Source organism: Sipha flava, unplaced genomic scaffold (genome assembly GCF_003268045.1).
Source record: "Sipha flava isolate LNK unplaced genomic scaffold, YSA_version1 249_pilon_pilon, whole genome shotgun sequence".
Classification (NCBI taxonomy): domain Eukaryota; kingdom Metazoa; phylum Arthropoda; class Insecta; order Hemiptera; family Aphididae; genus Sipha; species Sipha flava.
Genome location: NW_020272898.1, coordinates 876,963 through 949,051, shown reverse-complemented (window position 1 = coordinate 949,051; position 72,089 = coordinate 876,963). Strand labels below are relative to the sequence as shown.

At 28.3% G+C, this 72,089-nt stretch overlaps 2 protein-coding genes and 1 long non-coding RNA gene across 5 annotated transcripts; 1 reads left to right on the top strand and 2 right to left on the bottom strand.

Annotated features, from left to right (window-relative positions):
• Window positions 1-24,647: 24,647 nt before the first annotated feature.
• On the bottom strand, window positions 24,648-30,368 carry LOC112684385 (protein phosphatase 1 regulatory subunit 37). 2 transcript variants are annotated; one of them, XM_025555893.1, is made up of 10 exons: window positions 30,287-30,368; window positions 29,219-29,826; window positions 28,861-29,105; window positions 27,935-28,054; window positions 27,720-27,870; window positions 27,410-27,539; window positions 27,206-27,341; window positions 26,938-27,126; window positions 26,022-26,147; window positions 24,648-25,918 (listed from the first exon to the last, which is right to left on the bottom strand). In XM_025555893.1, the coding sequence occupies exons 2-10, from the start codon at window positions 29,406-29,408 to the stop codon at window positions 25,019-25,021; spliced, it is 2,187 nt and encodes a 728-aa protein (XP_025411678.1). In that variant the 5' UTR covers window positions 29,409-29,826; window positions 30,287-30,368; the 3' UTR covers window positions 24,648-25,018. The 2 variants fall into 2 exon arrangements, with proteins under 2 accessions (XP_025411678.1, XP_025411677.1); XM_025555892.1 differs by lacking the exon at window positions 30,287-30,368 and adding an exon at window positions 30,078-30,179.
• Window positions 30,369-30,497: 129 nt separating this feature from the next.
• Window positions 30,498-62,825, top strand: LOC112684384 (5'-AMP-activated protein kinase subunit gamma). Of its 2 annotated transcripts, none has more exons than XM_025555890.1 (15): window positions 30,498-30,590; window positions 30,854-31,016; window positions 34,543-34,907; window positions 36,271-36,349; window positions 37,009-37,358; window positions 38,517-38,765; window positions 50,786-50,822; window positions 60,841-60,977; window positions 61,052-61,100; window positions 61,204-61,494; window positions 61,560-61,741; window positions 61,823-62,026; window positions 62,098-62,244; window positions 62,306-62,399; window positions 62,466-62,825. In XM_025555890.1, the coding sequence occupies exons 2-15, from the start codon at window positions 30,860-30,862 to the stop codon at window positions 62,564-62,566; spliced, it is 2,442 nt and encodes an 813-aa protein (XP_025411675.1). In that variant the 5' UTR covers window positions 30,498-30,590; window positions 30,854-30,859; the 3' UTR covers window positions 62,567-62,825. The 2 variants fall into 2 exon arrangements, with proteins under 2 accessions (XP_025411675.1, XP_025411674.1); XM_025555889.1 differs by having other exon boundaries at window positions 61,560-61,747.
• Window positions 56,854-59,253, bottom strand: LOC112684386. The gene is made up of 2 exons (XR_003148695.1): window positions 57,879-59,253; window positions 56,854-57,794 (listed from the first exon to the last, which is right to left on the bottom strand). It is a non-coding gene; the product is annotated as an uncharacterized LOC112684386 (long non-coding RNA).
• Window positions 62,826-72,089: the final 9,264 nt, after the last annotated feature.

The window sequence follows — 72,089 nt, the reverse complement described above, 5'->3', positions numbered from 1 at the left end:
TAATATGATTGATAATAGACTATTTTTTAATTATGTATACACAATAATAGTAGAAAATCCGTTGATCAGGTTAGGTGTTTTCACATTTATTTCAATAGTGTAAGAATGCATTTGTAAAAAATATGTATTTAGTATCAAATGTAGTTTTGATTGCAGAAGTTTTTTTACATAAATTAATAAATCAATTTGTATTTTAAATGTCATTTTGAATTTTATATATATATATATATATATATTTTCAGAAAAATTGAATTATGCGATGACTTCAAAAATTTAAATACGTTATATTATAAAGTTGAACGAATGCGATAAGTCATATATTTTATAACAATGAGGTTTTACATTTTCACGCACGCATCAATCTACAAAACAATCATTTTTAAGGACATTATTCAAATAATTAATCTTTTTTTATTTACATAATTTGATTTGTTGTAGTTAACATTGTACTATAACGTCAATCAATGTAATATTAATTACGAGCAGTATATCTTAAGCCATCGATTGAATCATATATTTTAATTTTATTTTTAACGGTTCACACAATAATCACGGAAACGGTCACAACCTAAATCAATCAAATAAATTAAGTATACGCAATTACATACGCAAAAATCTATTTTTAGTACATTGAATTATAAAATGTAAGTATACCGTTCAATATACATTTTCTTGTACCAGACGAATCACTTTATTCCATCAAATATGCTAATCTGCTACTAAACCGACCATAAAATATCCAACTGTCAAATGTAGGTAATTTTTTTTTTCATGTCTGTTTCGACTGCGAATTACCTGGAATCATTTCCCTTGCATGCATATTTATCGATGCACTATCGAATACACTGTTACGACCTGATGGACACACCCACATGGTTCGATTTATTAACAAAATGCAGGTGCGTGCGATGATAATACAATATTATGTAGCTATGGAGGATAATAATCGCAAAACCCTCTGGCACGTATTGTCTAATGTATTATTTAACGAACCGCCTTGAGTCTTTGTATCGTCATAGGCCTGTTTATAACTGTAACGACTAAAAAAAAAAACAAAAATCTCATACAACCTTTTAAGCATACGAAATATTTTAATAACACGGCCAAGTATTTCGTCGATGGTTGTACATAATATGTATAATTTTAGTCGAATTTAAATATGAAACGACCGTCCGCAGAACGAATGGCGCGGGACGTGTGTGTCGTAAACTTCCTGAAAATACGAATAACACATTTTATAAACCTGAGGCACACACGCGCGTACCCATCTGTCGAGTGTCTACACAAGGTAGATTTACAACTGATCAGATGATGCATAGAATTTAGTACAAAATATGTACATACTGACGATTTCCGAAAGTTTTTAAAAGTTTTTCTCCATATAAAATCTCTTTTTATACACATCATCGCGGAGAATATAATCTAAGAAGTATGTTTACAAACATAAACACTAATGAATATCATGATAAGAATGAATAACTTCTCGAACCAAAGAACCTTCTACGGTGTACGATATTGTTTATTGGTTTTTTCCGGTATGAGTACATACAGTATACAATTATGGGGCTTCGAAAAACAATTTAATATACAAAATATTAAAGTTTGCCAAAGAAAATACTTCAATTAATAAACAATGCCCCTCCGTACGTCTCAAATCATAGTTTACATACTAAAAATAACAATAATGGCTAAAAGACATTATGCCAAATTTAAAAACCTGCTTTAAAGCTATAGCAACTCCATGTTCAAATATTTTAACTAATTATATCTCCGAAAATCTTCTTGGAAGACTGAAGCGACAATGGCTCCAGGATCTTAATCTGATATAAAATATTCAACCCCAAAAAAAAAAAACCTTAGCATACGCCGAAGTGCCACCACTGGATGATTTCTTTTTCAAAACATCATGTCGACTAAGAAATAATTAAAAATAAAAAAATATCACTTAGATATATTTATTGCAACATATATTATGTACAAATTGTAAAATACTCGAAATAAAAATAAAAAAATACATGTATATTTATATATTATTCGTTAACCACCGCTGAAATGTTAGCATGAAACGAGCGCTTGCGGAACGAATAAGTTGCGTAAAATACGAAATACTATAAATCCACGTGACCAAAAACATGGGTTTCTACTGTGTCGTGTGTTCCCTCATGACTTTTGAGACGACAAATTACTTCGATAAGACATAACTTCTACACGATCACAATCTATTCGTCACGACGAATTGACGACATTTAACGGGCGTTTAGATCGATGTCAACCCGCGATGACGACGGACTAATTGTACTCAATTGTAATTTATTGTACTTTTACTGCCATTGACGTAATGGCGATGCACCGTATATTGTATTACGCATATTATTATTATCTTCTATTTGACGGCAAATATGGACGCAAGAGGTATATACAGTATTCGCATTCAAATGTCATGTGCAGTTACCTAATCGAAACTGATTATAAACAATGTAAATCGGTTTTGATTGACTATTTTTGCCCCGTCGCTATGCATTATGGAATAGAAAAAGTATGAAACAAAAAATCGCTTTCATACGAATGGTACCTGTATATTAAATAGATACTCTCGATTTAAATAAAAAAATAAATGATCAACTGAAAAATAACTTGGTTGAACAATTCATTTATATTTTCAATTAATATACACGAATTTATTTATTTTGTAATTTATTTTTTTATTCTACTTTTATTTGTTTAATTACATTATAATCATCTGACGACGGTTAGGTGTGACCTACTCTATCCCACCGTGATGTATCAAATATTTAATACTATATAGTTTACACTAGCATTTCCGGTCCAAATGATTATTCGTTGCGAAGGAAAACTATGTCACGTTCATTTAACAATGAACACAGACAGGTGATCTTTGACGGATAGAATTATGGCACTTACGTATAATACGATATAATCACCGTGGATGGCTCCCATTCTAATGAAAGTATCATAATAGCTTTTCTTCTATCACTATATCCCTAAATAACCTATGGTGATGGACATTGTTTCCTGTGGTAACGATTCAACTCGAGTACTACTTCTGAAGTTCTTCTAGCTCGCCCGAACGAATATCATGGAGACTGGTTCATTTCGCTCTTCGCGAGGAACTGAAATAAAAATGGACAAGTCTACCGGATACATTTCATTTCCTCTATGTTTTGATTACAAACCCTTCAATTTCATTTGATATTAATACAAATTATAGTACCATCGGATAACTCGACATAAGCTAAAATAAAATATTTTACCTGGGTCAGAAGCAATAAAAAAAAAAGTTAAAAATCACATGGTATTGGACTTATCTAAAGTTTGAATTACTAAAACTCCTTAAACTCATTAAATGTCACATAACTTTTAATTAATTATGAAATGTGACCAAAATATTTTTAAGTACAAGAATCATAATAACAAAATGGACGGTGACTGATATTACAAGGGGATTGTTCGTAAATACTTAAAACTAATGTACCATTGGTTGATTAAAAATCGAAGAACGAAGAAGGAAGAATAATAAACCTCTATGTTTAAAGATTGTTTATGTTACTATAAAAACCTTGTAATTTCACAATTAGATCTGTGAAATACACTTTTACAAAAAAAAAAAAAAAAAAAAATGACTTTCCGGTAAACTTCTTTTCGATCGACTAGAAACATAACGTTTGAGTGTAATCAATACTCACGACTAAGTATTAAAGTTTAATGTATTTTCAATAAAAAAAAAAAAATAAAAAAATGCCGCGGGCTTAAAAATGTAAAAAAAAAAAATAAAAATAAAAAACACATCACGATAAGACCAAAACATTGGTCGTTGCACTCAGAATCTAAAAATATTATATCCCTACACAATGCCCGTTGGCGTGTTAGTAACCGAACGCTAAGCCGTATTACACTATCGACATCCTAACGGAACCGAGTCATTTGTCACGTGAAAACGTTTAAAAATAATCCATATTCGAAAAAAAGAAACTAAAACTCGCGTACGAAAGCCCAAAGAACGTATTCCGACCAACACAGCGGAAGGGTCCACCGAAACTTCTGAAAATCCGTCTAGTGCACCCTTTCTCCGGGCGTGACATCGTTACGTATTACCGTAACGCGTCCGAGTCGATTCCAGGTTGCGACGGTAATGCGTACACGATTTGCTGGCGGACGACGACAAGTGCACTCGGGCGAGACGGAAATACACGTGCACGTAAATCTATCGGACCGGTTAACGATCGGAAGACTCGCGCCGCAGGGCTAGAAAAACGCGAGTTGGGTCCCAAATTATTTAAATGCTAATAATGCATATAATAAATGCTAATGTTAGTGCAGCTCACCTCAATATTTTTGTTTTAATAGATATTTTAATTGAAATTCAGAGTGAAATTAAAGTATCACTCCGGAACTTAGCCACTCGGCTAATCAAAAAAACAGCAGAAAAAGAAAATATTTAAGAGAAAAGATGCTTTGTTGAAATAATACAAATATTTACAATAAAAAGAAAAAAACACAATATTTTAAGTTTAAATCAAACTAATTTAATAATAATTTTAATTAATATTTTATTCATTTTTACATCAAACCGTTAACTTAACCTAACCAAAAAACAAAATTTTTGGCAGAAATTCTAGTCAACCTCCACGTGGTTTTTCCTGAGTAACGCTAATAGGTAACTCGTGTAGGTTACATACATTAACCTACTGTATAAAATAAACGGGGACCCAACTGATGTACTCCATAAAATACATCCAGACCCAATTCATGCTTTTTCGAAATCTAGGTCCCAACTCGAGTTTATCCATAGGGCTGAACGCTGAACGCCCTGTGTCCCTCCCGTTCCACACGCGGTTTTATCATTAAGAGTCGTACGCGCATACCTACCGGTAGTAGCGTGACGATGTGGATATTCGAGAAGCGGCTGTCTCTCAGTTTTTTGGTGGTTTCGATTTTATAATAGTACCACTGTTTTGTACTCGTATTTTTCATAAGGCGTTATGTTGATTGACAACGTTATATTGCAAATCAATATTTTGATTACTACTATAATATTATAATATTATTTAACGGGACGATGATATATTAGAGTGTATTCGCTTGATAATAAATAATATTATATTTTATTGATAACCGGAACCAGTAGAATACATGATACCTAATAATAGTAATCGATTAATTTGTTGGAGGTACTGCACTTGTATATGCATAAGTGTTAAAACACTAAAAAAATTGCGCTGTAAAGAAAGATTTAAATAATCGATGGGTAAAGATTTTAGTTAAGTGTGATCTGTAGTCTTGAACAATACATGACAATGAATTTTTTAATTTCCTTAATAACAGACTCGTGACGCTCTCTTTGTTTAATAATTTATTTTTTATTTTTATTTTAATATGCTGTGTATTCTTCGACAATGTTGGTTAAATTCTTCTAATGATGTTTAATCGTGAATGTATAAATTTAAATTTAAATAAGTATAACGTCTCTCCAAAGTTAAATTACATACCATGTTTATACATATATATACATATATATATATTTTAAAAAAGGAATTTAATCTCACTTTATTGTAAGCCTGTAAATGGTTATTTTTAAGAATTCGTATTAGTTATAGACAGATATTCCGTCCGCATGTATTATTTTATTTTTACGTATATCTATAAACATATTATAATGAAAACAAAACACGCGTATCACATGAAAATTATACGTGAAATATAACCGTTGAAAAAAATTACGTCACGATGTAAATACAAAAGATCAGCTTGTAAGCTATAATAAATCAGGGATGATTCTAAGTTTACCAATATTTATTTTGTATAGCGTTAATACGAATTTTTCACCTTACACCGACAGAGAAATTCAAATAATTTTAAAATAAAGTGTTCTACATGACTCCAAATAATAAATTTATATTACTGCATGACAGAAAACGATTTACTGAGTTTATTGCCTTTTATAAGTACAATTTAAGTCGTCTACAATGAAACACAACACAATTTATAATAATGAAAATATTATAAATGAGCCAACTTCAAATTATAAGATCAAAAGGTAAAAAAACTTATTTATATTTTATTACCATAGGTATTATGCAATAATAAGTACCTATGTCTTAAGCAAACAATAAACATTTAAATTTGGCTTAGGATTATAAATTAGAATAATGTATACCAGACAATCTATTTTATATACCTACGTATAAAAATAGTTATACTATACCTGAACGTATACATTTATTTTATTTATTTTTTTCTTATTAATAACTACTGAGAAATATGTACTCGTGTGTTTCGCCATATCATTATAGTACCACGGAGCTCTAGGTGCTGAATATTTTATCCTATAATCATGATTTATGTCACGGGTGGTGTGTAAGCAATTCCAAGGCAGTAACCTTTAAAATCTTTTTTTTTTTTTTTTTATCACTATCGTTTAATTGAATTTTATTTTTCATTTATTTTCGAGTAGTGTATTTCTCATCGGACGTAAAACACAACCTATTGTCAGATTACACGAACAAAATCATATACGAGTCGGAAATGACTCTAACCTATTACAACGGTATTACATAATGAAGATTAATAATTTATTTGAATATCAATAATCATTGTTTTTCTTGGCCGCGCAGGTATACAATTCAGTATAAAATACATTATTTTTCACCACTGCCATCAACAATAATAGCAAATGCAGTAACCTTGTATTATATTCATTTTCACCCCATCAATTGTAATATCAGTTATTATTATTACAATATCGTTGTCACATTTGTTTATATTAAAATTGCACACAGTTTACTAGGTAATAGGTACGTATGTCATTCGATGAACATACTAGAGAAACCACATTGTTTCAAGTATGAGACTAAAAATAATATCGTTAAGTTATCAAATGATTGATGATTAAATATTATACGGTGGCTGCCTGATATACTTAATATATTGTTAAAATGTTTGTGATCCATGTAAATACTTACAGTAAATATCTTTTAGTATAGCCAACTAGTGAAATATATTCATTATGGAACAATTTGTAGATAAAAGTTTATATTACATGACTTATTTTAAAAAGTCGAAGTCAATAACCATGATTACTTCACAATAGTCTCGATGACAATAGTAGTTCACATAATTGTTACTTGTTATCAATTGTAAAACTTATACTTCGGTACACAAATAGTATATAATATAATAAAATATACCTTAAAATATACTTTAAAATTATAACAGTCGTAGACTAGATTAAAAATTATTAATTGTATAAACGCTAAAATATCTGACTGAATGTAGATATAGTTATAACTTAAACATTACGCTGTATTATATTTTATATTCTTCAGTACCTAACCTACCTAGGCCGCCACGAAAAGAAAAAAAAATGCCCAAGTGCTGGTAAAAATTTCCGTCCATCCGCTGTGCATAGGCTTAAGATCGGCACTGATTACATGGCCATCAACAAACGACAATATGTTATAACACGGTGTTTAACACATCTTTGATTTAGATACTTTTATTCTCAACTGGTTGTCCTTTTTCCCGTACATATATCTGTACACGATCCAATACAAAACTTTACATCTTTACGTCTCGTATTCGCATAACACAATCGCACTCGTCTTACTGCAGATCACCACCCGTCTGCCACAGTCTTACTATAAAATTTCATTCATTTCACGTATATCACATACAGAGAGGTTCGTGTACGTTTACCTTCAGCATCGACCGGAATACGACGTGTGCCCCAGGTATTCCGTTCAGGAAACGAGGATCAAAGTAAATGAGCGGCACCTCCTTCGCAAACGTTATCACCGCGTCCGGTAGTCGTTAAAAGGACGACGTTCAGTAGCAAAGATCGTAACGGTTCCATACACAGCTTCAGTTATATATCACTGAGAGCAACACCGACAGTGGTGATCATGTTTTATATTATATTAAACGCACACTCTCTTCTGAACAACATCATGTCCTTTAGTGATGGGTATAAGAAGTGCACGGAATAAGAAAGAAAAAAATAAATAAATACCCGAGTACGTGTGTGCAGACTATACATCCACTACCGCCTCCTCAGAGGCCATGAATAATTAATCACCGGTTGTTTACGATGTCGTGTAAGCAAAATGGAAAAAAAAATACCTTTTTGTACTTATCCGTCTTCGTACAGATATCTATATATAAATAATACTGGTGGCTGCTACTACTGCTGCTACCCAACACTGCCATCGATTCCACGCACGCCTTCTCGTCTCGCAGAATAGATAAAATGACAACGATTGCACATTGTTCTCTCTCTTAAGCTCTCAAATACATACGCATACACTTATACCTCAAAGTACCCTTAGATATATCGATAAACGTGGACGACTCAAGTCAATCATCAGATATTTTGACGCGAACTACGTGATAATTACTATAATTAATCTAATAGTAGATAGATTTTTTTTTTTGCCATCACTTTAGAAAACCACTATTATTGTTATAAAAAATCCGATTATATTTGAGACAAGTTTCAAAAAATTAATTTTCAATTCTTGAGCTATTTTTTGTCTTATGGAAATATTTTTAATTTTCATTGCATTATTATCAACTTTAATAGAATAACAAAAAGGTGATAAAATTGATTCACTTCGTTAAATCCTTCTACGCATAAAACCTTTTATGACTCATATCGTATTACTATTATAGAGCTGCGATTTTTAAAGATTCGTATACGAAACCGATGTGAAAGATAACGCGTAATATTTTCAATTAGTTAACACGATGCAATTTTTACTGCACATAATTTCGATTAAATTTAAAAAAAAAAATGTTCATTAAAAACCGTTTCGTCGTACTACTCCGAAGAGTTATCATACACGGGGTATACAAGATCATTGTCGATGCCGTGCAGTACATTAATGCTAAACCGAGTTCACCGACTTGTATAATATGCGTCCTCGAGTTGATTCGTCGTGTTATTTGTTTTACATAAATATCAGAGTATATATTATTGTGGTGTAGAGAGTTTTATTTTTTTATTCAAGAACGAAATTAAAAATTATGATTTCGATTGGCATACGCAGGCGAACAAAACGGATGGTTAGGATAAATCACACTCGCGTCACGTTAATTCAATATTCATCGAACGTTTTTATTCTTCTAAGTGATATCATTGTTCTGTCGATTCGACCGCAACATGATGTACGTACGAGAGGTACTTGGAAAATATTTGTCGGTTGAAAATTTGCAGTCAATTTATACGGTGCAGAATCGCCAGACAAGCGCGCAACTGTCCTATGAGTCGGTACCACAGCGTAGGTAATTTTTGCTAAAACACGAGAAGCACGTAACCTACGAAATGCGCCTAAACGTTTTTTTTTTTTTTTTGGAGAAAAAACCATCGCGACAAAAACTACGATAATAATGGTTACGGTAACAGCCGGTATAAACCCGTTGTTGCTGGCGCGCGTCGAAACGGGATCGTCGAGGATTTACCCGGGACCGTGGCGTTGTAATCGGGCGCGGGCGTCACGTGCACAAACCGGAGTGCGACAGTGAGGTGGCGAAGGAGCAGGGGAAGGAGAATGAGGATTCCTGCCGGCCGGTCGATCCTCAAGGTCACGCGTCTGCTGGTTAAATGGCGTGCCGTACACACCACAACAACTCGGCAGCGTCGGTCGGCTTCATCCGACGAGGACCGCATAATGATATTATTTATGTTGCAAAGTTCAACGGACACTGCGCACGTCAGCAGGTGATTCATTCTCCCGCCCCGCCGCACATAGCCATCACGTCCGCGTCGTCGGTGCGTTGTGTACAGCACCGGGGTTTGTTGGATCACGTGTATTTTGATTTTTTTTTTCTGTTTCACAACGATTTCAAACGGAAACGCGAACGTGCTTAGACGCTTCGTAAAAATAAAATTTTAAGAAAAAACCGATGAGATAAAAGGAGATGCGTGCACAAAATCGGTTTTGCGCGGCCGTTGTCACGCGACGCTTTACACTTTACACGTTTTCTAACCGTGAAACCGATTTATTTGATTTCTGAAATGAAATCCACCTTTTGTTTTGCGATTTTGACGGTTTTCTCACAAAAAAAAAAAAAACTCATTCGGAGCTTTGATGGATGACCGCCGGTTCTCAAAAAATCTTCACTCCGGGAAATTTCAGTCAACATGCTGCTCCTTCGTATTTATCCCGCTAACATTACCACTTCTCAGTGGTGTACTTCCATCGGCGATTCTACATCATATTGATTGAACTTGGAAAATCGTACGGACTTTTTCGAATATCCTTTCCACTTCGGAGTCGAAAATGCGCATCGTTTGAAGACGTACGATTGAACGAATCGATAACGTGTTACTGCACTGTCGTTCACTACGATTTAACGATCGCGACGTAAAATGTCAACACGTGGAAATCATTCGAAGAATGGCAGTGGTCGCTTACATTCATTGAAAATCAAACGTATCATTAGACCTGTAAAAACAACGACGCGTTTGTATGATATTGAAAATTTAATAATTATTACACGAAATGTAAAAAACTGAAAAACGTTAACAATTTATCAGCCCGTATAAGAAGTTCAAAACAATGCATTAAAAATATGTTACCTCCAAACAATCAACACTGTCCGATTTAATATTTTATTATTTAACCTTAATAATAAATTATATATTGTTTTTAAACTTGTGCTTACAACTTATAACGTAGAAAAAATATTTCCTGGTATCTATAAATAAATATTTTGTAATTAATTAAAAATGCAATTTCCATCCAAATTCCAATCCTAGTAATAAAACAATTTAAATGCTTGTTTCCCGTTACAGTTGAGACTTGTTTTTACCACTTCAAACTATACGTGGCGCAGTATATAAATGATGACACGCAGATGCATATTATATACTCATTGCACTAATATGAAATATTTTGCATTTATTTATTTCATTATTGACGTAATTGTACAACATGGGCACAACTAGAGCCCAAATATTGGGGGAATTACATAGCTCGCATTAACCCGTGGGGGGCTATGTCAACACTCCCCCCCACCAAGTACCTTATCTCAATTTAATCATTAAATGTATAATAAGAACACACATACACTAATATTTTAATTTATAAATATTAACAAGCATAAATTGTACCATACCTATTTATTTAGGTTATACATCACTAAGAAATATACAAATTAAATAAATATTATACAATATACAACACATAATATTCATACTGGTATTATCTTGCGATGACTAGTGGAATATTTTTCAAGTGATTCTGACAATGTAATTAACTAATAGTCATGAACAATTCATTTTTCTGATAAAAGCATCAAATAAAAATAACTATATGAAATAAGAAAAACACTATTTTTTCATACAATTTTTCAATTATTAATTTCTTAACTGGGGGTGCTATAGTACCTCCAATCCCCCCCCCCCCCCTAGTTGCGCCTATGTTGTACCAATATAATAGCAATGAGTGTTTAAACATTTTCTCAAATGTAATATTATTTCTTCATACTACTCTAGTCCTAATATTATACTACAGGAATGGCTTGTAAATTTAATGCTCGATTTTGTTTAAAATATACTGCAGATGGTTCACTTATTATATGAACTATCGATTATAAGTTACAGACATCGACACAGAAAAAAAAACACTTAATATACAAGTACTCAGAAAACACTTAATCATCTCGCTCTGTACACTCATTAGCTCACTATCGTAGCTGTTATAATGATGAACCGTTTTACATTTTATAGCTACATTTTATACGTGAGCATGATCCGTGAAGAAAAGCACCCTTTGTGTTATTCCTGTTTTTTGCAGCGCGCTCCTTTTTGAGCATACTAGGATTCCAGGTGTACTATAAATCAATTGAAATACACTAACCTATAAGTTAAATAAATTGACGTGTGGTAAAAGTTATTTTTTCATGATAGCTGGGTAAAAAGTACGAAATTATTTTAGATACGATTGGAATCGAACCATCTTTGCTAGAATACAATACTATACGACATATTAGATTTTGTTTAACTACTATTTTGTATAAATTAAACGGATTTCGACGTTGGTAAATTAGGAAAATTATTGCAATATTTTGTACGTATATAAGTTATCGGTTTATTCCAAAAAAGGTCCTACTGCTAGTCATCATGATGTATAAACTTTCGATTATTTTACACACACACACATACGCAAACACAAATATTTATATAGTTACCGTATATAACTGCCGGTCTAACAACTATAACGGTTCTAGGACGATGGTAAAAGACGAATATGAAAAAACAAAAGAAAAAACATGTCTAGAAGCTTTGTAATAAATTATTTTTATGTGCGTAAAGTTGGTCCCAAAAATCAAGCTGGCGACTCTAAACCTTCACAGAAACTTTGCAATTAAATTGCTATAATTTGCTATGTAGTTTTTAGAATTCACATACCCGTGGTTTTCCCAAAAAAACATTTTTGACTTGGTATACTTATAGCACACATGTCTAACTTCAACAGATGTTAAAAATTTAAAAAAAGCCTCAGTGGTTTAGTTTAACAAATTTAAAAATATAAAGAAAATGTAATATTTAAATATGAGTATTAATATTTACAAATATATATATATATATATATATATATATCTTAGATTCATAGAATATTTCCCATTGTAAAATGCTGAAAATATTCTGATGTTCAATATATCAATAATTTATTTATTACAATACATTTTATTTTATAATATATCAGAATCAGTGCCGCAATAACCGCGTGTGTTGCGTATATAAAACACACGGCCTCATAGCCCCAGCCTATAATAGGGCCCAATGATAATATTTGAAAAATATGTAGAAAGCAAGAAAATAAAATAATTTTGAAATAATAATTATTCATGGAGTTTGAACAATAATTGTTTTTATTTTGTACACATTATCTAACCGCGGGTATGCAAATTCTGAAAACTACATAGCAAATTATAACAAATTAATTGCAAAATGCCTGTGAAGATTTGGAGTCGCCAGCTTCATTTAGGGAGGCCAACTTCACGCACATATTATTTTTGTTGTATAACATCATGATGCATAGCACAATTTTTATTTTCCAACATTTTTCGCCCCTTTGCGAGTATAAAACACGATTACGGTAATCACTAATCACCTTTGTAACGTTTGTATCCCCATTTAAATCGATTTCATAATGGTGTAGTATCGTTTTAGACGAACTGTAGCTCTACCTTCGCCTGAGGTCATTACGATTAAAGTCCGATGAGTTCAACTTGACAGCGGTGAATGGACAGGCTTAAAAATATGATGAGACGCGGGTCGAACATAATGTAATGGATAAGTAATGTCAAAAGGTAATTTCACGTTCAATGAACACGAAAAGCCTTTTTGTATAAGGTTTTTTTTTTTTTACAAATCAATTTTTCACACCGTTTTCGATTCCTGGGCTAAAAAATACTATTCTAAGAAATGCTAAAACAATGCCTGAATATTATAATACATTTGATAATACGAATAATCGAGCTTGCAAAATAATCTCATGCTTGCAAAATGTTCGGTTTTCTCTTTTTTCAATTCATGTGTAAATAGTCTGAAAAATTGGTCAAGTTTTGTCATTAAAGTGTATTATTTCATATTGTTAATCCACAGAATTTACATAGTACAAAATACTTTCAGTTACTATCCATCATCTATAAATATCAGTATTATGCTCATGATAAACAATAATATGAATTAATCTTGCTTATATACGATGTAAAAACATTGGGCTTTTCTTTTTTTTTTTATCTACTTTGTTGTCTTTTCGTGATTTTTAGTACGTATTATTAATTATTCTAAGATATTAAATTATGTCAATTAATTACATTACAGATTTAGGAACATGGTTGTATGCAATTATTTTTACCAGGATCCATTGTACTAAAATTGGGTATTTTTGTAAACCATTTCAGAAATATAACTCAAAACATACGAAATTGTTAAATAAGCATTAAACTGTTGGGTACATAATGTTTATGTTATATATTTTGGCACACATGTACATGCATTTATTTTATTATTTCTTGCCCACCGAATAAAAAATATAAAAACAATATATTGCTTATTTCTGACAAGGAATAATCAAAAATCCAAATAGTATATCCACTATACTAATTATCATTTAACTATATGTAAGTATTTCGATAAAACATTCAAAATTGAAATATCGATAGAATAGACCGATTGTCGATGTAATTTGCAAGTGTACTATGTTTTCTTTTGTATGTACCTACAACAATGTACTCACGGGTGAAAACAAATGAATTTAAATGAGATGAAGCATCGGATGAATGAACAAATCATTATCATCATAATAACATATTGTTCACATCGTTTCGTGAAATTATCAGTTACAAATCCATTTACACACGTCTAATTAATCTCAATAAACCCGACCGAAAATAAAATACAATTTGATAGAGCAAACAAACGATTCAAACAAAAAAAAATTTTTAAAAAAAAATGTTCACATTTACGTAGCAACTAAAATTAAATTACTTTTTTGCAGTACATTTTAAAATTATAATAAAAAATTAAGTTATAAGAAACAGATTCAAACAAGGATTGGCTTTTTGCTGATAATGTTACCATGTTAATTAAGAGCTAATAATTGTAATTAATGTGTTAAAAATATATATATACTCGTATCATAATTAGTAGGGTATAAAATCGACATTTCCAATTATAAATTATGTACTTAAAGGCCCCCAATATAAATTAGGCCTTGGTGGCTCATATACTCTAAATTTGCTCTGCTTTTATAATTATAATTCAAATGTAACACTTAATATTAAGTAGTTTATGTTAAAATCACCATCAAAGTACAGACACGTAACTTGGTTACTTATTCTTTCAGAAAAATTAGTTAACCACGTCGAAAAGACAATAACAATAAGATAATCTTCGTTAAACTTATAGAGTATACATCAATTATTCTGTAATTCGACCGATCCTTTTGATCAAGGTACGTAACTCATGGATTAGCTTTATTGACATTTATTTTTTAATCAATAAAAGGCATGGATTTACTTGTCTTACGAGATGCATTTAAATGCAAGTTTAACTTTACCACGGTTTTTATTTTATTTTTCAATTTCCCTGGAAAACCTACTGCGAAGAAAAAAAATTATCTATACTCAATTATAATTAAGTGTATGATACGATATAATAATAAGTTGTACTCTAAAATTAAAAAATAAGTAAAAAAACTGTTAGTCGATTTAATTTATATAAAATATATCTGGATTTAAAATATATACATACAGTATATATAAGAAATTCAAAAACCACTTACTCATTCACCGATCGCTACATCTCAAAAATTACAAAACGTATGAATTTAAAATGCAATGTATAGTTTCTCTAATACTTTAAATGTAGAATTACTTGTAACTTATTTGTATACCTATAAAAAATAAAATACAATTTTTAAAAAATCACATTTTTAAAGATTAAAAGAATTTTGAGTTGGTTATGTTTAAATTTTTTCACTTTAAGATTACCTAGTAAATATTTTATTTTGTATAAAATATTGATTTCAATAATTATCGACTGAGGTACAGGTAAAGTAAATTAATAAAGTAAATTATGTATTATAATAAACAATATGGCCCCTATACGAACATGTTCACTGGGACCCATTATCCTTTCAAAAAAATGAACAACAATAACAATATAGAATATAAAATACTAAATAAATATAATTAAAATAATCAACGTGCGTACTCTTTTCTCAAACTAACTTTTTTTTTTTTTAGTAATTTTTCTAATTTAAAACAGTCAAATATCTCCCATGTGAGGTTGGATAATTTAGCTAATACCTATATATACACGATCGTCGGTTTAAACAGGAAATGTCAAACTAGCATTTCTTAACCGAACGACGGTCTCACGCTCTGACTGTATGCAGGTTGACCACAGTTAACTTGGGGACATAAAGCATCATGAACTTCTTGAAATTTTGGTCATCAGATAATATATAAATAAACGGTTTCTTTCCATTAATGAGTTTATCGTTACTGATAATAATTCTAACCCACATTTAACTTGCCCTACCAAACATAACAATCAGTGTTTAGGTCACACAACAAAAGCAAAAATAGAAAAGTTGTAAGATAATGCTATTTTTAATTAATTTCATAATATTACACCGTGTCAACTATTTATGCTCGTACATATTTTATTTATTTAAAAATATGTACCATCATTCAGAAAAGTTCGAAAACCACAGAGTAATGGGCTTATAACCATTGTACAACAAAACCATTTTTTTTTTTCAAAAATTAATTTTTGGTGGGGCGTGATTTTAAATTTTAATACATTTTTTATATTTAAATATTTGGAGACTACTCTTCATATAATCGTATACAAGTGTGTAGGCGTGTGCATGCGTGTATATGTTTTATATATTTAACACTCAAAGGACAACAGAATTCAGAAAACAGCGAGAGTGTGATGACGTGTGACGGAAGCATACGGTGAACTTTTTCAACCATCGAACACCCGTCACATTTTCCTCCTACATGAAAATCACGGTTTCGCGTGATTAGCGCGGTGTATACATAATAACATATATTAAAACTGGATTGTAGTGCGCAAAACGTGTAGAATTTGACGTCCTTTTTAAGCGTATTTTTTTAATGTCGCGGTGGAGATTTTTTCTCTTACTATTAATTTTTAATTTTTTTGTTATTTCGTTGTTGTTTTCTATACACCAACGTACTAAAAACATACAACGAATAGGTAACCGCACGACCGCAGTGCGGAAAGCATCGCTGAACTCTTAATATTTTGTATTTCTATCAGTAAACTTCGACACGACTGTACGCCAGCAAAACGGGCGAATGTAAGTTCCTACACGAGAGTAGCAGGTAAAAAAAATACATACGTTAGTTCTTACACGGTGGAAAAAGGTGTAAATATGTATAAACAAATAAATATATGATGATTATACAATATAATAAAAATTGCATAACTCATTTTCTTTTTTCACGATTGAATATAATATAATATAAAAAGTAAAAAATATAATAAAAATCGCAAAACGCATTTTCACAAATAAATATACAAATATTATAAAATATAAAAAAAATTGCATTACGCATTGTCACAAATAAAATAATTTAAAATACTTAATATAAAAAGCAAAATCAAGTTCTGTATCATTTTTATCGATGGTGAAATGTCGTAAATATGTCGAGTCAGGAATCGGGATACTATTATCAACTTGTAGCTTGTCGTATTTTCCAGTGATTTCGTATACGTTTTGCTTTAAATGATCTATATTTGAATGTATAGTTGTATTAAATAGCTATATCACGCTATACCAGCGTATAAAGTTTCAATAACAAATCTAATTATTATATACTTATTTGTGAAAATGCGTTATGCGATTTTTATTATATTGTATCATTAAATTTATCATATATTTATTTGTATATACATCGTATATACATATTTACACCTTTTTCTGCTGTGTAGGAACTTACATATGTACCTGGATTTACCGTGTAGGAAATTACATAGGTACCTGATTTTTACCGTGTATATATAGGAACTTACATATGTCCGTGTAGGAACTAACATATGTAATTACTTACCTACTTCTCTCGTGTAGGAACTTACTATTCCCCAGCAAAACACCGTACACAACTCGCTACTGTTTTTTTATTTTTTATTTCCGGCGCAGCAATGTCCACGATGCACACTTACGTGCAAACCGCAACCGGTGCTCGTGCGAGATTACACAGGTATATTTTGTTATAGGTCTTTATTTAAGTTTGTTATTAAGACTATTTCGCCAATAGTTGTCATCCACATGATTCCTTCAAGTATGTACTGTGGTAAAAAAGTATATTACATTGAAATACTGTACACCGCGGACGATACCACTAACTGATACAGTTTTAATGGAATGAAAAATGATCGTTGCAAATATTAAACACCTTAAAAATGACTAAAATAAATGTGAGGTAAATGTGGGGTTGCTCCGAATACACATGCATTATTGTGGCTCTATAATGACGTGCATCATTCGATTGTAAAAGACGGCACAAATATTTTATTATGTATACTATTTATATGTACGTGATTTTTAAAACTATTTCAAATAAATAAATAACGGTATCTTCAATACCCGCGTGAACGACACGGATCGAACAATAAATACTATTGAAATCCCTACATTCAAAGGACAGGCCCAAGGTCCATGCCGACGCGTGTCCCTATATAACAGGGACACACACCACCCATCACAGAGCTCTTAATCTTAGGTCGTCAGTGCATGCGCACCGATCAACGACGAGCTTATACATGCGATTTATTTTGACTTATTTAAGTTTAATTTACATAAAAAAAAATATTAAATTATTTTAATCCGTTCGACTTGTGTTCTTCGTACGAGTGTTGAAGAGTATCCGGTTCTAGTGCAATTAAATTCTGCATTTGTCCTTTCTTTTTCAACCTCGCATCGGCATCAGAAGGTCTACGGCAAAATAAGTAAGTGCTGCTTTATTTAGCTTGACAGACTGCATAATTGCGCTGATCGGCTCTCGAACCCTCTCAACCCTGAGAGCCCTCCCTTAAACAAGAAGGAAGGTAACAACCCATTAATACCTCACCGCCATTCACATAACATCCTACTCTTCCCATTCCCAAGTTACTTCTCCTATTTTAATTTATTTTTTGAATTTTTGGGTTATTACAGCTCTTTGAAAAGATAAACAACAGCGAGTTGCGTAAGGGCCCAAAAATTTTCAGTAAGTATTGGCGACTAAGAGTTTTTAGGTAAAACATAATGGGGCTTGTAATTTTTCAATGGACGATTTTTATCATTTATTCGATGATGAATAAGTTGTGGTTCAATTTACTTCTACTCATCTCTTGAAAATGTGAAAACAAATTTCTTTACTGGCCAAACACTTTCATTATCACTAAAATGACTGTAATCTATTAAGCAAAAATACTTCTATTACTAATAAATTTAAAATATTATATATTAATACATTAGCTAGGTATTTAATAATTCACATTACAAACCGGAAAACGCAGATTCTTCATCTTGTAAGCAGTTATAGGCTATCTGATGAGATAGTTGTAGTGATTTGGAAGGTAAACCAAGTTTTTCTTTTACACCATAATCACCCCGATATACAAACAAATAAATAGCATCACTCATCATACGAATGTTTAAATTACAACTTATCTTTTTCCACACATTATTACTAGCTACAACGATTTTTATAATATTATAAGAAAAAATTTAAAAACTATCTTAATTTTATATTGGTCTAAAAAATATTAATATTTTTTCAGACATAAATAAGTCACATTTTAAAATAATATACTGTACAATAAAGTTAAAAAGAAATTATAATCAAGTCAGTTAGGATAAAAAACTTAAATGTAGAAGATAGAAAATATATAAGAAATATGTTTTCATGAATTCTGTAGTATTGCACATAGTGGCGTACACATAATTTTTTTTTTTTTTGGAGGAGGGTCTTCAGAAAAAATCTTAACCTATGGTTCTGAGGTTTATCAAATATTGAAACTTCATTCTTTCATCGGCAAGCAAAATGGTAAGGACACTACTACTCAAAATAAATAAAATTAGAAAGAATTGATTTATAAAATAATAAAATGTACATTATTACATTATTTATTTATTTACATTTTAACATGACATAATATAATAAATTTACTTTTAATTTATTATTAATTCCGAATTGATTAGGTATAAATTAAGTGTTTCTACAAAAATTACTAATTTTTAAATAAATACAATTTAATATATATATGAGGGTAAACTTTAGTTAAAGGTGAAGAATAAAAAGAAAATTATATTTTTAATTTCTCATCCCCAAATTTACTTTGTTCATTATTATAAAAAAGAAATTTAAGATAAATTTGGTCATAATTACTAACCCCTTCACGTGCTGTCAGGGGATTGAAAAATTGCAAAATAGGGTTAGTTTGTCATTTTTTTAATATAATGAATAAACTATTGAACTTATCGTAGAAATGTACATTACTGAAATTATAAATATTTATATTTTTAGTAAAAAACATATGAATAAAAATTTTCAAGCATCTATAATTTTATATGAAAATATTATGTAGTATGGAATACCTATTTCATATATTTTAAAAATATAATTTTTTTATAGTTTTTCAAGTACATCGAAGTACACCGTTTGATGATACGACAAAATATCCCATGTAAGAATGTAATCATAAGAAGTAAAATTTATTAAAAAAAATGATCAGATATAAATTATATGAGATTGATTATATTATTGCAGAATCGGGTAAAAGTAAAAATTTGAGAAAATTAATAATATATGTATATAATCGGACTTGGACATTTCACCACGACCGTTTAGCAACCGGACTATTCGCCGAACCATTTCGCCACGACCGTTTTACCACCGTTCAGTTTCGCATTTTAGGGAGAGGGGGAATAAGATTTTATAAAATTTACCATGGGGCATAGAATGAAAAAGGTTGGGAACCACTGTTGTAAGGGGTTTGTGGGGGGTTTTGCCTTTAGGTGAATAATTTTAGCACTTGCAAGTTTCATACTGAATGTGCGCCTATGCCAATAACCCCTTATTATAATATAATATAATGTATTATTTTATTTACCCTCATAATTAATAAAATAATTTATCTAATTTCATAAAATACTTTTCAACATTTTTTATTGTTGGTTTTCATACTTAGTACTCACCAGTCAGGGTAAAAATAAACATGAAACATTCAAGTCTGATAATAGTTAATATTTTAAATAAAAAAAAAAAAAACGGTAAGATGTTGAATATCATAATATGCCTACGCAAAAGGTGGATTCATATCCGTCAAAAGGAGGGGGGGGGCAAATGGGAAAAGTGCCCTAGGGTGTATAAAGTATTATGAATTTAAGGGGCGTCATAAAAATTAATGAAAATAAGAAAAACTAGGTGTTTTTTTTAGATAGGTAAGCATTCATTTTTCGTTTAAATTAAAATTTCACAGTTGAGCATCTATCAAATAGTACAGTATACATATACAACTAAGTATGAAGTTATGTAAATAATGTGTTACATCCCTAAGTGTTAATATTACCGTAGAATAAAATATTATTGATATACATATTAATAATATAATATATTATACATATTAATATATTTAATATACATTAATAATATTTATCACAAATTATGACATTTATATAAGTAATATGTACCAAGTACCAGTCCAAAAATTTGATTTTATATTATAACGGTTATTATCTGTGAATCATAATTAACAAGGGTACAGATTTCATAATATGGAAAAGAACTGTAATGCGCACTATAATACCTATATTAGATGAAATTATAAGACACTTTGAGTTACCCAATGATTTAAAAGAGAGTTAAGCGCTTGGAAGTTCAATAGACAATTTAATTAAATTAAATTTGAAAAAAACACAGTATCTCTTGATCATTATCAAGTATAAATCACTTTTTATAAATACCTACATGTAAATGAAATATAATAATTATTTAATATTTTTATAATTGAAATTATTTATTTATTTTTTTAGACATTATTTTCTATTGATAAAGAAGCATTAAAATGTGACTGCAGCACACAAATGTACCATACAGTTAGAACCAAATTTTGGTTTAGAAGAATTAAAAAAACAAAAATTCAGAAGTGTATCTTAATATTCATTGTTTACTTAAAGTAGCCATGTTACTATCAATTCTGCATCATGTAAATGATCTTTGTTAACTATGCAAAAACTAGGTTAAAACCTTATTGCACATTGAGATAGATATTGTCAATAATCTCGATCTTGATATTTTACTCGACGAATGCTCTAAGGAAGACTTATTAATATTGGTTTATTTTAATAATTGTATTAAACATTTTTCAATATACTTTATGTAAGTTTAATAATTATTATTTTTACAATATTAAACATTTAAAGTATAAAATTTTAGAAAAATAAAAAAAATATCCATTTCTATATATATATTCCATTTTTTCTTCAAGCCCAAACAGGTATATTGTGTTTATTAAAACTTCATTAGATATAACATTATAAATTGCTACCTTTTGATTTATACTTCAATTATTAGACCATTATTAACATATATATTACGAATACGTTATTTTACAATAACTTGTATTATCTTATTTGAAATTAGTTCATAGAGGTTATACAAAATACTATGTACATTTTACATTTTACTATGTAGGTATATTGGCAAATATTTTTTTTATATTATATAAAAAAATGTAAATACCGAGACGCGTCTATTGGTTTAAAAAATAAACTGAAAAACTCAAATGACATAGATTATGTTCTTCAAATCTTTAAAATGTAATCCAACCAGCAGTAAGGTATTCTTTTAAAGAACTTTTAAAAAATTCAAATTTCAACTAACGTCACTAAGACAATAGCAAAACCAACTACTTTATTTACCCGTATTAACTCCCCTACAGTGTAGTATGAATCCGTAACTTCGAAAACAGTAACTGGCCACACTGAAACCATCTGCCACTATCAATGACAAACAAGACATCGGTACCCGACGGACGTTAGAGATCAAGGTTTATAGATAATAAATAGATAGTAAAACCCGATAGTTGCTCTCGAGACGGCTGTTGTGATAGTGTGCTGCTCAAAGTGATCTCTAACCAAGATAATAATTATCTATAAACCTTGGTTAGAGATCACTTTGAGCAGCACACTATCACAACAGCCGTCTCGAGAGCAACTATCGGGTTTTACTATCGCTGCGTAACCGCAGCTTAACGCGCAACGGTTCTGCGCAAGTGGGCGTGGCAGATGTGCGCATAGCCGATGCGCAAAGGCTCATAATTTCTCCGACCAACAAACTGGATAGACGTCAGTCGTTGTACAAAAGATTACGGTTGGCGGTACAGTTCAAACTCATGGTCTCAAACATAATTATATATTAAATACAATAATACAAATATTAATTATTACCAAAACAACAATCATAAAACACCCATGAGTTTATCATTTTATTGAAACACAATGACAAAAAACTAATGCGCAAAGTAACAATCTACATATTTATTTTCCAATAGTATATATGAGTAGTATACACAAATTTATAATATATATATATTTTCAAACTTGAAACATTTAACTTTGACACACGTGTAAACAATTTAAGTTTTGTGCCATACATAAGTATTCTTCGTACATATATTTATGCATACTTTTCTACATATTGTAAAATATCGAAAAAAAATTAATCTGTTAAAATAATAAAATTAATTGTCCGTAATATTAATTGAAGACAATGTGTAAAAAAATATAAATAACAGAAATTAATATATAGTAATATGTGTATAAGTGTGTATACAATAAACTTTAAGTAAATTAATAATTTTGTAATAGTATATAACTAAAAAGTACATTTTTAGTTATATGTATATATTTTTTTTCTTCAAAATAACACAAGAAAAATATGAAACAACTTTTAACATATCGCAACAAGGGCGTTAGTTTTAAATGCAAAGATCATAAATATATGTATGTAGCAGTTTAAGTTAATCAACAGAGAACACATAATCGTTCAACATTTTAAAAATATAATAAAAAAATCAATTAACCTCTTATTAAGTACGCTAAACCTACATTCATAATAATATATAAGATTTAATAATATATTTTAAGCTAAATATAAATCTAATTTAATACAATATAGACTAACTACTATTTAATAATTATTTGATAGTAAATTTGGTAACAATAATTCCAACTAGTCTGGACTTAAACATTATGATATTAATATAGAAAAAAAATGGCACCTGTAAAGAAATATATGATATTTTAAGAGTAAAGTTTCTTCAAATGAATAAATTGACTTTAAAGTCTTTCCAAATACTGTTTGGAAATTGTCAGTCTTTGGAATATTTTTTGTTTCAATAAAATTTAAGTAACTGAATGAAAATAACAAAAAGAAAAACAAAAAAAAAAGTTAAATAAAAACAAATTTTATAAACATATATTAATATATTATATAGTATTTTTATGATCATTAGAAAAAAAATATCACAAAGAAAAACCCAAGACAAAAATCACAGTCAATAAAAATATATAAGAATTCGGAAAAAGAAGATTATAAATAAGATATTTAACTGAAACAATGCATTCTGTAAATAAACATGAACTCAACATAATTTATATTTTAAGATACTCAACAATGAATGCTTATTATAAACCTCTAAAGTCTGAAACAAAATATGTTTTGCATTTATTTTGCACATACATTCTTCCACATTTTATGATTTTATATCTAAAACAACATCAAGTTGATAACTAACAAAGTTCTTTGATTTAATTTGAATATAAAAGAAAATTGGCAAGTGAAACTTAAGAAATAAGTAGTTGAAAAACTTGTGCTTACAATATTATTATAGGAAAGATAAGAAGCCATATGGTAAATTTAACAATATTAATATGATTATCTCTTTGTTCCTTTTTGTTAAAAACAATGTGTGGTAACTTCCAATATTTTATAAATGTTATACTTCAAACAAATATCTAAAATTAAATTTTAAATTACAAAAAATCCTGTTTATATATTTTAAAAGAGTATGGAGTTTGGTTACTTATTTATTTTTCAATGATTCAAATTAATATTTAAAGGTTAAATGTTTTAAAGTATTACATAACATCTGATAATGTAATCAATAATTGTGTAATCAGTGTGTAGCCTCGATACAGTAGTCCTGTAGAATGGTTAAAAGGAGTGTAAAAACTATATTTATAGTACTAATAACTAAAAACAATTCCATAAATATTTATAAATTGTTCAACAATGATTAAAACAAAATTTGTACTGATGTGCTTGTGAATCACAATGTAGTTTGTAAAAGGTACTACTGTAAACGAGATTTGCGTGTGATAAGAAGACCTTATAGTAAAAATTAACACGAATGTATTTTCTTCTCTTGTAAAAGGGCTATCTATGGTCATCAACTTTTAAGAGTTCAAAAAGTACGCAAATCATTTAAACTACGTCTACCTTTATCAGATAGAGGTCTACAGATTGAAGTGGTTTTCTTTAAGCTACCAAAAACTGGTGGCCATGTTGCTTGATCAAGTGTAACTGGTTTTTTTGATTCAGGATCTTGTTCAAAAACAGAATCATTTGATTCTACAGTATCAATGGATGCTGAAGTCTTGTCTGCACTTGAAAAAGGACTAAATAAACTGAGGAGTTTATCAACTCCTGTTGAGGTGGCTTGATCCAAACTTGAAGTAATGTTTTGCAATGATGTCAACAAGGGACGAGAGCCCATTACCCAAGATACTTTTCTAGTTCGTTGATCTTTTTTCTTAGACTCATTTTTTTGTTTGCATAAATCCAAACTATCCACAGCAAGTTCTAAATTAGTAGGCCCAAATGAATCATCTGATAATGATTCATTACTGGCTGTAGGCGCTTTATCATTTAAATTATTTAATTTGGTCACTTTAAATCGACTTTCTTTTTGTTTTTGTTCAGAGACTTTTGATACATGAAAACGATTACGTGTAGATGTTATTGAAGGACTGCACATTGGACTACTGGCTATTGGACTGTGAATGGGACTTGGAGCAGGACTTCTTAGTCTACCACTACTTCCTCGTAAAATAGGTAAGTAATCATCTGAACCAAGGAAATTGGGATTTTTGTGTGAAGTATACTGCATCATTAATGATTCACATGTTAGAGATATCTTTCTAGAATCAACATTAGGTATTTTGATAGCTTTTGTTACATTAGAATCATCTGTAATATAGTCCAGTAGATTGTCATCAACTTGTTTACTCAAATGTTTACTTTCATTTTCTGTACACATTTGTTTGATCTTTTCAACTAAATTTGTATACTCCCTAGTTGCTTCCTGAAATATCAATTAAAAAAATAAAAAATTATTTAAATTATTCCAGTTTGGTAAAAAGTAAAAATCAAAATATAAAATAGTTATAGAAAAACTAATATCTTACAGTTGAATATTTGTTACGTGGTACAGGATCTAAATCTAGGCGTGTAATTCTACAATTCTTTGAAATGGACTCTTTCAAATTTCTTAGCCCTTCAATGTCAATATTATTATCACGTAAATCTAATCTCTGCAAAAGCAAATATTACAATACTAAAATAATTTTAAAAGACATAAAAATCAAAAAAATGTCAATCAGGATTTAATTATAAAACTGATCCAGTATTACATTAAAAGCTAAATATTTAATTCAAAATTCAATAAATAAAAAATTACAAATATAAATGGTTAATTTAATTCTGTACTCACATGTTATTGTAATTTTACTACATATTTATAACTTTTAAAAAATTGATTAATGAACAAAGCCAAGAGTATATATATTTTAATATTTAGCTAATGTAAAGTGTATAATGTTAAGATAACTTTCATACTTATTATAGGTTTGTCAATTACTGAATAATATTGAAATTGATTTTTCTAAATAATTAAGTAAAATATTTTGAGTAGAATATAAGACTTATATTAGTTTATTTATATATATAAAGTAAATAGATATTATAAATAAAGTAAAATAATAATTATATGAGCAAGAATTAATTCCACAAAAAAATAATTTATAATAAATAATTTTTTCTTTTATATAATACATAATAATAATAATATAATAATATATATTAGCTTCAATTCAACACAAAAAATATTTTTTATGTAAATCAGTGAAATAACTACAATAATACAATTGTAATCTACATAATTAAAAAATACATTAGATTTTTCTGAGAAAAAGTCCTTACTTTACCATTTATTTTAATTAAATAAATATATATAATATTTAATACTACTGTACTTACTTTGAGACTATAATAAAAATAAATAACCTAATAATGAAATATAAACCTAAAAAATTTGATAATTACTTGTAATGAAATGTTGGTTTCAAGTGCTTCTGCTAAGTTCTTAGCTCCTTTACAAGTAATTTGAGTGCTCTGTAATCCTAAGCGTATTAAATTTTTATTATTTTGCATTGGTATTTGGATAGCACTAGCTGTGGTATCAAGTAAACAATTAAAGCCAATATTGAGCATTTCTAATTTTGTTTCCGCTTTCTAAAAAAAAAAAAAAACCAAAAATAATTTAAGAAAATGTAATTTTAAATATAAATCATTAATTTTTGAATATATTTACCATCAAATTTGCCAAACATTCTGAACATTCTTGATCCAAATTATTATTCCATACAATTAAAATAGTCAATGGAGAATTATGATCTACAATACTCTCACATAATAATTTAAAACCTTTATTTTGAATATTATTATTGCTAAAAACAATAAAATAAGTTTAATATAAATTTTTTTAATTTAAAAAATAAGCACAATTATTATTTACCTTAAATCCAACAACTGCAATGTGGTGTTACATTTCAATAAAATTGAAAGTTGTTTTGCATCATTTTCATTTAAATAATTTTCACCCAAATAAAGTTCTTTTAACGAGAAATTAAATTTAATTGAAGAAACTAAAACAGTGTTCATACAATGTGTTAATTAGATTATTAAATTATTTATTTTATATTTTTAATTGAAAAAACTATCAATAGATATATCAAGGTTAATGTTATTACATATGATTGATTAAATAAAACAAATTTTTAACTAATTAAAATACAATAATATGAAATTGGATTAAAATTAATTACCTAAAGATGTTAATGGTCGGTCAGCCAAATTACAATTTTCAAGTTTTAAAACGCATAACTGTGAACCAAATTTTAATGAACGACCTAATGTAGTCATATTTGATTCGCTAAGTATAGTATTTCTTGCTTCTAATTGTTGTAAACATTTTGACTAAAAAATAAAAATAAATGTCCATCAATAATGCATCATTTTATCAATTATAATAACAAATTACCTTTCTTAATGTTCGAGCACAAGCTTGCCATCCCCGAGTGCCAATATCATTATTAGATGATATATTTAAACAAATAGCTGATTCATAAAAATCTAACATATCAAACAATGCAATTGCTGTCTGAATAGAAAAAAAATTATATATACATATATATTAGTGAATATTTTTTCATAAATCATATTATACTTTTATTCGTAAGATACAAGCAAAAATAAACAGGTTTACACTAAAAGCATGCTCAATAAATATAAAATATTTGTCATTAGTTATAAATAAATAGACTCCAAATGGCAATTAATTTATATATTAGTCATACAAAATAATAATAAGACTTTGAGAAATCAAAATAAAATTAAGATTTGAAGACATCACTATAGTTGCAATTATATTTAAATATAAAAATGTATAGAATTTTAAGATTATTTTTAGAAATATATTTATTTATAGTTTAATGTGACACTTTATAAGCTACAACCAATCAAAATCAAATTAAATATTTTTTTATCAATATTAATTTAATACAAAAATATTGAATATTTATACATGGCATATTTCAATTTCTATAAATCTATATATTTATAATGATATAATACAGCCTTAGAATTATTTATTTTTAAGCAAAAAATGTTAATTAAAACTTTTAAAATAGAGATCTGAAATGAATTATGGTAAATTAAAATCACATAAAACTCTAATTGTTGAAAAATCAATGTAATTATTTTCACTATAAATTGATTGTAACCAAATTTAATATCATTTATAGGCTTTAAATTTAAATAAATTTAGTACATTGATATGAAAATACAAAAAAAAAAGTTTATTTTAAATCTATTATTTTATTTAATATACACAAGTACAAATTTCTAAACATTGCATCACTTTTTTTAAAAATGTTAAAGTAGGAAAGATAATCATTCAGATCTTACATCATCATTTAATCCTGTTGCTTCGACATTAATAGTTTTAAACTGAACTCTTTTAAAAATTTCTTCCAAGCTTTCCCAATCAACATTGTTTAAATAAACACCTTTTAGTTCAAGACATTCATTCCTTTCAAGATTAGGAACAATAGATTTTATTTGATTAAGAACAGTGTAAAGTGGATTAGTGTTGTGTCGTTCACACGATTCTTTATATTTCGTAGTAAGTAATTCAACAGTTACGTTTTCCACTGAGGACAACAAAAAAAGTTAAATTACACAATGCATTATTAATTCAGTTTCACTATTAAATATGTATCAATATCTATATATCTATATATATAATATAAATTAGTTTATTTACTGGATTCCCAAGGATGCAAGGTTTCAAGTACGCCAGTAACGATCTGACTTTCGTCGTCCGGAAAGGATACATTACGACTGATATATGTCTTCTTAGAATTTGAACGCAAACAAGACGGACCAACTGGTACGTTTGACAGAGAAAGTATTTCAAAATTGCTAGGTAACGATCTAGATTTCCATTCAGTCATCACTATTGTCGGATTAACTACAGTCTTGTGCAGAAATAGTAGTAATAATAACAGTGGAAATAGTGGTTCATACTTTCAACAAGCACCCCAACAGCATTGGCGGCGACCGTCGTTTGACCGCGGCGTCTCGCAAGGGTTAAAAAGTAAAATGTTTCTCGGTGATCGTTACTGTTGTTGTCAACTAGCTTCATTTACAGTGCATTGCCACTGATCAGCAGCAGCAGTAGCACTTCACTCGATGACGGTCCGAAAATGGAGTAAATAAACCGCAATGCAAACACGCACCGCGTACATTTATAATACTATACATGTATAAGAACAAACGAAAAGGAGGAAACGAGAATGGCCGACCTGACGATGGGTAAGCTTAGCACGGCGAAATTCGTGATTACGAGAGACGGTGTTGTTTTTTAAATTGCTGAAAAATAATAACACGAAAATAATGTTAGACGATCATTGGAGAAAAAAAAAATCTGTAATCGATGGTCAGTGGTTGGTAAAATCGACCCGAAACGGATAAGCTCAACAACCGCGGTAAGTGTCGTAATCACTGATACGGTCGTGTTTTTACATGCATGCGAGCGTGGATGTGTGTGTGTGTGTGTGTATGTGTATGTGTAGCTGCTGCCGCTAAGATGTGTCGTTGAAGTTCAAAAACTCGAAACTCACTTAATATACATTTCGAATGTAGCAGACGGCTTACTAAATATAGAGTACCAGTAATATTGAAACAAATATAGAGTATGTATGGACATGTATAAAAATGGAACATGGGTTTATCTTAATTCGTTTTTTTAAGGTTGTTGACGACCGGGTATTTTCAAAACTAAGCATTTTTTTTAACAAGTGTCGCCGCTAGACGACAGCGTACTACCTACCGAGGAGAACAATAACAATCCCGCCGGTGGCGCTATCTTTTCGGCCGGGTCAGCAGCGGCTTCCTACCACCCCCATCACGCACACACATCGTCGATATGGCGAAACAAAAACACTCGGGGCAAAAGATTATAAATATATAATTCGGCTTTTGTGAAACGACGAACTGTCGTTGTGAACTATTTGGCAATCCGTTCGCGGTTCGGCCGACGACGCCTAGGCGCCTAGCATCAGTCGATCCGTGTTCGTCACTTCGTTGCAGGGCCTCGGATCATGATTGGCCGGCACGTTTTCTGAGAATCTAAGGTACATGAACAACAACGTCAAATAGTGCACATGATTATAATTTTACTTCATGTTTAATATATGTTTGCGTATACATGTACATATACATATACGTATGTACATGTATAATTTAATGGCCTACATGTTATTTCGTTTTTGTAAAGGAGTCCCTTATTATAACTTATCAAATGTTTTACTAAGGGGGGAGCTATTATATATTATTGATTGGTTCCATTCCTTAAAAATGTTCACTGGTGTTTCGATGCTTTGTATTGGAAATTAAGGTGAAAATGTCGTCAGCGGCTGGGAAGCAAAGTAACAACTCTGGACAGGACGATGAGGGCGAAGAAGAAGATGACGAAGTCGGGGACCTGGTGTCTGCCATCAATTACAACACCATTAATTATAACACCATATCTTCTATGGCCGTGCTCAAAGAAATACTTGGTAAAATAAATAAATATAATATGCACCTAGATATCAACAGCTGATGGTATTACTCTTACTGTGGTCCATGTGAAACATGTGTTTTGGGTTTGGTCTTCAATTCAGTTACATTTATTAAATAAAAATATTTTTCCAATAAGCTAATGATTAATTTAATAGCATTAATTTATTTGTCATATAGTCATATTTATAAACATTTTAATGTTTTTTTTATTATTATTAACAATTAACACTCAAATACTTCAAATACTTAAAATATAATAATATTTATAAAATAACGATTACATAAAAAATGTTGTATACTTATCAATGATAAAACAAAAATTCAATGTCTCTCAACTAAACATTTTAGTTTTAAACTTAAAATATAATAATTAAATTTTCATATATTTACAATTATTTAATAATTTTGATTATCTGGAATAAAATATTTTAATCTTAGTATTTATTAAGAATAAAGGAAATATCATATTTGTTTTATGAATAATTTTTGCTGATAATAGTATTATTATAGGAAGTATTTCAATATTCATAATTTTTATTTCTATTTGCGTTTATAGCAATCATTTTCAATCATTCATTAAATAAAATAATTGTTTCATGAAGAAACTGTTTCTAATGAAATGTTTAAGGTAATATTAATTTTATATATGATATCATAATCTCAATATAAGTTTTGATTCTCCTAAATGTTTGAGGCATTATTTATGATTTTATTGAATGGTATTTTTAATTTAAAATATTTTAGATGTTATATTAAATTTTATATATTTTTAATAACCAAATTCTGAAGAAGAAAAAATAGTTTTAACTTTCAAAAGTTGATACTAGAATAAATAATTTCACTATCTGAATAGTCTTAAAATTAATCATCATTATGTCAATCAAAATTTAGAATCATAAAATTAAAAGAGAGGAATATTAATTGTTTATGTCTTTATTGGATTATTTAGTTCTTTAGTATATTTATTAAAAGGCATATATTTATACACGTTGATTAACTCTTATATTTTTAAATTGTAAACTATTGGGTGTAATATTGATACCATCATGTAAGAATTTTTCATTACTGTGTTATTCTATCTTATTTTATTTTTTGTTAGTTCTTTTATTTTCAGAAAGACTTAATAATTTAAAAATGCATGGTGTGAAATCCACATTTTATATGTTGAATGCAATTGTGTTTTAATTAATAAATTACATATTAAAGTAAATTTAGTAAAAATAATACTTTAAAGTAGTTGTATTATTATTTACACAAAATGTTTATAATATTTATTTAATAGTAGAATATTTGTAATAGTAGACTATGGAATTGTTTGATGGTTATACAGTGAAACTGTAATTTACTTTTTTAAATTATTAGAACTTTTTTAAGATTAAAAAAAAAAAAAATTCAACTAGAGTTAAATATAAATACAATTATTCCATTTGACTTAATTTAGAAAACTTGTTTATTTTGTCAAGTTTTTATCCACATATATTTACTTGCATACATTTTACTCTTTTAGAGTTTAAAATATAACCAATTGTTAATCAACTTTGTATTTAAAAAATATACATCTTAAATCTGTATTGAAAAATATCAGTTTTCTAAGAACTATGTTAGTATATTAAACTCAGTTATTTAAACATATTAATTTTTTATTAAATTATCCTTTTTGTCTTACATTTTTATTAATTAATATTGCTGTCTGTACATTAGAAATATTAACATGTTCTTACAGACTACTAAGTGAATGTTAAATTTACATTTAAAATTATTAATATATATATATTGAAAAATCTAAGATATGTAGGGGTGATCTCTATGAATATGATGAGATCAAAATAAAAAAAATCTTCATATTATATTATATTTTCTATTTATCAATAGTTTTGAATCTTGGTTTTCAATTTAATAGTTTATTCACGTATCAAATGCTTAAAAAATAAGCATTTTTTTTATATTTTTATTCTTTTTCAAAATGTTATTAAATTTTAATTCTAAATTTTTAATATATTTGGGAGAAACTTTTTTTTATATTAATAAAATACTTTACAATGAATTTTAATTTTTCTGGTAAAAACAATAATCTAATTAAACTTATTAAATATAAAAACTTAATTTTTTTTATGTTTCCTTAAAATGGTTAATTATTAATTTACTTAAAATGTACTGTTATAAAATTGTTTTTAAGATCCTGTTTATTTATTTTTGTTTTTATAAATATATAGAGTAAAAAGAAATGGAATTCATTTTTCTTTTATAGTTTTATATATATATACAATGTTTAAAAAAGATTTTTGTAGTGATTTTTTGACTGTTTATAAATAGATTCAATTTGATTTCATTTACTTACTTTTCTTGAGCACTTTTCATTATTATATACTATAGGTTGTAAAGTATAATATTAACTGTAAATTAGATAAATTGTAGTATATATCTATCTTTACTACCCCAAAATAAAACTGGATATTTCTTCAGAATACCCATCATTGTTTTTGTACTTTTAAAGCTCATTATTTCACAATTGTGTTTGGCTATCACAAGTTATCCTTTATAAATTATAATAATTAATTAGTGCAACTCCAAATGTGTATTGCTTGTATTTCGTTTAGCAATTTTTTTTCTGTTTATAATTTATTAATTTATTGTTTTTATTTATTAAATATGCCATAAAAAAATTTTCTCTGAATTGTAACCACTTCAATATATTGATTAAAACAAACAATTTAAATAAAATTTGATTGTTATTTCTATTAATTGCATTTTAAAGATATAGTTGTATCTTATTATTACTAATTGTTTTTTTAAATAATATTTTGTTTTGTTAAAATTATGTACAATTTGTCTGTAGATGTTTTTAAGATAGTAAAAATAAAAAACACTACACATAATTTTGATCATGAAACAATTTTAACAAAAAATAGTTTAGTTAAAAATTATATAAACGATTTAAACACCACTTCTAATACTTATTAATTATTTTTAATTTTATTTCATTACATAATTCATTTTATTCCAAAGAACAACTTCATAAAATTAAATAATAAAATGTATTCTATATTATTTTTATCACTTAATACATTATATATTATACTATCATTATGTTAAGCAATTCATTTATTTTGAAAAAAGAAAATTATATTTAGGTAAAACATATTTTTTGTTCAAACTAGTTATCACAACTAACTGTTTTCTTAAAATTAGTCCAAGAGGTAGTTTTAATAACTCACTAACCTTCATGATTATGTAAAAATAAATTATATATTTAATTTTGTTGTAATAAGCTATGATCATTAAATTTAGTAAACTGAAGAAAAAAAATAATAGTAGATGTTTAAAATTCAAAAATTTAAGACCCAACTACACTTGAATTTTACCATATTTATTATTAAAAAATTATTAAAACTTAAAATCAAACTTTAAACATATACTTAATCAATTTTGTGAACTCTTACAAATAAAATTGTCCATTTAAATATCAATTATATTTATATAAACATAATTTTTAATAAATTCTTTGTTATAATTATGTTAAAGGAGCTCAAGATAGTCCAGAAGACGCAGATTGGTTTCAACATTATTTTTTACGCCATGTTAACCGCTTACCATCGCGAAGTCATCAGTTTGTTGGTCGACGTCTTTCAGAATGTAAAGAAGAAGATGAACATATTGAAAATATTTTGAAATCACCATTGACTGAGGATCAACCAAATAGTACTAATATCAGTGCTAAATCAACACCACCAATTTCACCGCCATCACACCATAGAGATAAGCATTTTTTTGACGTTAATCTAGTAGAAATGAAGTCTCAAGCATCTTCGACTTCAACTTTAGACTACGACTCAATGGATGATGTATGGATTAAACGATATGATCCAGAAACATCAAAACGTCGATCGGTATGAATATAAAATAACTTCTTTTTACTTTTTATGGGTTATATTTTGTTCCTGGGTTAAAGTGATTCTAGTGAATATTATTACTTTACTAAAATTGAGATACATAAAATAAGCAAGTGCACACAAAATAATGATAATTGTGATATAAAAAATATATATATACATTTAATCTTTAATTGTTATTCATAGTTTAATTCTTTGTGTAATTCATAATACCAAGAATATGTTATAATGTTGAAAGAAAAAACTATAATAAAATTTAAAAAAATTGAAATATTATTATATATTATAGTTAAAAATATAATGCCAATAATTTATTAATAAAAATAAATTTCATTTTTATTTTTTTATGGATGACTATTTTTTTTTTTTAAATATATATTATGAATATTTAGCGTGTTTAGTAACTATGTTTAGTTATGTATTACATATTTTTAACTTAACAGTTAAGTCATACATTTATTTTAAAAAGTAAAAAGAATGAATATAATTAATTTAACTTTAATAACTCTTGAGATTTTTTAATTGTAATTTAAATTGATTTTAGATCATCAATGTTGTATTGTTAAGTGTCTTTAAATGTTTTTCTATGACTTCATAAAATTTATAACAAATTAATCATTTCCACATTGGAGAACAGTTTTTAAAATTTAAAAAATTTTACTCTATAATTTAAATTTTTTCATTATTTATATTTTGTTTTAATAGGTACATTTATGATTTATACACTATTTTAGTAACTAAAATTCAAGTGTCATTTAGATTAATTTTATTTAATCAAGTAAGACTAAAGTCTTTAAAATCAAGTATATTATTTTTTGATTTTAAAGTTAAAAATTTGAATGAGTATTTATTTATTTTTGAACTATTATTAGTTAAATTTTTAAATTAATTTAATGTTTAGATTTAATTATATAGACTTGAAATTACATTACAAAATTATTAAACCGTAACCTGTCTACAATATATTTAATATATGAACCTTAAATTTTTAGAAATCAAATATAATATACAGATTATAATAAATCATGTGGAGTTACTATTTTTATACAATTCTTTGCTATAACATTTTGTAACATCACACACCCAAAAAACCTAACTTTTTTAATATTATAGTTTAGTATATACATATATATATATATTAGTAGTAAGTACTTATTTATTAGGCACTTACCGTCTCCAAATTCTTTTTGTATGCACAATTTGTGTAACACAAATACACAGAAAAAAACAATGACACAATATGAATGTTTTCTCTAGAAATATTAATTTTTTCTATACTGATATGATGATAAACTATAAAATGTAAGTTAAATAATTTGTTTTTAATCACTTCTTTTTTATCTATTAATTATTATTTTAGGAACTTGGGTCACAACCTTTGCCAACTACAGCAGATGATACTGATGGCCAGTTAGTATCAATCAATCGACCAAGATCTGGTAAGATATTTGACTAATTAACTCTAAAATACGTAAATTTTACTTGCCTTTAGTATTTAAATGTAAAAATATTAAATTTATTTTATTTTAAATTCCAGTTTATAAATCAGTTTTAATTTATCAATATCACAAGTTATTTATTGTTTCCAATTATGGAAACAATAAACAGTTATTTCAATGTTAAGTCAGGGCTAACTAGAAAAATGTATGTTTACTTTAGTCATTACCTACAGAGGTCTCAATCTGTAAGAGAACATTCAATACTTCTCTTCATTTTTTTTTTTTTTTTTAGTATTAAATTTAAAAATAAATTAACCATTTATAATGTTAGAAATATCTGCTCGGGATTTTTCAGGTAATCATAAAAACTTTGAATTTGAATTTAACTTTTCAAGAATTATTTATCTTTATTTTCTTTATATTTCATGATTAAATGTTTATTTATAATACTTATAGTTAAGTACAAATCAAAAATGTATTTATACTAGTCTTAAGAAAATATTAAATTTATTGTTCTTTTGAAATGAGAATAAACTTATTTTTATAGTTTTTACTCATTTAAGTTGAGTAAAGTTTTATTAATTTTTGAAGAAATAAAATTAATTTTTTTTTTTAATAAATAATTTATATAAAATATATTATTTTATCATTTTCTTTAGATACATGGAGCAAAGGAGGGTCAGCTCCTGTTCTTTTACCTGCAGTAATTGCTGCTTTGGCTAAATCTAAGAAAGTATCAGTTGGTGTTGAAAGACGTCAGTCTGGTGATGACATTTTAGCAAAAGGTACTCCTAAAGTACAGCCATCAAAGAATAAAATTCAACAATCTCAATCCCAACAAATTCAACAATCACAAAAGAAAATGTCACCAAAACCTCGTTCTGGGCAATCTCCTTCTCACACGCGTAAATCAAATACAATTTTAGATGCATTTAGGCCTCGATCAAAATCTGACGCTGCATCTAAAAAGAATAATACAATTATGTTACAAATGAAAAATTCTATTCAAGTAAGTTTTATTAATTTAATGTATAAAAAGTTATGTACAGAATTGATCAGAGGCAGTATTATTTTTAAATGATTTGAATCAATTAATTTCTGAAGTGATGTCTTATATTAGGTAGTTAACATATATTAATCGTTATGTATATTGTAATTATTTAATATATTGATAGTATGTAAATCTCATTAGTGTTGTGAAATAGTATCTGGCTTGATAAATAAATATTCTATATAATATGAATAATAATAATTATACTTATAAATTTAAATTTACATAAAATAAATTATTTAGATGTTGTTTGGTATTTAATATATTTTATAATATAAACATTAATTTATTAATATACTAAAAATATAAAGTTCTAATTCAGTGATCATAAAACAAATTTATATGAAACCTCTTCTCCAACCTTAATACTAAATATAAACTTTTCTTAAAAAAGATAATTATTTTATTTTGGAAGCTGGTTTTATTGTTTAACTTTTTAATTTATTATAATTTTAATTTTTTTATCTTAATAATCTAGCAATATTTAAATTATTGCTATATTATTTGTTAATTATTCAGCTATCATATTACCAAAGGATAAACAAAAAGTACAAATTACAATTAATATATGTTTTTTAATTTCATAAATATTTTTCATAATTTAAATTTGATTCTATATGATATAATAAAGAAACTACGTAATACACCAGTCAATATCTTTTTCATATCATGTAAAGATACACAAATGTATTTCATTTTAATTATTCAATCAGATTAAGTACATTTTTGCTCATTTCTCTGCACAAACTAGATTAGTTTTATAACATGGATGTCATGTTAGTGAAAAAATAAATTTTTCCTAATGGATTTGATATATTTATGTGTTTTTGCAACCTAATAATATATTATATCTTTTATTATTCATTTAATTTTGAGTACCTTACACATTAGTATCTTATCATTTGAGAATATGCACTCAAATTGGTTTGAAAATTATAGCCAATTGATTTGTTATTTTATATGTTTAATTGGTTATTTTATTAGCCAATAAATATTTATAATTTGTTCCTTAGATAAATTCAGTTGTGTAATAATTTGTTTTAAAAGTATTAATTATTAAAAAATGTGTAGTTATTTTTAATCCAATCAATATTTTAAATGTATAATAATTTACAGCAAACTCTTAAATCTCCTGGATCAAGTGCTCGAAATAGTATTAGTGGATCAATTGCTTCAACTGATACAACTGAACATACTAATTCAGTACTACCTGCTGCTCGTAATCGTTACAAACAAACTACAGTAGCTGCAAGACCACGAGCTGGATCAGATAGTTCTAGCACTAAGGGAGCTGTGTCTAAAATGATGGATTTATTTAGACATAGATCTCAAAGTGCAGTTTCTGCTGAAGACAAACGGAAAGCTGTAAGTTTAATATATTTTTTACCTATCTAATATTGAATAATAATTAAATAAAAACATTTTGACCATTAATATTACAATAAAAAAAAAAAAAATTGTGTATAATGATCCAAAATATTCTTAAGTTCCTAGTTGTTTGATTTATGTTATATTTGCCATTTCGAGGTTTTAAATATAGAACATTAAAATATTTTATCATATGATATAAAAAAAAAAAAAAATGTTAAAAACCTATTGATTAATTTCTTCAAGATTATAAATATCTGGAATTATCCAAATATAGTTAATAGATTTTAAAGAAGTAATTTTTTTGTATATGTTTAAAGTAAAAATTGTTGAATGTTATTTAAAACAAACCAATTGTGGTCTTAATTTATTTTTTTATTAATTTATGGTACATGTTAAATTTAAGTATTTTTTGGATCATAGATGTACACTTTTGAAGTCACCGAAAATCAGTTTAAAATGTATGCAAGTTATTTTGATGTGTGTGTGTATATATATTTGGGGGTTACTAATAGTGTTATGGTATTTGAAATGGCCAACCACAGTAAACTTTAATTTTTGTATCGGTTAACAATAAACTTACCATATCTAAAATCAACCAAATGTTAAATTTAGGAACTGATATATTGTACTTGGTAAATATAAGAAAAAATAAGTCATATGTTGTAGGAAAAACTTTGATTTGCAACAGCATTTTTATATTCGTTTTTGCTAATTAATGACAACGATAAAATGTGTATATAAGTAATAACGACTTTAATATAAATAATATATACATTTTTTCTAAAATTGCATTTAAAATTTTGTTTTTTATAGACTTATCATTTTTTCTGTTGGAGTTAAAAAATTTAGTTATCTTAGTAAAGATTAAATATGATTACGTGACTTGATTTTATGTTTGATTTTCTGAAATTTATTTTGCTGTGTACGTACTGTTGGCATTAATTTATAAACAAAAACCATTGTTTGTACGCTTAGGAAAACAACGCGTTCTTGTAATTACTGTGGCACGCGCATTAACACGAGATACTCCTGCCCCTCCTGCTTAGTGATCTGATACAATAGTTTTTCGTCCAGACCCACTGACCTAATATTGCTAATATTTTTATGAAACAAATCCTGTACACTTGTTTAACGTACATAGTTAAAATTCTTAATGTTGAATAACTTGATGTTATTTGCTCTCAGTCAGATTTAAAATAAAAAAAGTTAAAACAGAAAACTGTCTCGTAAACCCGACAGTAGTGTGTAGGTCATATACTTCTGTGGTTAGTATGCCTACTAGAATTTATCTGTCCCACTCCATTACTGGAAATCTCACTGCTTAAATTCGAACCATGTTCATACACGGGTGGTGCAGAATATGCACATACACCACTTACGGCTTCAAGTTTATTTTGAAAAATATTGTGAAACATAAGTTTCCACGGATCATTATTGGCAGCTAAATTAATATGCCTCAATTAAAAATTGAAATTGATAAATATATATTAATAGAAAACAAATAGTTGGTACTAGATAGATTTGTAATATCTTATATTTCTACTACGTCGTCTTATAGAAGTTAACCTATCATATAAAAATAAAACAGTATTTTGCATTTACATTATAGTCATTATAGAATATAATATAAACTGGTGTTTATTAGATAGCGTTAGACCGACAAAGATCTACTTTGTTGTTTTTTACAAAAGCAGATACCCAATTATTTATTATTATGAAATATTATAATTAAAACCCTCCGGCCTGCGTATTCCGTTTAATAAGCGACTGTTCTGAAACAAGAGTCGAGTAACTGAAACCAGTTGCGCAAGTGACAAGTGTGAAGATTAAATATATCAATAGTCTTCTAAAAAAAAAATTACCAAATTTTTTTCTGTTTTGAAAACGTATTGGATGAATGTAAAAAATTAGGAATGCACCACTTGCCAACAGTGTCTGCACACGCTTATAGTTTTTTCGTGCGGTGATCAAGTTGGAATAATGGTTTTTATATGTTGTTTTGAGCCAACCAATTACACCGTGTACCATAATACTCAGTAGCCGTACGATATTATTTTTCACTCAGTATTTATGAACGCGCTTAGCTTAGCAAAGTATACTAGGTAACATCTGTCATCTCGAGATGTCTTCCCCTGCCTGCTATCCTTTCTCGCGCGGCGAAAAGGACTTCCGAGACCGTTATGAAAACGTCCTGCAGTGCCGTTTGTATTAGCCCACCAGGCGGTTTGAGAATCGGTGGCGCGACACTGGCGTTCGTGCAGTGAAAGTGTCACGAAAAACCTTGGATACATTGTACTGCAGCTAATTACCCGCAAACGTTGTAATACGCCTATCCCGCGTGTCCTCTGCCTCCCTCCCCTCCCTCCCACCACTGTTGCCACCAAGGACTCTACGTGTCCGCTCGCTCGCACGTTCCATCGACGGCAGCGTTACACCGCAAAAATCCGTTCTGTTCTGTTTTTTTTTATTTTACTAACACATTCTTTTCTATTTTATATATTCCACACATAATATTACAACAACAACAACAATCATAATAATAAAATATTATTTTGTTCTAGAAGAAATATTATTTTTATTTATTTTTTCCCCGTTCCCCTCTGCCACCGACGGGCGAGCGCTGCAACGACCCAGAACCGGTTCCCTTCCTCGTCGAAAACTATAATAATTATATTACATATCGTCGTCGTTGTCCCATCCTCCTCGCCACCGTCACCGTAGCGGCGGTCCTCGACAACAGCCGTCCGTGTTGGCCAGCACGTAAGCCGAAACCGCCGAACCACGCACGCACGCACACTCGCAGAAATCAGTCGGTCGTCTCGTACGGCAGTCGCGTGTACGTCAACATCGTGACAATACTTATATCGGTTCCGTTTTGTTCTTCGTGCGCTCCTCCGGTCGTCCGAGTTGTCGGCGTACGCGTGGTGGTGCGCGATCCGGCCCAATATGCCCCGGCGATGTCGTGGTACTTCCGATGGATGTTCAGCCAGCAACATGATCCGTCCGCGATGGTGCCGCCCGTCAACAAACCGCGTAGCCGGTCGCTGGACGGCGGCAATCCCGTCGAATCCGCCGCTAGACTGCATCAGCCGTCCGCGGCCACCTTCCATCTGGCCACGCTGCAGCCAGCGATCGCGGCCCAATCGTCCATCCGGTTTCCTGTGACCACGCTGTCCGCGGCCGCGTTGCCCTTCGTACGTATCTCTCGGTAATATACGTGCTCTCGTTCTCCTCACCCACATGTCTTCGTATGTTCGTCGCGTCCATTCGCTGTGGCCTCACATTTTATAAGCGTGGGAGGGGTAGGTGTTGGTGACCTATCAAGTTTTAAGTACCCCGTCGACATGTACACCGGATAAACGTTAGTTGATAACATCATAAATTACATAACAAGGAGAAAAATATTAAGTGCTCTTCGGTGACGTACATTTAATCTTGCTCTGGGGGGGGGGGGTTAACAAAAATAATCGTTATCTTTTGTTTTCGTTGCACAGATAAATAACTGCTATAAATAGATATTATTTTATACAACTTTTTTAACAATTTACAGTTTACTTTTACATATACAGTAAATTAGTAGGTATAGGAATATAAAAACAACAAAGTTAACAAAACTTTTCAAACACCTATCAATATATTTATTTAATTATTATAATATTTGAATAGTTGTATATTTTAAATTCAAAGCGAAACAATGAAACTATGAATATATTACACGTCATCAACAATATTAAAATCTTTTCTTTTGTTTTAGCCCCGGGGGACTAACCCGGAGACCCCCTCCTCACCGTATGAACGCCATTGGTGCTCTTTAATGAAATCGATATAATTATCTTTCTTGACATTCTGTATAGTATTACCACAATAATACATCGTTAACAGATAGATAATCTTAACTTATCAGTGTTGTATCATTATGTACCCTACTCACTGTCTAATAGTCTAGACTTGAACCAACTTATTCGAAGATTTACTTCGGTGTGCCACCGCTTACGAATCCTCTTTCTTGTGTATGTCGTATATTTGTATGTATTTATATACGTTTAGTATTATGTAATTATATTCCCAATTTTAAGTTATACATGATTCCACAAATTGAAATGGTAGAACCTTACTATTATATTAGAGGTACTTGTTTTAATGTGCATTGCAACTATCGAATTATGTTATAGCCGTTATTCATGGACTAGTTATTGCGTATTGCGTACAATCCATATAATGTTCCAAAATACTACAGTAGGACGATGCAGTTATTCTACATTAATACATAATGCTCATAACATAATACATAATAATACTTACTTAATAATACACTTCACGTACAAAAATGTATAATTAACTCGCTTTATATCGTACACTAAACTTTGTGTTATTGTATGTTAAATATCAATGAATTTAATTATAGATCATATAACATGGCTTATTGTGTCTTTTCTACTAGGCCACATAGCTTTTTGTCTGATCTTATTCCAAAAATGTGCTTAATTCGAGCTTTTAGATAAAACGAATTGTATCTGTAATGAGAACTGGTCAATTTACAAATAATACAAGTACCATTTATAACTGTATTTACAAGTTAACTAATGTTGATGTACTACCAAGTGACTTTCAATTATACCAATGATATCTTGTGTAGAAATTGCAACTATATTCACAATTTTCATCACCATAATGCGCTTGATGCTCATTAGTATTTTATATTCTGTTGTTAATAGTAATGTGTTTTCAACACATCGTTCTCCGATGTCTATATTACATTTGTGCATTCTCAAATCACTGCGTGCTCATCATGAGTAGTTTGTACCTAACATGGTTCATAAAAGTTGTTGATTTCGTCATGGCGTAGGTGTGATGGGTGGAAACGAATGACATATCACGCATTAATTTGACTTTCTAAATATTTCATTATCATTCAAAATATGTTAGTGGAAAATGTAATTGGACTGATTTTTACATTTTACGTTTTCAACCTAGCATGCACTTGTTATACCTTTAAATTTCATGTTTCTGATATGATGAGTATTTATTTATTTCAAATGCTTCAGCCCGGCTGCTTTTATTATAATGTATTAATTTAAGCTTCGTTTACCAATTAACAAGTTATAAATTGTTAATGATCATATTTAATTTGTAGATGTCATTGAAATTAAAACATTGCACAATTTTTCTTATTTGCAAGAATTAAAAATAAAATTCTTGTCTTATATAATATATTTTAGTACTCAAATACATTGACAACTACTATTTTTGACCAATAACACCATAAATTCAACTAATTGTAGTGATTAAATTATACGCATAGTGTAAAATCTAAAGGATCTGAAAGTTATTCATAATTTTATCCTTTAGTATTTATAGTTAAATATTAAACATATTTCATTTTGAAGTAAGATATTGAAAGAGAAGTCTTTAAATTAAATCTGATGATAAAATTAAAATTATTTGTTTTTTTATGAAAACTATAGAATTCGTGTTACATGTAAATATTTTATGTAGTATAAATTGTATTTATAATTGTAAACACTAAAAATTAGATTCGAAAGAATATTACATTATTAATGATACCATAGGTGACGCAGACCTGTATTTCAGGGGGTGCCTACAATACTTTTAAATTCTATCTTAACAAAAAGTATATTTAATAAATTATAATGCATAAATAATTAAATAACCATAACTTTAATTTTTATTTAATATTATGGTGTATTAGTGCCAATGAATATTTTTTCCTTTAATCTCATACATTTTCTTCAATTATTTATGATTCGTACTTTTGCAGTCAATTGTAGCTGTTAATAATAAAATGATGCATGAAAATTTAATTAAATTTTTATTTTTACTAAGTATCATTTAATTTTTGCCAAATATTTTATAGTAAATTAAATTTCATTTGAGCCACATAATTTAAAATACGGGCCCTTTACCCTTAAATTTAAATTGTAGGGCCTTATTTACAACATTTCGGGAGGTGCCCAGGCATACCCGGAACCTCCCGTACGGTACGCACGCCTATGAGTGATCCACTACATAAGTACCTACATGTTGCTACTTACTCGTAAATAATTAAACATCCAAGTTGTTATAAATTTGAATATGAAAATTTTTAAGTATGGTTTAATAAAACAAGCTTTATTTACTTTTTATATAATTATTTATCAAATATTTATTAGGTAGATTTAATGAAATATCATGGAAAATGAGAAACCTGAATGATTAAAATATATAAATGGTTTGTACTATGAATGTAGCGATAAATCTATTGGTTTTATGATAATGTATGTAATAAATTATTTCGGAAGGGAAATTATTTTAAGTTTTGTGAATCAGCCAATCATTGATACCTTGTTTACAAAGTTATAAATTTTTAAAAAAACTAATGATCATTTCCTTATTTGTGATAAGCAAAAATTAAAAAACAAACTCATCTTTCCATTGAAAAGAAAATTATAAAAAACAATTTAACTTTGAGTTTCGGCTAAAAATTAGGCATTATAATCTATTTATAATTTATATTATTTTTCTTTTGCTAAAAAAGTAATTACGATCTTGTATGTTACTACACAAACTTTCTCAATTCAACTTTAGTTTAAATTAAAATTAAGTGATTATAATTTAATTTGACGTGATTTATTAGAATTTTGCATTTGTACTAAAATTGGTAAGTAAATACAAAACTGATGGTACTAATAGATAACTGATAACTCATTAGATTGAATTTAATCATTGTTTCAATTATCATAGAAACAATATATTGATATACTCTCTCTACAGTCAGTTCTTCTAAAACAAATACATATTCTTACGTCCAAATATCATAGCTATATAGTAATTGATTCGTATCTCTATATTTTGCATAACTTTTAAGACTATTTGTCATTAATAATTTAAAAACTATTAAGAGTTATACTTCTGAAATTTTATTATTTTCAAATTCTACTGTCACTCTTCTAGAATACTGATGTCATTCATTTAACGTGCAAGTAACTATATACTTTCACGTTTTTCTGCTCTTTTTTTAGATTTTGGAATTTATTAACCTTAGGTGTTAAATTATCAAATTTGAATACAAGGCTATTCGTGTTCATTTGTTAATTGTTTTATTAAATAACTATCGAGAGTCATATGTACACATTTGTTTTGTATGAGTTCTTGTAATTTTAACGCGTCTTATAAGTACAATACCAAATTGTATTTAAAATTATTTTCTCGTGTTCAACCTTATGGTTGGTTTTTGCAGTTAGATTCTACATTATCCATACTGCTTTACTAGCAGTGTTAAAAATATTTTGGGTATACGCCATTTTCTACAAATGAAAACGAAAAAAAAATATTTTCTCATCGCTCAAATGCAATAAGTAAATACATACAACTTTTCAACTTGGTACATACTTTGTATAAAAATTAGTTCTGCTAAAATTCAATATATTTTACTAGTTTACTCCCAAATTTAATTTTTCACTATGGATAAGTTCGTGTAATCTAAAGAAAAAAAAATATTGACTCTTGACTGAAATAATAGTATATTAGTATAATTACTATCTATTAGGTACGATCCCGCCCATATACCCACTGTACGCCTATAACATAAATACTGTATTTTGCGTAGACATTTTTTTACAAAATTTGTTATGGGTATACAGACAGGGCTTAAAGTGGGGGGACGCAAGGGGACTCCTACCTTTGTCACTTACAAAGCGTCCGCTTTAATATTTCTCCGAAAAGTTTACTGAAACGCTCAACTGTTTGATAAAAATAATCATACACAATAAAACAGTTGAAAAATTGGCTTTGCAATTTAATTGGTGTCACTAGGTGTTAAGTTCTATAAACAAAACTAATATTAATTATAAATTATATAGCAATATATAATTATAAATACGTTTTTTTAATTTATTTTATTTTATTAAAATATATTTTTACAAAGATATTCATTTATTTAACACAATAAATAAGTAATTTACAAGTTCGTTCATTTTTACAGCACATGAGTAATTTTTGTAGAAAATTATTCACCAACAACACCTCATAACATATATATGCCTATTTATAGTTAATAACCTAGTAATTGTACAGGACTTCATGGAACGCTGAGTATAATATATGGATTAAAGTCCCCCTGCCCTTTTTTACCACCTTAAACCCTGTATACAACGTATATCTTTGTATACCCTCCAATTCATTTCTGTTTACTTGGAATTTTAATTTGATCGATTCTTTCTCCTTTCATATCGCAATTGATGAACCAGTACATAATATCTAGCGCCGGTCTCACAACCACCACCTTTCAGCCAAAATAGGCACCTCAAACTTGAGTGGCATCACATTCGGAGTGAAAAGTCGGTCCGATATATGATGGGGCTCTTCTATGATACCAATTAAGTTTTAAGTTAATATTATTTGATCAACCCGACACTTCTTCTAGAAGAGTCTCGCACTATTTTAATCAACGGTTAGATCGGCTAATGGTGAGCCATTCCTTTTAGTAACCTTTCGCGTCAAATTGAGCAGTTTGTCACCATATCCTCTGGTGGTAGGAAGAATTGTGATGTTTTGATGAGTTGTCTCCTTTTATTTTTTATTCCGGGTCAACTTTCCGTCTTCTTAATCCGTAGTCTGTCCTACAATTTTGTATTCTTTCTCTAGTATGGGTAGGGCAGTCTGGATAATTTTTTGTCTCGTTTTTCACACAGTTTGCAACTGCTGGACTATTTTTGGAATATTTATATTACATTATATATTAATTATACTGTAATATATAAAATTTTCAGATAATAGTTATGTAATATATAATATACGTGACAGTTTTGGGATGATTAATCTTATTATATATTATATTAATCTTATAATTAGATTAATATCTTAAGAGGAGTTACTATCTACTAACTTTTTTTTAACAGCTCTCGGTTAATAATATTGTTTTTCGCTTATAATATATCTTAATTTTAATAAAATTATAATTATAAAATATATTTTTGGGTATAATAATGAAAAAATATATTATGTATAAAATACATAACCATGATATTTTCTGTGATACCCGTTCCGAATAATCTTATTACAATTTTATTTTTACAAAATAAATAAATTTGTATTGAATATATGAATAAAATATATTTTTTTCTGTTTTTCTTTAATATTTTACCTTAAAGCGTTAGAACTTAAATAATGATGAACATATTTTTTCACTATTTTCTATTCATTCGGTTGTGGTGAAATTAACTAAATATTTACTTGGACTTGGATACAAAATAATGAAAAACAAATGAAAAAGTCCAAAAACAATGTCGCACAGATTAAATGATGAGTAAATTGAATAATTGAACACGTACTTTCATTTATTTAAGAATAAATGATGATGTGTTTTGTCTACGTCAACCTAATGTTTTTTATTTTACTAGACTTCCTTGACCGTTTATTTCAATGGAACTATATTAATACATTAGTTTTTTTGCTTGTAAAATAACTTGTTCAGCCTTCAAATAATTTATCTAATAATAAACTAGATTTTTAGTATAATAATATAAAAAATTAGGTTTTATACTTATAACCAAATTATATCTATCGTATAAAATGAAGTTCATATACTATGATTTTGTTTGTTGATTTTATGAATTCAATATTTATTAATATAAAAATATCATTATTATAAATTGTAAATGTTTATACTAATGCCATTTAAGTCATAAATTTAAATTGCATTGTTCAATAATTAACGTTATGTTTATCTGATCATTGTATTAAAATTGTTAAATCATGTTAATCAAAATAAAAATAAATGAATGCACTAATCTCTATTATAGACAGGGGTTTCCCACGAGGTTGTATTAATTTAAAATAGTGGAGCACTGGTTACCAAGTTCAAATGTTCTCACCATTATAAACTATAATATGATACCTGTAGATATATTTGGGAAATACTTAGTTTTTCTTTTAATACAGAGTTGTTATTAAATGAAAATTAATAATATACGTAATGATTAAAAATAATACACTTAGTTGATTATGACTTTTAAGGTTAAATATTATTGATTTAATTTATTAGTAAGTGTTAAATTATAATAATATTTTGTATAAAAAAAAAAAAATGATTATTCTTAAGTGTTTATAATAACTAAACTAATTGTAAAGTTCACACGAATTTTAAAAATTATCATTATCAATCTTTATATAAATAATTGATTACCTATTTATTAATATTATTTACTTAGTTTCATAAAAAGTTTAAAATTATCTCTAAAAACATAAGATTTAGTAAGATTTATCAAACGTAATCTGACTACAAAAAAAAACGCATACATCTGTATCAGGAGCGTATCTAGGAATTTTTTATGGGGGGGGTCCAAAATTTTTATTTTATCTTATAATTATTGTTTAACTCAATTCCAACAAATTACTGTTAATATACTATAGTATGATTTATACATCATAGGTATATTATATAATCTATTAACTTTGTATATTGAAGATAATGGGAAATTAAAATACACTATGTATTATTATTATACTATTTACTATTAAACCGTTGAGTATGTAGAATTTTCAATGGAAGGGGTCCGGACCTGACCCCCCCCACGGGTACGCCCTTGTTCTGTATGCTTAATAAAATTCAGTTGTATTGATGATAACAGAGATAATAACATTTTTTTTCAAATAAAATGAATTAAAATTTGTTATTCAATTCAATTATTCTGTAAGTAATAGTTTGTTAAAAATGTAATCTCTAAGAAAATATTGAGTTTCACCTAGAATATTTTTGTAGATATACACGTATAATCTTCAATTTTCCTAATGGGATTATTAAATACCCTCAATCACTGCATATAATACTTCTGAACTACTGTAAAATCGTTCTACGGAGTAAAGTTCCTAATTATAAATCTAAATATTGTAAAATTTGAAAATAAGTCTGTACTAAAAAAAAAAAAAAATGTATTCTTTGAATATGTTAATATTTGCTTGTATTTGTTTTTACATAAATCCAGATCTTATAATTTAACAATTATACTTAATTTTATAATTATATTCTCTAAAATATTTATTGAGTTTTAAAAAGTATTGATGAATTAAAATTATTAATAATGTATGTTTATATGTATATAAGCCATAGTTAACAATATTGCTGTTTATTGTAGGATTATTTCGTAACTTACAGTGTTATATTTTCCACGAAATACAAGGAGGGCCGTCCCAAAAAAAATAATGCACTAGCAAAATCGAATTTTGCCGCTTCTAAAAAAAAATTGAGCTCTTATTTTAACTTAGCCCCTTCCCTATTTTTTATGTGACATAAAAAAAAATTATATGTAAAAAGACTTAAATATGATTTCTATAATTATTACTTGAAATCCATCACTATTGCGACTATCGGAAGTTGTGTCGTCATTTATATTTTTGGAATAATTGAAAACGCCCAGCGTAGCCCGTAATGTAATAAATTTAGACGATATTATTTTATTATGTAGGTAAATAATTTTCACGAATGAATTAATTTAAATATATTTCTTATAAAACACCTATACAACTAAAAAAAATTTACAAGTCCATTTTGAAAATGCCGGCCCTGAATACAAGTGTACATGTTTAATAATATTTCACAGTGGTTTAAAAAGTTGTAGATATCCAATGTAAATCTCGTTCTACTGAATTTTTAGCTTTTAAATACCATAAATTATCTAGAATTTATAATGTTCTGGTATAAATTGTTATTATTTATTTGAATAATTTCTATCAATGATACTGAAGGAAATTACTTATTTACTGTTACAAATAATTAATGAATATTTATCATAATTGATACCAGTTAATATTTTTAAGTTCGTGAAATAATTTATTTTATGAAATATATATATGATTTTTGATTTTTTTATGTAGTGTTAAGTTACTTGAAACTAGAAATACTTGAATTATTACTAGGGACGTGATAATAAATTGACATTGAATACATACTCAACCTTGTTTTCTCACTGTCTTACATAGTCTTACTGAACTAAATTTATATTTATTTTATTTTACAGAAAGCAGCAAATATTCAACATACAAATCTCGCACAAGGTGAGTACACAATTAATACATATATTATGTCACTTTATTTTGAAGTTTTATATACTGATAAAAATTGCATTCTTGTTGTTGTTTATATATCGATGATTACATATGATTACATTTATTTATCTCTGACGTCAATTTTGTTACTTTAGAATTAAAAATGATGTTGGTGTAAAGTTTAACACTCTCGATTGATTATCTTAAATTAAATTTAGATAAATGGAGTGAGAGATAGTCATCTTATTTCATTAAAAAAATGTATTTTTTGTGTTTTAATTGTTAAAATATTTTTCAAATATTTTTTGTTAGCTTAAAATTAATTATGTATAATTAATTTAATAGAAGAAAGTACAACTTTAATTTTTTAACATCTATAACATCAATTATTTATAATTCTTACATTTATATCTTATGTTATGGATCAAGTGGATAAATCAAGTTTAAACACTGACAGAACAAAGTTTTGACAACTAAATAAAGGATACTTTATTGATATAACACTATAATTTATGCCTCCCTCCCCAAAAAAAAAAAAAAAACAATAAATAAATAATAATATAACACTTTTATTTCGTCCTTAATCGAGATTCTTTAATATTAAAATATAACTTACAAATGAAAATCGTTTAATAATTTTTTTAATTAACGAATTAAACATACATTTTCCTTTTTTTTTTAATTAACAAATTATAACATAATAAATCATACTGTTTTCTTTTTCGTTAGGTACATCATTTTTATAATTAATTTTGCCAAAATATTTTGCCGCCTCTGAGACTTGACGTCCCCGGGCATGTGCCTACTCCCCCCCCCCCCCCCCATAAATACGGGCCAGATTGTATTACAATACCTAGTCGTTATGGGAATTAACTATTTATTATTTAACTTGCTCAAATATCATCTTTGGCATTGTATTACAATAACTGATCTGTCTACTTAAACTGAAACATCTATAACCACATTAAAAAATTTTAGTAATTGAGATCAAATTTAATTTCGTTTTACCATAGTTTACCTGTCAGTTATAGTAGATTCAGTAATATATATATCAGGGCTGGCCAACAGGTCAACCACGACATAAGTTTGAATCAATCCTGACTTAATTTCATTTTTTTTTTTCAAAACACATTTTTAAAACATTACTTTATTTTTGTTTAACCCACGAATATAAAAATTAGATTAATAACAATTATAGTAATATATAGTAATAAATAACTATGAAAAACGAAATTATTCAATAAGATCTAGTAGCTATGTAGGTCTATATGCAATCTAATGGATATTCCGTATTAATAACAAGATTTATCGCGTTCTTATAAATTTATGAAAAATATACTAAAATACATATTATGTAAAATTTTAAAATCAAAGTTATTATAACTTATTAATATTTAAAAAAAAAGAAGTGTAACGTACAAGTATATATTTTGGCTTATTTTATTTGGCTGGTTGATCGTGATAACCTAAAAAAAAAACTCAAGTCTTTAATAGTTGGCTCTGATCAACACATACATAATATATTCTGTAGGTATTATATGTATAGATTAGATTCAACTATTAAATGATATTATCATTTTTTTTTGGAATTGATTTTATTATTCTGTTAGGGAATCAATTATAAGATACATACATTATTTTCTAAGAAGGTGTTTTTTTAAATTTTTAATTTTCAAAAGTATAACTTATCCATATTACAAAAAAAATCGGTTATCAAAAGTAAGGATGGTTTATTTTTTTTATAACTTTTATACAATCAGTTTTTAAGTTTAAAAAAAAAAGACAACTTTTTTCGAATAATTTTATTGAGTACCACATATGTTGTTATGTATGTTATTCGAGTTCAAAAATATGATAAGATTATTATTTTTATTTTGATAACTGCCCTTCAAACTTGTTCTATAGTATTTTATTTAATTTCTGATGGTGGGAATTTGGAAATAGTTGCGAAGTGTCTTGTTTTTAATAAACATATAGTATGGCTTTTATTTTAAGATTTAAAAATTTTGATTGAAATACTTGTTTTTGTACTTATTAATATGCGTTTTTGGATTCAGCCATGCTGGTGTGGCTTTTGTAAGTGTAAGTGGATGTAAATGTTGCTTATATAGAAGTAGTGAATATTTTTGGCTTAATTTGTTATGACGGTTTAAAAGAGATCATGTTTTTAAGTAAATTTGAAATTGATTAACCTTTTTAATTTTTTAAGATATATTCAATTAAAAACTTATTTAGAAAACATTTTAGTTAATTTTTAAATTTAATCCAACATTTAATTAAAACTAAATTAACTTCTCTCTTGATTTAATTTAAAAAATGTACGTTATCTATAAAATAATCTAATTTTTATACATTAACCTTATAACTTATATGGGTAGGATTATAATATTCTGATTTTAATTAATTAATTTCACTTACGTGACTTAATGACAACTAATAAAGGAAAAATTGGATGTACTTTTTAAATTTCACTCATACATGATTTTCTTACGAACATAGATTTGTTTAGCAAGAGTTACAAATATACCTAGTTTGCATTACGTAAAAGTACCATTTTATTGTTGGTTTTCACACTTAACGAGCATAAATATTAGTCTGGAATAATTTTTTACAGATTTAAATTTATTTAAAGGTAATATATGATATTTTATAAATAAGACTAGGTATTTCAATTATATTGATTATTCTACTTAATTTATATTATAATCTGTTATAATATGAGTATGTTATAAATGGAAATTAATAAATTAAATTAGTTTTTTTCTGCATTATGTTCATTTACCTTATTTAAATTTTTAAAAAACTTTCGTATTATGGATCATACATTTTAATAAATTACTATTTTAAATTTTGATCAAAACGAGGAATGTATTGATTATCCTACGTTAATTTTTTTTTATTTGTATTAAATCACACCAATGTTGTATAAAACAACCTTTGGACACTAATGGTTATTTCGGATAGTCATTTATCGATTTGTTTACTAGTTTTCTGAATTAAGTACAAGAAACTCGATAATTTATTTATTATAAAATGAGTACATAAATACATAATTATTTTTACGAATATTCAATTATTCTATATTTGTTCAAGATCTATCTAAGAATATAATTTATCAACATTTAAGATAAATAAGATGAAATATTGTAATTAAAACTGAATAATATATGCGAGATTAACATATTATTTAAATATTTTTGGAATTAATTTAAGATTTTAATTTTAGAGTAATGCTTTAAAAAAAAAAAAAAAATTATTTACTTAATAAAATATGTATACTATTTACGCTTGTTATTTTTTAATTCAATCCAACTGTATTTTGAAATTATTATTATATGTGAAATTAAAATATTTTCTTTATATCATTGCATTATGTTTTTGACTAATTAATTTAAAACCATGTAATTGTGTGAAGTACACCAGTCCTACTACTAATTTCTTACAAATGTCATCGTGATGCTATTTATATTTTATTACAATCAACGGTATACTTTACATATATACATACAATTTTTTTATTAAAACTATATTCATATTCAGCTTATTTTTCAGAGGTGGTAAGTAGTTGAATAAAAAGAGAATTTGTAAACGTATTAATAGTTTTTTAAATATGCTTTTATAAAAACTTTTAAAATATATAATTTATCTACTTAGCACAGAATATAGAAATTAATAGTATAAATATTGTATTTGTATAATATATACCTATTATATTGGTAAACACTATTTTATAACTGTACATATTGTTTTATAATCAAATGTATATCTGTTAAAAATATGTATGACCACATGATCTTATTTAATAGAATTAATTTGATAAGTTTTCATGATCAAAGAATTCAATTGGGAAATACAATTATTAACAAACACGTATGAAACTTTGGGTTATTATTACGGGAATTTTGACTATAAAATATTCAGATTTTAAATTACATGGTTTGATATAAGTTATACCGTACAACCAATATAATATTGTTATAATATAGAAGTAACGTAATATATATTATATGTATTTCAAAATATTCTGTTACAAAAACACCGGTACATTCACAACACCTAATCTATTTTATGCTACTATTGACTGGATGACTGTATTATTTATTTTTTTTTTTTTAACTTTAAATCTTCAACGATTTTTTGTTCGTTAATTATTTGATTTTAACTCTGGTTTTATAGGTTAGTTTTTATTGGACTTTTTTTTTATAAAATAGCGGTGCTCGAAAGTATAAACAATTGCAACACAAACATTTGTCATTTGCTGCGGTAATTACAAAACTCGATTTCGTGCGTTCAAGTAATGAAAAATAATTTTCTAACCTTTATACCTTCAAATTATATTCGGTTCTAAAGTTCGCCGTACAGTACATTATACAGTACCGTATAGTGTTGTGTGTACCCTACTGTTGCACATTGCATACATGAAAATGTATTCGTCATTGACCTTTGACGTTGTTCCGCTGTGCGATGTGCTGATCTCGTAGGTGGTACACATCACACACACACACACACACACACACTTGGTCAAAGTCGATTTGTACCTTGTTGATGTAACCACATAGTGCGTTGTACGTGCGTGCGCGCCAACTGTTTGTGTACGTGAGACCGGTCGCTCGTCGGACGTCGCCTTCGTCCGTCCGTAGGCCGCCCTTCCATCGGATTGTGCAGCGCTTCTGACCGTCGTCAGTCGGGCGGGAGAAGGAAGTGCGCGCCGCCGGCGGTGGTTCTTATAGCAGCGGCGGCCGACCCGGGTCACGCTTCGTTTTCGAACCAGTCGTGTACGCACGTTTTCCGTAACGTTCGTTTTTCCCGAGAGCGCGCGCTCGCGTGTTCTGTGTTTTGCCGCCGAGTAGAACGGAACAGTCGAATATATTGTTTTACCGTCGTGTTACGTTAACACCGACTGGTAGATAACGAGTGACCGCACCGCGAATGATAGTATACGTCTTGTTAAACGATATTCGAAAGTATAATATTGTTCGTGATTTTGCGTGTCCACTTGTGAAGTATACGAATGCGTGTTCGCGCGTAGAGAAAACACGTCGCAAGTATTGCCGTTGTGGTTTATTCTCCCGCATTTTCGTGTGAGCTGCGTATATTTGAAATAAATAGATAGATACGAAAACCGTGCGACTGGAACAGTGACCGACGAAACCGCCGGGGAAAGATCGCTTTTTCGCGTGACAATGGAAGTAGGGGCGCCGGCCAAGCCGATATGTCTGGCCGTGCCCAAGTCGCACGTGGTGTGTCACATCACGCCGCCCGACGACGAGCCGATCGCACCGAAACCCGCACGGAAAAACGTTTACTCGCTGTCGCCGTCGTCCCGGTCGCCGAGTCCGAGCAGACGCTCGTCGCCGCGCACGTCGTTCCTGCAAGACGCTTACCGTGCTCTGACCGGCACCAAGAGCACCACGCTCATGCCGCCCGCGCCGCCGTCGGTGGCGGACCAAGCGAAGCACCAAACTTCGTGCCTGTTGGACGTGCCCAAAGACGGACAGTTCCGGAACCGGTCCAAGTCGCTGGACGACGGCACCCGGAAAGCGCAACTCGGCGCCGTCACCGGTTCTGCTCGGCTCGACAGCGGCGACGCGTATAAGATATTCGAAAGCATTCTCAGAGAAGGTATATGCATTGAAAAAAATCGGTTCAGATTGCGTACGGATGGTGTACTATGCAGCTCCGAGTTACCTAAACTTTATCTTGAGTACTGTGCACCGCGTCGTCGCAACGTTTAGAATGCAGTCACGTTATGATATTCGCTGCACAATGGCGAGTTTCTTTTCTCTCGTTTTTACGTCTTAAATGTTTACAAACTGTGGGATTAAACATATGTAATAAAAATTATTGCGCGATGTGTGAATTGTCTGATCGGAATTCTCAAGTGGCATAATACCGTATAATAGATCTTTGTGTTAGGTGGTATACACCGGCGATAAGAACAGTTTACCGAAAAAAATTACGCATATTATTTACGTAATTTATTATAATTTATTTATTCGATTATTCCACGTAATACGGACTTTAAATCGGATTCTTGGAGTTTTTTTTGTAAATATTGAACGATTTTCTAAACGTATCCAAGACTATCCTCGAGAATTCTTAAAGTTGCTTATGGTGTTGTTTTTCGTCCGTGTTGCCGTGTATTTACCATGCGTTTGTTTTTGTGATGCCGCGTACATTTCTCATCATTATTCGCACGAGTAATTGCCAATTGGCACCTGTATGACCGTATCTATAATTTTATTTTAAACCATACCTTGTCATTGAACTTATGGATCAACTGTTTTTGTCGGGTTATAAAACAAAAACAATCGCAACAACAATATAATATTGTAATAATGCGATCTCGACTTGCTATAAACCGTCTACGGTAAACCTATTATCTAATTATGCCGCTTCAGAGAATAATCATAAAAAAAAATGATCGAGAAACTATTGGAAAATGTAAAAATCACGTAACCCGATCAATGGCAAGCTACGTGTTGTATACATATAAATATATATTATATACTAAGATCGATCGTCGATTTCTCTATAATTCTACTCCGAGAGCAATTTTCTATTCCCTGTACATACTTATAACCTATCTATGAACATATCAAAACATAAAAATCATATATAAAGAAAGTTGTTTTATCCATTATATTCTTCACTGCTGTTGTTATTGAAGTGTGTGTGTAAGTTGTTTTCATTTATCGGTTCGTACTAATAAATAATTCTTTATAATCGTAATAATCTATTGTGTGGTTTTGGTTACATCGGTCCAACGAATTTCCTTGTCAACAGCGGTAATAAAATGTAGTGGTCTGCTCACCTTTTGAATATATTCAGTGACATTAAGTACAAGCGTATTTTGACCGTCGCGTGACCATGAATTTCGTTTTCTATTAATTTTTCCTCTGGCTACTGCTGACGTGTTTTTCGTGCCAATATTATACTTAACCAGCCATTTTCGAGCCTTCCCAACACCACCTTTATAACCTTTATAATATACACTATAATTATAATCTTTCAGCAATATTAATAAATACTGTATTGTATCACAGATTTTCGTGGTAAAATTACCGTAAGATCGTGTTCTTTCAACAGTTGACTCTTCGACTGTCGTAGAATTTCGATATTATAATGGTATCCTGCATACTGTAACGTACAAACCTACGCACGTAATGTGATATTATTTGCGTGTTCTATGATGTAGCTGTGGCCCGTAGCTTGCCGGATGATAGGTGTTACAGTCCAGAGGATGCTAGAGAGCATGCTTGTAACCGGGATTATTGGTACTGCCCCAGAAAAAAAATTGTGGTTCTTGCTTATAACTGCATCTTTTAGGCTAAATTTGATTAGATAAATTAAAAATTGTTATACATGATAATCTATAAACATATATATAATGAGAAATTTAAACATTTTAACGTTTAATAGAGTTGTAAAGTAAAACGAACAAAACAAAAAAAAAATTTTTGTAGTAGTAAACGGACTACTCCGTAAAATGGGTTCACTCGATACTACTTTAATCACCATGAGTTTTTTAGTTGGCGTATCATCACGGATACTCCGACTTATTTAACAACTGTACAATACTGTTGATTTATATTGTATACCTATACAGTTGTACCTACACGTTGTAGTCCTTGGAAAATCTCGATCAGGTTTTTTTTGCCTTTCGTGTATTTGAAGAAGGAAATCACTGAGCAATAACACTTTTAATACGATAAAGTAGTTGAAACTTTTTAAAACTAGTTTAATGTAACCGGTTTGTGATTGTACCCGTTTTCGCGTATTCGAAATGTGTAACCGCGAGGGCCGTTTGTCTTCCGCGGTTGAAAAAAAATAATTGCAAAATTATAATTTGTATTGTACTTTTGGGGCTCAATTATTTAAAGATTAAAATTTATTGTGGTCGTCGATTCAGTATTTAAGTTGGTGATGAAAAATGTTGTGGAAACATTTGTTTAGGTTATTGTCGATGTATTTATACACATATTTTTTTTTAAACTACATATTATTTTTTCAATTTGTCTTGTCTTACGTTATAAATCATATTTAACTCGTTAGTACTTTAAAATTTTTGTTTGTTCTTTGGGTTTGATAGCGTTGACGTTTATTGGAATTGCGTAAAGACATATCTGCGTTACAAATTGAATGTTATTCTAAAAAAAAAAAAAACTTCGGTAATTATTAGATTTAATTACTTTTGATAAAATGACAACGCAAAGGAAAATAATATACCGTGTACCTACATCAGATTAGTGTTAAATGTTTTTGTTGGACGTCTTTTTTCAAACTTCTATGCTAAATAATAACAGCGAATTAGGTCTCATAAACAAATATTTTTTTAATGTATTGTTATATACTAATATTTTATAACCACTGTAGGTTTAGTATACAGAAAAATGACAACATTTAAACAAAACAAATTATTTTTAATTAAAATCGAATATCAAATACATTACATATGTACGTACTATTTTATAATGTCCTAAATTATATGATCAATTATAATCATTTATAACATTTTTTGTCTAAATTAAATATTCCAATTGACACATAATTAATTTAAGCTAACGTATCTCTAATAATTATTTTTTAAAAAGTTAATGATTAAAATTAAAATTACAATCCAAATCTAAACAAATATATATTTTTTTTAACCGTGTATTTGTTATTTGAACCATTGGTATAAGTATTTTTTTTTATAGATTTAATAAACAGTTCATACTTTATTCAATATATTTAAACCTAGTTAAACCTAATATTCGTATTTATGAGCTGAAGTTTTTTTTTATCAAATTATCAATATTACTAAACTTTTTTATTTATAATTCTAATTGGGTGTGTGTGTTGATCATTATTTCAATTCAATATTCATAGTTTTTAATCAAAATTCTGAATTTCTCACATCAATATATAATTTTTTTAAATAACTTTAAATTACCCATGATTAATTATAAATTACATTATTTACCTTCATTAATATATTTATTTACGGATATTTAAATATGTATGTAATGTATTTTTCTCTATAATTATATTATTAAATCAATTGAAACAAATACATTTTAAAACTGAACCAAAATTAACGTCAATTCTTGTATAGTACTTAAGTTTTTTCTCCATAATACCCAACTATTTTTACTTTATCATTAATATATTATACAGTTTTGAATATATTAAAACATTGCATTGGTTGTTCATTAATGCGCATTGTAGTACTTCAATGGTATACAATTTATTGTAACAGTGAATTGTATTATTTTTCTGTATTTTAGTGACTTATATTTTTAATATTTTTACTTATCACTACAAATTAGGGTTCTTATAAGAATAAATGCCTATAGTTCAGTTTTTTTTTGTTTATAATAGTGATATTACCTATATTATATTAGTAATCTAATCGATATTATTTCTCGTTTAAAAAAAAATATTATAGTTATAAATACTGAAGATGTATACATTTTACGTACATTTTAGTTTACTGTATATTGTGTCACTTAATACGCGGTATTTATATTGACTGCTCTGTAATTTAAATTATCTTTATAAAATATTTAATTTTTTTGATTGACTCGTCGCGTTTATTTCTTGCCCTTTTATGACATGAGATAAAAGTTATCATAATTAAAATAGTTTTCTGTATTTTTCTTAAATTAAGTGCGTTGTGTGCATATAATTTGTTGTTTTTGATGTCTAGTAGAATTTAGTTAAAACATATAATGTTTATTTTAATCATATATTAATTTTGGTTTTACCCTTTACTATTGAGGATATGCATAACTCATTACATATATCATTCCTTATCGATTACAATTTGTCATTTTAATTTTATTATTGTCTTCTGTGCATTGTGATCGTAACCCATTAACATTGAAAGGGAAACAACAAAAATTAAATATAATACATCAATAATACTATGATTTTTATCATTGAATTAAACAATATACATATATAAATAATTCATATATTCTATATTTTGCTACTTTAAATAATGCATAATGTATTAATTTTTAGTTTTATTATTATTAACTAGGAGCTTTATTACGTAGAAGTTCTCTAGATCCTGAAACTCGCCGATTGTCCCTGGGCACAATATCCAACTCGAGAAAAAACTCTGACAGCTTTTTAGATCCTACACATGCCGCCATATTATTCCGTGACTCCAGAGGAGTGAGTTTAAATATTCAAACTCTATTTTTAAATTTATTTTATGTTATTTTTTTATTATTCATATAATTTTACAGCTTCCTGTTGCTGATCCATTCTTAGAAAAAGTTAAAATAAAAGATCTGGGTAAATATTTATTTTATAGTTAATTATAATTATAAAACTATAATTAATTAACTAACTTTGAATTATTTTTATTTATTTATTTATTTTTTTTTTTTTTTTGCAGCTGAGGATGAAAGTCAGATTTTTGTGAAATTTTTCCGTTTCCATAAAACTTATGATCTCATACCAACTAGTGCAAAATTAGTTGTCTTTGATACGCAGTTAATTGTAAAAAAAGCATTCTTTGCCTTAGTTTACAATGGTGTTAGAGCAGCTCCATTATGGGACAACAAACGGCAGAAATTTGTGGGTATGCTAACAATTACAGACTTTATTAGGATACTGCAAAAGTATTATTCTTCATCATCTTCCAGCATGGAGGAATTAGAAGAACACAAGTTGGATACTTGGAGAAGTAATACCTGCAAAACTTATTGGGTATTGAAAAATAAATTTTAATTATAAATTGTTATACTTCAGACGAATTACATGAAGATCGACCTCAAGAATTGATATCAATTGGGCCAGATATGTCATTATATTTTGCTATTCAAACATTAATAAATAATAAAATACACAGGCTTCCAGTTATCGATCCAATCACTGGAGATGTTCTTTATATTGTCACACATAAACGTATATTACGTTTTCTTCATCTTTACGTAAGGGTATTGAATTTTATAATTGTTTAATCATAAGTATTACCAATTAACATTAAGATAACATACAAATTATCATTTTAGATTCATGATTTACCAAAACCTGCTTACTTGTCTAAGAGTCTTGAAGAATTGAAAATTGGCACTTATGAAAATATAGAAACCGTGTCTGAAAATACATCTATTATACTAGCATTAAAGAAATTTGTCGAACGCAGAGTATCTGCTTTACCTATGGTTGATCATGAAGGTCGACTCATTGATATATTTGCTAAATTCGACGTAATTGTAAGTCATCAATAATACATGAAAATATATACATTAATTTAAACTATATATGTTATTTTTATTTTTATCAGAATTTAGCTGCTGAACGTACCTATAATAATTTAGATGTTACTCTAAAACAAGCTAATGAATATCGAAGTGATTGGTTTGAGGGTGTACAAAAATGCCACCTGACTGATACATTATTTAATGTTATTGAAAAAATTGTCCGTGCAGAAGTAAATTTCCTCAAATTAAATTCTAGTGTTATTTTTATTTTTACTTATAATATATTTTTAGGTACATAGGCTAGTGATTGTGGACACTGAAGATAAAGTCATTGGAATTCTCTCATTATCTGATATTTTACACTATTTAGTTCTTCGACCTTCTGGTATGTTAAAGTGAACCAATATTCATCCAATTGACCTTTTTTTATAATGTTTAAACTACTGTTTAGGAGCTGAACAATCACTGAAAAACAAAGACCTATACGAAAATAATGTGGAAAGTTCTAAGGCTTTAAATTCAATTATGGAGCCAGTATTATTACACTCGTAATGTGGACAAACATTTTTTCAATCCCGTGACATTGTATGATGTATGGAAATAGAATCAATAGTTTGTTGTCACAATACTGAATGATCTGGCATAATTTTATTTGTATAAGTATTATTTACCTATGTAGTATTATACAACAGCGCTTTAGAGACAACAAAATGATCATTCTCTCTAAGTATTAGTTGAAAATTTTATGTTCAATGCCTTTTTTTCTTATTATCTTATTATCTTTTTTATTATTATTATTATTATTATTATTATTATTATTATTACTACTACTTTATTGTATTTTTTTTTTTTTTAGAAAAATTTAGTCTCAAAAGTTTAAAATAAATGTCTAAATTCTACATTAAAACATAAAAAAAAAAAAAAAAAAAAAAAAAGCGTTACGTGATTTTTCAAATGACCGTGTGATATTGTCAAATGAAGAGCTGTTGAAATATTATATTTGTTATTTAATATATTAATAATAATATTTTTTGACTATTTGTCTTATGTACAATGTACATGTATACATTCATTACAATTCATTAACACAAACAAATATTTTTCGATAGAAAATATACCTATGTAAAACTTTTTTTTGTTTTCCCAGATATTTATTTTGTAGATTTTAATATATATACACGAGTGTATAATAAAATGAACGCTGATTGCTATCAAACTTTATTTTAATTTTGTATTTCATATTTATTTATTTTTAATTGTACTCCAAGCGATTTTCTATTAGGTTAATTATAAATGTACAATAAAACATAATTATTTAATTCATTAATTATGACATAATGTTAACAAAAATTATATATGAAAAACACTTTGTAAGAATTAGGTTCCGCAACTACATTTTATATTTATACCAACTATCTATGATGATGTACAAATAAAGATAATATTTGGAGATGTAATTTTGCATCTCCTATATTTCTAATTTATGAATTAAAATATCTCTAATTAATTGAAAAAATTAAAATTCTGTCATCCTTTTTATTATCTTTACACTATATTCTAAACTAAAATGAATACATGTTTTATTAAAAATGAAAGTTTCTACCTGTTATAAGTATAACACTAATACAATTTAATTTATAATATACAACTGAAACAAATGCATATTTACTGTTTTCGATACATATATAAATACAGGCCATGAGAAAGCTGTAGCCCTCTTAACGTTCTCCCTTGGCTACTCAACTGCAAATTTAAATGTAATTTTTTTAGTTTTTTAAATAAAAAATAAGTAATAGATACTATTAATATAAAATCATGAGTTTTCGCTGATAATTTGAGTTTATACTGTAATAAATTTAATATAGTAATATTTAGTTAAGTATAGTAAATTCGATAGTAATATGAGTTTTCTCCGAGGAATGAGATTAGATTAGTGCAATGGTTTTCAACTGGGTGACATGTCACCCAAGGGTGACATGGACACAGTGTAGGGGTGACACAAAATCTCCACAGGAAAAGGAAAAAAATTAGAAAAAAATTAATTTTAATAAAATCATATTACCACAACAGTCATGTAAATAGCATACCTTTAAGTTTACATCTTTATATTATTTAGATCCAATGAATACGTGCAGTATTGTTATTAACGCAAAATCGATGTATTATCGATTTTTTTATCGACTTAACCGGGGTCGTTAGTTATTTTACAGTCGTTAGATATGTAGTATTATTATATACAAATAAAATAAATAACAAGTATAAAAATCTTTAAAAAATTTTCTTTTTTTTTTTTTAATTTTAAGTATAAACTTTATAATATCAATGTTTATTGAACAATGCATCTCAATAAATTGTAGGTGTTCTACTGTTTTCTTCTGTTTTTATTGTTTTTGTTATTTCAAGAATTATTCTAAAATACACAGTTAAGATTATTTATTATTTTGATGTTAGGGTGACGCGGTGTTTAATTCTATTGGCTAAAGGTGACATGAATGAAAAAAGGATAAGAATCACTGGATTAGTGAATAGCAATTAGAAATGATCATAATTTGATAAGTATGTAACAATATATATACAATTTATAATTTTCAGCAATCAGTTAATAGTTAGCAATCAGATCGATCTAACGACAAAAAAAAATGGAAATTAGTGTTATGTTTAGCGAAAAAAATAAAAAACTATATTTAATATATGACCATAAATTTCATTTTAACAAATATTTAAATAATAATATTCAAAGATGGGCATGCATAAAACGTATGTGTAAATCATTTTTTAAATTAAATGAAAATAGTGAAATTATTTTTAATGTATTAAACCACGACCACGAAAAAAACGATGTTAATATTTTAACTCGACAAAAAGTAAGTAATAAATTAAAACGTAAAACTTTGGAGGATCCGTTTGAAAAACCATGTAAGATTTTACACCGAGAATTACGCGAGGGAAATATAAGTAGTCTAACTACTACAGACACGATACGTATAAGAAAAAATATTCACTATGCACGTTCAAGAATGATTCCAAAGTTACCTACAAATTTAGATGAACTACATTTGGCTCTAACAAATTTAGGAAAAATCAAAACAAATGGAGATGTTTTATTTTTGTTAATTAATAATTCAGAAAAATATATAATAGCTTTTTTAACACAAACTAATATGAAATATTTTACTAAATGTGCCATTTTATATGTTGATGGTACGTTTAAAAGTTGTCCTAAACCATTTTATCAATTATTTATTATCCATGGAGCTAAAAATTCAAATTATACCCCACTAGTATTTTTTTTATTAACAGGCAAAACTACAAAAATATATAAAGATGCATTTTCTAATTTGTTAGGTAAAATTGATGAATTAAATTTGACTTTTACACTACGTATAATTTACGCTTATTTCGAACAAGCTATTCACTTGGCAATTTTAGAGATTTTTCCCGAAGTAGGCTGTCGCTTTCACTTGGGCCAGACTATGCGGAGAAAAATCCAATCACTTGGCCTAAGTAAGAACTTTAAAAAGAAATTAGAAAATGGAAAATTTTTTTTTGAAGATCTCATGATTATAAAACCAAATAATCAGCAATTAAATGCTTTTTGTGACTGTTTTGAAAAAAATTACATTTTACAAAGTAGTAAATTTCCACCATCAATATGGGCGAAGTTTTCTAACAGTTTAATGCGTACTACTAATGCTTGTAAATCGTTTCATTCGAAACTCAATAGTATGTTCTACTTTTCGTATCCAAATATTTTTCAATTTTTAGAAGTTTTAAAAAATGTACAAACTGACGTTAACATCAAAATTCGTAGCTCAAATCAAACACAAAAACGACGGATGACAGTGGAAAAAGAAAATTATATTCATGAAATTATGCGTCAGTATAAAGATCAAGTTATAACGCGTTTGGAGTTCGTAGAAATTTTGGCATACAAAAATTTGCCAGTTTAATTTTTAATTTTTATAACATTTTTATACTTATATTTTTAAATAATTTGTATATTTATATGTTTACTAATATTTTTTTGACGTTGTTTAATAACTTTTTATATTATTTTAATGTATTAACACAAAATTTAATATTTGTTCATTTATAATTTTTTTAGTCTATTAATGTTGTTTAGCAATTTCCTATTTAAATAAGAATGCGTAAAAATATAAACTTATAACAAAAATATACATTAAAAATTGATAAATTTGAAAAAATCACGGCACAATTTGGTTGTGTCGCAAGAAAACTGCGCACGCAACTCGGCTCTGTCGAGAGAAAATTGCGCACGCAATTCGGAAACACCAGAAAATCCAACCATTTAGTATTATAAAATTGTTAAGTGACATTTCACAATTATAACATTTAGGCTTGTAAAATTTCATATAATATATAATTTGAATGAAAAATAAAAATTTTGTTTCATTTCAGTAAAAATATAATGCTTTATGTTTTATTTTTTATGTAATACTTTTTGTATTATTAATTGTACTAAATAGAAATGTAAAAACTAATTTATATAAATTAACAACTAACACCATATTAGTTTATAGTTATTATAATTTATAAATATTGATTTAAGAGGTAAAAGACCAACAGTCATTAAAACACCTGAAGAAATTTTACAAAATATAGATGAATTTATAAATAATTTGCTAGTAGTACCATTACTCATAAGCTATCACATTATTGCAGAAGTTTCTCATGAAAAAAATATAATGGTATCTAGTGAGTTTAAAAGTTAAGCACATATTTATAAAATTTATTGTGAATATTGTGAAACACAATATTATACCAACATCTGGAAATGTTTTTAAAGATAGATGAAAATTACAATTCGATATTGGAATAAAATATTGAATTTTATTTATATACAAATAATAAATAAAATAAATATATATATGTTTAAAGGATAATACACATAATGTAATTAAATAAATCTAATTCAATAAAAAATAAAAATTAGTTCCTTTGCATAGTTAAACAAATCACTTAGTAGTAAAAAATATAAAATCATAATTATTAGCCATTAGGTAAATATACATTTTTTACTATTGAAAGTATGGAAATTAAAATTAAAATGACTGAATTTATATAATATAAATATATTATTTAAAGATAACAACAGTGCTCGACTTGTGGGGGACGCAAGGGGACGGAGTACCTCAACTAATTTCCAGAAATTTTAGCGTCCCCCTACTATTATTACGCTATAATCATAACGCTCAGCCAGTTTTTGAGACGTCAACCCCCCCCCCCCCAGGGGCAAAAAAAAAAGAAAATTGTTTTATTATTGATGACGTGTAATATATTTGAAGTTTCATTATTACGCTTTGAACTTAAAATATACAACTATACAAATATTATGATAATTAAATAATTATATTGATAGGTGTTTGAAAAGTTTTGTTAACTATGCTGTTTTTGTATTCCAATAGCTATTAATTTACTGTAATGTAAAAGTAAACTGTAAATTGGTAAAAATGTTGTATAAAATAATATCTATTTAATAGCAGTTATTTATCTTATTTATCTGTGCAACGAAAAAAAAAATAACGATTATTTTTGTTACCCCCTTCCCCCCAAAACAAGATTGAATGTATGCCACTGCATATACATATACACGAGCGAACAAAAGTGACTAATTTTCGCTTATGTTCGCGTGCGTCTCGTTTCGCGATTGTGTAGATCTGTACGCGAGCGTTCAAATTCTTTTTTCAAAGATCATTGAAAGGCAGTGCATCACGATAGCGCAAAAAAATTGCACTGCGATTCCGCTCCAATCCCTTTTTACCTCATAAAATCACAACACCATTGAACACCATATACTATGTACAATAATTTATGTACAACATAAAATAATGTAAACAATACATAGGGCGCTTATAAATTGCGCCCATATTAAGTAGGTAGTGAAAATACTACAGTAAATTGTGCCCGGGATTTTTTTGGTTCTAAAATAGGTATAGTAAATTATGCCCGGGATTTTTCGGGGTCCAGAATGGGTATAGTAAATTGCACCCATAGTATCTACTATCTAAGTAAACTCATATTTATAATTTTATGGATAAAATAATAAGTTACAATCTGAAATTTATATAAAAATTAATTGTATAAATTAACCTTATAGGTTCATACATTTAATTTATTCCTACATTTCAAAACGGCAAATCAAAAAAAAAAATTTCAAAAAATGGAAAAAAAATCTAGTATTTATTTAGTAGTAAATCACTAGTATTTATGTTTCATTCGCATTCATTTGTATAGTGTATAGAGTGAACGTTATTTAAAATGGATTTGAAAATTCAAAAAAAATTCGAAACAGAAAAAGGCAAACCGTGCATTTTAGTCAATGGACATAAGTATAGGAAATTCAATGTACTGAAAAATGTGATGGTATCCGATACCGTTGTACTAATAAAAATTGTTCTGCTAGTGTGCTTGTTAATAACTATGTTACATTAGTTATTAGTTTGCTTGATGAACATAATCATTATGTAATTGCTGATTATATCGTTGGTAGGCAAATTATCAATTCCCGTATCAAAAAGAAATGCGAAAATGATTTAGTAACAAAGTCAAATAAAATAATACGAGTTGTACTTCAAAACGAAGAAAATTATATCGAACTCGTGCATTCTGATTTGAGGTTATGGAGAAAAAGTATGTACGATTTCCGTCGTAAAAGTATGCCTAAAATTCCAAAAAGTTTTGAAGAATCAAAAGTTCAAATATTTGATGGACGCGAAAATTTAATAAGTAGGGCTAGGATTTATATGCATTTGCATGTTTTTTTCCTTAAGTCCAAATTGAATTGTTTGTTAGATTTGTCCACGATTTTGCTTACTCTCGTTTAAATAAAATCAATTTTTTTTCCATATTTTCGCATATTTTGAACACAATACATATAATTGCATATTTATAGATTTATGAGTTTTTTATTTTTTTTTAACTTAAATTTTTAAATTTTTATAAATTATTGTTAATTTTAAATGGCGTTTATTTCATAATACCGATAGTTTTTGGTTTATCCGTCGAATTGTAAATATATAGTATAAATATTACCCATCTAATCTTATCTTATCTACGACCGATAGGATTACCTACACATTATTTAACGACGTATTTAATTTCATTAGTACGACGTGTGTTGCGTAAATGTGCGGACACTTATACTTAAAATTTGAGTGGTTTTAATAACAGTATCAGTTAACAATTTTATAAAATGCCGAAAGTTCAAAGTGAAAGTGCCAAGTTACGTCAATTTGTAGAAGAATTTTCAAGTTACATTTTTAAAACAGATGGTAAAATATTATATTGTATTATTTTGGGAGTGGTGTGTCCAGTGATGGCATGCTGAACATCGATCCCTGATAGAGTTTAGGCCGATCTGCTCATGCGTGTTCCATCACATGTTCCGGTGTCGCGGTTGGAGGACACTCCCGATGCCGCCCGCGCCGCCCGGTTGCAGTGTCCCAGCACAATTTGTGATCAAGCTGTGCCCGTAACAAAACGTTTTCAGGTGGTACAACATTTAAATACAGGCAAGCATAACAAAAATATTAATTTAAAAGCCAAATCTAAACAGTCGTTCATTAAAAATACATTAGATAACCAAAATAAACAAGCGAATTTTCCTCTAGATTTATGTCAAGCAATGTTAGAATCGGATATACCTTTATGGAAGTTAAATCATCCATCATTTAAAATTTTTTTTGAAAAATATACTGGTAAATGTGTTCCTGACCAGTCTACAATTCGCAAAAACTATGTTTCTTCAATTTATGAAAATACTATTTCTCGTATTCGTTCGGAAATTGGTGATGGGCCAATTTGGGTTTCAATAGATGAGACCACGGACGTTGCCGGTCTATATGTTTGTAACGTCATAGTTGGTCTCCTCCACGAAGACAATTATTCAAAGCCGTATCTATTAATGTGTGAAGAACTAGAAAAATGTAATTTCCAAACTATTGGCAAAATATTTAATGATGCAATGCACCTATTATGGCCATCAGGAGTGAAGTACGAAGAAGTTTTACTTTTTGTTTCTGACGCCACGCCATATATGGTTAAATCAGCGAATTCCTTGACTATGTTATACCCTAATTTAAGATGTTATTCATTTAATTTATTTAACATGTTTGGCACATGGGATTCATAGAATTAGCGAATGTTTACGAAATGAATATTCTCCTGTTGATAAATTAATAGCGACAATTAAAAAAGTATTTTTGAAAGCTCCCAGCCGAATTATCAAACTACGTGAACTATTCCCAAATTTACCTTTACCACCTCAACCAATTATCACTAGATGGGGTACATGGTTAAATGCAGTAGAATATCATACTATTCGAATAATTTTGATTCAATAAAATCTGTAATATCAAATTTAGAAGACGAAGCAGAATCTTTTAAAAAATCAAAAGAATTGTTTGAAGACAAACATTTACAAAATGATTTGGCATATTTAAAAAGTAATTTTTGTTTTCTCATCCAAGCTATTACTAACCTAGAAAAAAGTACACTATTCCTTGACGAAGGTTTAAACACTATTTTAAATGTGAAAGATAAACTGAATAAATGTAACGGGAAAGCAGCAGAATTGGTAAAAACTAAAATGGATTTTATACTAAAAAACAATAAGGGATTTAAAACACTATTAAAAATTCATAGAATGATAAACGGTGAATATGAAAATGAAGAAGAAGATATTGATATTAATATAACTCCAGGGAAAATCGCGTCATTCAAATATGCACCAGTAACCTCGTGTGATGTGGAAAGGAGTTTTAGTTAGTATAAATCTATTCTACGTTCAAATCGCCGGTCGTTCATTTTTGAAAATTTGAAACAACATATCATAGTAGCGTGTAATAATATAAACTAATATTTAATGTAATTATATAAACTTATATTTAATGTAATAATAATAAATTATGAATTATGATAAAAATACATATCTAGAAATAATAAAAATTTGTTTTTGCATATAAATCCTAGCCCTATTAATAACTATTATTATTACGGGCGACCGCATGTGGTCGACTCACTTAGTCTATAAGTTCATAAAATATATTGTCTTCTGTCTTACAATCATCTAATATAATTTGCAATTGTTATATTTATTATTTAATACTTTAGTTGGTTGCCCCACCTTCCTCCACGTCACTTCCAAACCTAACCATACAGTCCACTCTTTCTCTCATTTTTCTCAGGTTTCTTTCCATACGACGATTTAATTATTTTACGATCGGATTCTTTGTCGGACGCCGTTCCGTGCGATAGCCCATTCGATCGTCGGTTCTGGTGTACAACCGTTAACTTCCGTACAAGGACTACGTTTTTTTTTTATTATTTTTTATGTAATATGATAAGTAAAATAAATAACATTTTCCAAAAAAAAATTAATGTTTGAAATTTTTTTTAATGTGTGACTGAAAGGGTTAAACAAATACTGTCAAACAATAGCTGCCGCCCTCATCCTGACCACGTCACAGTTATCCGAGAATGGCCTTTCCCGCCGATCAAGAGAGATCTTCAAAGGTTTCTGGGTTCAATAAACTTCTACCGTCGATTTATCCCAAAAACCGCAAACAAACTTCAAGTCATACTGTACGACCTTGCAACCCAAGTCACGAAGAGAGATGGACCGTTGCAATGGACAGACGATTCGCGCGCCGCACTCGCCGCTACAATTCTCCTCGACAACCTGAAAGCAAACGCCCAGCTTCGTCTCAGCACCGACGCCTCCAGCATCGCAGTAGGAGCCGTGATTGAGCAGAAAGACGACGACGATTGGCTACCTCTCGGGGTTTTCTCTAAAAAACTCTCAATATATTGAGAGTCTATCTACAATATATTGTAAGTTAATCCTACGTTTATACTTTTAAATCAAATTTAAAATGAGTGATATTAGTGATTTAAGCTCTTTTGATGACACTATGAGTGATCCGGATTATGGGAATCCGAATTCACCAATAGAAGTATCAGATTTTCTGGCGCCGGCACGAACGCGCAAAAACCTGCACCCGCGAGACACACTGGAAGGACCGATTTACGCAGACTTCTTCACGGGCGCTGCTTG

Coding starts and splice junctions, on each gene's coding strand:
- LOC112684385 (XM_025555893.1), bottom strand. CDS start 29,408: ATGACTGAATGGAAATCTAGATCGTTACCTAGCAATTTTGAAATACTT. Junction 28,055..28,860: donor CAACAGGATTAAATGATGAT/GTAAGATCTGAA, acceptor TTTTCTATTCAG/ACAGCAATTGCATTGTTTGA. Junction 27,871..27,934: donor GTGCTCGAACATTAAGAAAG/GTAATTTGTTAT, acceptor TTTATTTTTTAG/TCAAAATGTTTACAACAATT.
- LOC112684384 (XM_025555889.1), top strand. CDS start 30,860: ATGTCGTCAGCGGCTGGGAAGCAAAGTAACAACTCTGGACAGGACGAT. Junction 36,350..37,008: donor AATCAATCGACCAAGATCTG/GTAAGATATTTG, acceptor CATTTTCTTTAG/ATACATGGAGCAAAGGAGGG. Junction 61,101..61,203: donor AGTTAAAATAAAAGATCTGG/GTAAATATTTAT, acceptor TTTTTTTTGCAG/CTGAGGATGAAAGTCAGATT.